Consider the following 71,373-nt stretch of genomic DNA (forward strand, 5'->3'; position numbering starts at 1 on the left):
ACATTTTTTAGAAAGTTGGGACGAGCATGTTTACCACTGTGTTGCATCATCTTTACTTTAAACAACATTCTGTTAGTGTTTTTGGAAGCTGAGGACACCAACTGCTGTAGTTTAGATGTGAAGTGTTTTCCCATTCCTGTTTTAATACAGGATTTCAGCTGCTCAATAGTTTGGGGACTCATTTGTCATATATTTTATTTCATGTCATATATAAGCAAGGCCTTCCTTGAAAAAGACATCATCTGGATGGCAGCATATGATGCCCCAAAACCTGTTTATATCATTCAGCATTAATGATGCCTCCAAAGATGTGTAAGTCACCCATGCCATGTGCACCATATGGCATAATGGCCACAATGCCACACATACCATAATGGACGCTGGCTTTTGAACTGATAACAAGCTGGATGGTCCCTCTCCTCTTAATGCAGTTTCATTGATTTCCATACAGAATTTCAAATTTTGATTATTTGGACCACAGGACACTTTTCCACTTTGCTTTAGATCATCTTTAATAAATTTGCTTCAGATAAATTTGCTTCTTTATTTAGGTTGGGCCCAGAGAAGGTGGCAGCATTTCAAGATCCTGTTTATATATAGTGTCATCTTTGCATGATAGAGTTTTGACTTGCATTTATGGATGCAGTGATGAACTGTGTTCACAGGCAATGGTTTTTGGAAGTGAGCCCAAGCAGCAATTTACACTACAAAATCATGTCTGTTTTTAATGCACTGTCTGAGGCCCTGGAGATCATGGCCATCCTGTATTGGCTTTCAGCTTTGCATATGGAGATTTCTCTGGATTTTCTGAATCTTTTAATGATATTCTGCAGCATAAATAATGAAATCCCAAATTCTTGCTATTGCTATATGTTACTCTTAAATTGTTGCACTATTTACCTGCACAGTCTTTCACACTGTGCACAACTCCCCATCTTGACTTCTTAAAGACTCAGCCTGTCTGAGATGCTATTTTTATACCAAATCATGTTACTGACATGTTGCCAATTAAGCTAATAAGTTATTTTTTAGCATCACACAACTTCACAAGTCTTTTTTTGCCTCTGTTATACCTTTTTTAAATGTGTTGTTGGCATCAAATTCAAAATGGGCATATATTTTTCAAAAAACAATAACATTTCTCAGTTTGAATATTTGATAGTATGTTGTCGTTGTACTATTTTCAAATGAATATAGGGCCTAAATGATTTGCACATCATTGAATTCTGTTTTTACTTACATATTGCACAGTGTTACAACTTTTTTGGAAATGGGGTTGTAGTTACCATAGCTTTTATACTGTTTATCTAAAAGTCTAAAATGTATCTCCATGTGGATGCATAACAAAAATAAAGTACAAAGTGCTAAAGATGCAATTGGTTTACATGCAGATTTCTAGTTCACACTGGGGAAGAAAAGCAACCCACACCAGATAAAAACAAATGTTTTTCCTATGCATCATTGTCTGGCTGCACTTCAGCCACACCAGGGTGCCATTCACAGCACACAACTGTGAGACTGTCTCACACACACTAGCTAGCTTCCACATACATAGAATTCAAGAAAACATCCACATTTACTTCTGGATGAACCTTGTGGAAAACATCTTACTTCTCCAGCTATTGCTTACTTCTAAAATAATGGTACTAAGCTCAATTAGACAGCATTTGTTGCTTCTGTGGCATAGTCAACATTTTTTTAATGAAAAAAAAAAAAAGAATAACAAATATGCAAATGTTTGCTAAAAAAACAATAAGAGCTTTACCTGTGATTATTACTTTGCATTATTGTATCTAACCCAGATTATTGTAGATTCTGTTCCAAAATTTTGGCCTTTTCCATTTAGGTTCACTCATACTGGTAGTAAATTTGGCCCAAACTCCCAAAGCAGATGAGGAAGTACTAGTAGCAACTAAAGCCAATCGATGATTGCCTTCTATCAGCTCACAGTTGTCTCTCATGTACGTGTGTGCTGATTCTAAGCTCTCTCCCAATGCTTAATCAGCCAAAACAGCGGTGACAACTGACTAGAGCCAATGGTGCTGTATACCTTGATTATAGACACCAACACTCACTCATTTTAACATTCTTAAAAATCATGCATAACCTTTAAAATACTTCTCAATAAACGTGAAAAAGTGTTCCTTAAAAATATAAAAAACAAAATATCTACAGATTTCTATCAGGCTCTCTTTCTTACTGTAAGAAAGAGGAGGAGGAGATTTTAAAATGTGCATTTCTATAAAACAAACTGCCAAATCATCATTAATCAAGAATGTAAATTTGAATTGATTGTTTTATAATCATCTAATTGATGTTGATCAAGTAGTCATGACAGGATTAGTTAGTTGTGACCAAGGAGATATGTGCTAAGCCAAATCGCGAAAGTGTCTTCATGTGATCATAATGCGCCCTATTATTAATGTGCCAGGAAACATGTTCTGACACCTGCATGTTTTATTGTGTTGCCTTGACCCTGACAGATTTTGAGAGCTGTCGAAACAAGCTACCACTTCAAAATGTAATCCAGAGTGGAAAAGGAAATCAAGCCTAGAGGCTAATGGAAGCTCAAGGGCGCATTCTTCTCCTCACACTAATAAGGTCAAAATGATAATAGTCAAAATAAAGCTTAACACAAGCAGATGGGAACCTGGCCTTTTACCAGAAGAGTGCATTGAGAACCATCATGGTATCACTAGTACAGCCTGGCAGGAGGAGAATGGGGTGACAGCGGTTGTACCTTTTAAACAAGGTCTTCAGCTTCAACAGCATTGCTCAGAGACTTCCCTGCCTAACCCACCTCTATACCAAGAAACGCAACAGTCAGTAGGCATAACAATGTGGTTATCTACCATAGCTGTCCTCCAAAAGGTAAAATTTCATTATGAGGCTGAAGAAAGCAGCTTTAAAGGGTTTCTAGGAAATATCCTTATAGGAACAATAAAGAAGGGATTATAGGGATTATAGGCATGTTACTAGGACCAAGAGTGAGACATTCAAAGGTCAAACAAACATTTGATTGATAAAAAAGTGATATAAAAAGTGATACATTTCTTGTAACATTTTTCAAAAAGTTGTTCTAATTTTTTCCAAAAACAAATGCAGTGAGATTTTTCACACTTTTCAGTTCTTAGAAGTCAATATATATAAAATTATTCAACAGTACCTATTTTATATGAAACAATTTCAGTGCTTATAAAATTGATTTTGGTTTCATTTTGCCCCCAGGAGTCTAAAAATGTCTGGTGGTGTCCAATCATGTAAGTTAATTAAGTAAACTATCAAAAAAGGTCATTTAGTTGTGTAAAATTCTAAATAAAATTATTTTATGTTTGAAAAGTTTAAAATAAAAATCATGTTTAAAATAAAAACCATGGTAACTTTAAAAGTGCTCAATGTACTGAAAAACATTTGTCTGCAAGTTCTTACTTCCTCCACTGTCAGGTGGTGCAACCAAAAATAAAGGACTTTTTTTAAAGAGGGCACCGACTACTGCAACAAGGTGAAATGAATTGCATTTTTTGTGCCAGCCTTCTTCATTATGGACAGCTTCATCTCATTTGTCTCCCACAGTGTTGCACACTTTTTCAGATCTGAAGCAAGAATTGATCTCCTCTCCCTCAAAGATGGGAGAACGCTTTAAGTACTGTTGATAGTTTTGGTCTACCAGCTCTTACATGGCTCTTACGTCTGATTTCCTCTGTATCTTTCAATAAGGTTTCTCTGTATCTTTAATAAAGTTTTAAACTCCAGTTTTGGAAACTTTTTTTTAGTTCACTTATTTCTAATTTCCTTAGAAATGTCTCCCCAAGCTCTTTTAGACACACACAAGAGAGACATTCATGAGCACAAAGTGAACACTTTGTTAACAGCTTTTGTTGGGAGGGCACAGGCATAACTGTTTGGTTTTTACGATTGACATACTAAGGCTTATTCAGTAATTACAGGGACTTCAGTGCAAACTGGTCGAGCTATTCTTAGATTACAGAAGTGGGTAATAAAATTGGTATAGTTTATATTTATATAATAAAACATTTAAGCGGTTAAAATGGCTGCAGGTTGCTGTCACAGTTTGTCATATTCTCTGCTATAACATTATCATGTTGCCATTATTGTCACTACTGATGTTATAATGCTTGGTGTCATGATAGCTAACAAGAGTCAATTGTCAGTAGAGTGTCGTAGCAGGTAATACTACTGGTCTCCCTGGGTTCAATAGGCTGGGTTCAATTCCCAGTTCAGGCAAATAGACCACGCTACATGAATGAGTCCTTGGGCAAGACTCCTAACATGGCATCCACCAACTTCTGTAACATGGCCATCTCAAATGTGTTTGTTTAAGCACTGAGGGGAGACTTTGTTTACCAGAGACAGTAAGGTCTCCTATCTCAGCTGCAGCCTTCAGATAGAGGCATGCTTTATGTCAAATGTGGTCCACCATGTTCTCGACTTTAAAAATTTTATTTTTCTTGTCTTTTTGGCAAATGCTTTAGGAAAACCCACAGAACCTGCACAATCAGTAATCAATAACTGTTGACATACTTTAACTTCAGAGTTTTCTCAGCTCTCCTGTGATATTGTAAGCCTAGATTGTGAGAGCTTTTGCAGCTCCAACACTCTCAGAACTTTCACTCTAAGCGTTCTTTATGTCACTAAACCCAGTGTGAACCCCTTTGTCTCTCGGATGGACCACAAATTTGGTGGTTTAAAGTTAAGTGATGACATGGTTTGATTTTACTAGCTTGCTCTTGTGGCCAAGCCCTTAACTGCCCTTATCTTTGGCATGAGGCTTTCCAGAAACATGAAACTTACAAACCAGCAACTTAAAGCAAAGCCCAGACCTATATCTTCAGGAATTCCGGCAAATGTATAAACACACGCCCATCAAGGGACGGTGGTCGACTGGACTAATCTAGTGGTAGATGGCCATCAGAGATGTTGGACTGTTAGTGCTATCTGATGTGTTGTTGCGAGGAAATACCAGAAGAACCTGCTTTGCTAAAGTATACACTGACTTACCAACTCTAAAGATTATTCAGTTCAGTCTGTAACAACATCCGATGAATAAGATATCTGGCCTATCTACTCCCTTCGTATCTGTCTTCCTTTTCCTGGCTGTGCATAATTTCACTTTGTGTTGCAGCGCTGAAAGCTTGTTTCACTTCACTGTACTGAGTGTCTACAATGAAGCAAGTATGGTGATGAAGCATGTAGCATATCATCACTATTGAAACAAAACCTCTTAAATAGAAAGAAAAACGATTCTTAACTTTAATGTACGCTAATGTAATTAGATTTTATCCCAACAATATAAATCAAAAGCCGAAATGATTTGAATGAACTAAAGAAAAGTATATAACATATCCAACAGCTTTTCTAAAGTAGACATAACCTTTTTAAGTTCATTAAACCAGTGACTTTTGATTTAGTATATTTAGTGTAGCATTTACTGTAGTGAATAATCTGAATCTCTGCTGTTGAAGCAGAACCTTTTTTATCCTGACACCAAATGTAGCATTTGTGGCTATTAAAGGAGGCCCAGTTTACACAAAACACATAAGCAAACCCAGCAGCTAGCCTAGAAAAGGGATTTAGCTAATAACTACCGGACAACAATACACTGGAATAAATATGTACACATTTCTTGAACAAGTTGGATAGGTTTGAATGCATTTTACATTGCATACATCATATTAACCATGATGGTGTTCTATATTGTGGTGCCACCACAACGCTAAATAATTGATTGTGGAAAATTAGTCCCTTAAAAGTGTCATTCTGGGTGTTTTAAGGGCAAATGCCACCTGCTTACTGGCTATTTATCATGCCAGGGTCATCAGGGGGGCCCACAACATCATCAGGGACAGTACACACCCCCAGCACAGACTCTTCACACTCCTACCTTCAGGCAGACGTTACAGCAGTGTGAAGTCCAGGACTACAAGACTGACCAACAGTTTCTATTCACAGGCCATGAGGCTGGTGAACACCTCACTCACTACCTCTTCCCCCTCCCATTCTGAACTGGTTTAACCTTGCACTCAATAACTGCACCTTACCTACACTGTACTGCTGCTGTTAGAACAATACTGTCTACATCTATTACTGCACAGAACCGAACTGTTTACTGTTCACATCTGTTACTTGATGCACTTTATGAACAGCTGCTCTACATATTTGTACATACGCACGTGTAACTTTAATTTTATTTCAACTTTGCACATTCTGTACACTTACTTTTACTTCTTACTACCGTTTTTAGAGTTATTCTTATATTTTCTTTTTTTATTCTCTTAAGATTATATTTGGTGACTGGAGGAACAGCAAAGTAAGAATTTCATTGTACAGTGTAACTGCCTGTTCTGCTGTGCGTATGACAATAAAACTCTTGAATCTAATCCATTAATGAATGTTATTTGATGCCATTTTATGTAGTGCTACTATGATTAGAGCAAAATACAGAAGTTAGCTTAATTGTACTGAACAAGCAGCTGTATGTCTATTCATGATATGTGTAATTTGCGGCAATCAACTGCCACATAATACATAAATAGTCATTCATGAGAATTTTGAAACTGATCATTACTGAAGTAAACCACACAAGCCACCATTCAAGCGGTGCCATGGTCGTCTCTAAAGTAAGATTTTCTAGTTGAACGACTTAGGATGATGTAACTTGAAGGTTGGAAAAACTTTTGAAAAAACAGTTTCTTTTGGGGAGTATTGGTTCTTCTCAGTGTTTCCTCCTAATTCTTTTAGAACATTTTTCCTTTCCAGTTTCAGTTCTTCTCAGTGTTTCTTCCTCGTTCTATTAGAACATTTTACCTTTTGAGTATTGGTTCTTCTCAGCGTTCATTTTTCATTGTGTGCATTGGTTCTGCTCAGTGTTTCTTCCTCGTTCTATTAGAACATTTTACCTTTTGAGTATTGGTTCTTCTCAACGTTCCTTTTTCATTGTGAGCATTGGTTCTGCTCAGTGTTTCTTCCTCGTTCTATTAGAACATTTTACCTTTTGGGTATTGGTTCCTCTCAGCATTCTTTTTTTATTGTGAGTGTTGGTTCTGCTCAATGTTTCTTCCTCATTCTTTTAGAACCTTTTACCTTTTGAGCATTTGTTGAAAGGAACCAAGAACTCAGAAAGAAAAAAAAACTTTCTAAGAGCATAAGGAAGGAACCTTGAAAGGAACCAAAACTGAAAGGAAGAGCATGTCAGTGTTTCATCTACATGCTCATGGGAAGCCTTTCCTGCCACTTGCAATGGTCTGCAGGAGAAGCCGAGCACTAAGGCTGCATTGTCACAGTGTCCATTGTAAAAGCTGCTATACAGAGAAAACTGAATTAAAATTCATCAAAAAGTCAAGCCAACATTAGAAATGATGGTTTTGGTTTTCACTTATCTTTTTCCATTCTTAACTTTTATGTCCTCCTTTTTTTCTGAAGAACTTTGTGAGGGGTTAAGAATATCAAGTTCAGCATAGGCATGCAAAATGTAATGCCCACATTAATGGCCTATGGACTTGTGCATATGCCTCCGGCTGTGCCCTCTGCTTTATTTATTAGGATTCCACATGGCCAATTACAGTCCATCTTGCATTTACATTAGGCATGTTATTTACTGAATGGAACTGATTCACCCAGGGAGCTTTGCCCCCACTGGTTTGCCATATGTTGATGTAATTCCCTCTTCAGCACATGTGTTTCATTTTGTAGCACTGTTCACAGAACACCCCAGGCCAAAGGCAACCGCAGTTGTTTGATTTCAGACGAGGTAACCTTCTTTTTTTGTTTCTAGCTACATTGCTGATGTAGCTTCTTGGCTTCAGCAACCTCAAATATTCCACATGTCACCAAGGAGTAGGATTAAAGAGTGCCAAAACAAAAATAGGGCTCCCAAAGGTGTTTTGCTTCCAAGGGTGCACAAGGCATGGAGTAATAGGCTCACCCTTGCCATTCTTTATCCATGACATTTTGTTTAATTCTGTTTCTTTTGGTTGGACATCTTGGTCTTTCCCTAATGTGGAACATTTATAGTAGTGGCTCTGACCTAACATCTCAAGTTCTGCTGATGTGGAGGAGCAGATCACTTCCATTCTTCAAACTGACTATCGTACTAGGGCTGCATACTCTGTCATGGGTTGTTGTGTTTTCAGAATATTGGCTTTGCAGTACTGATATTGCAGAGGCCTCAAATGAGCCCTGTAGCCAATCACAATATTTTTTAACCAAGCATAATTTATTTGTGCAATTTCTTTGGTCATCCATAAATGAATTTACCGATGAACTCACTTGACCTATCACTTTTGTCTCTGCTGGACCAACTGTGCTCTAGACACAACAAATTTTTGAAGAACATCAAAAGTATTAGTTTGTCTTTTGCTTCACCACATGTGCTTACCCAGTGCCACAATTTCCATTTTCATGAGAAGCAAATCATTTATTTTCTTTGTTTTTCAGACATTCTGCCCATTTATTAATTTTTGCTTTTAACCCTTGTGTGGTGTTTAGATCTGTGGGACCCATTTTCAATATCTACCAAAAGAAAAAAAAAATGTGATTTATTATTCCTACACAAAGAAAAGAACACATTTTCAGTAACTTAACACTGTACACGCCCTTATATTACAGTGTGGAGGTGCTGTGTCTTTCATTCTGTTCTCCTCCTACATGGCCTGCTGTTTGTGTGTGTGTGTGTGTGTGTGTGTGTGTGTGTGTGTGTGTGTGTGTGTGTGTGTGTGTGTGTGTGTGTGTGTGTGTGTGTGTGTGTGTTTGAGGGTGGACAACAGGCTGCTGAGTGGCTACAGCTCCTAAAGCAGAACCCTACGCTGGCCACTTGTGGTTATTTTAAACATCTGGTATTTTTAAATGAAGTCTTATGGCTGTATTGATTCAAAAACAATAATGTGATGGGACCACGAAGTAACAAAAACATCAACACCCTACACAGGTTTACAGAGTGAATAGCCCTTAAAAATATTAAGGCCAGTCTGCTGTATGTACTTTTGCGTTTGAATAGTCTGCCTTTTTCTTGTCATTTCTTCTCATCGTGAATGGTGTGTAATGGCCTTTACTGTCTTCTGTGAACATCTTGACTAATCATGCGTCCAGAAAAGTGTTAATATAGGAGTTTGAAGCATCAAGGTATTCAATCAATCCAGCAAAACATAATTATTTTGGTCAAAACAATGCAACCTTTAACCAAGTCACACCAACTGGCCAATATATTTCTAATATATTTCAGGGTATAAAACATAATAATATAATCGCAATACTAGTTTTTTGTTCACATTGTGCTGCCCTATCATGGGATTAGATCATTTTCAAGACTATGAAGGTCAGTTTTCTTCGATCTGTTATGTCTGCGGCTCTTTTCATCCCTGCTTCCTGCACATCTGATATATGCATGTTTTCTTTGAATAGTGGTTTGCATTCTTGGGGAAGCTAAAGTACATCCTTGCCCAGTCTACTGCTCTAAGGTGCTGGACTTTCCTAAGCAAGTAAACAAATGCTTGACCATTTTGCTTTCTTTCCATGATCTCTGGGGGAGTTCAGGTACCCTGATGAAAGTATGTTATTGTTTCAGGGCTAGCCATGGAGACTGAGGGGTTTTCTAAATCCCACATGAGCTGCTGAGGAACACTTGACCAAGGTACTTAACCTCAATTTAGGTTTGGGCGCAGAGACAGATGTACAGGGCATACAAGGAATGCAAACCATGTAAATGCTAGAACAAGCAAATGCTTTGGAAATATGTTCATTTAAAGCTAGAGATGTAGGAAGTGGGGAGCATTAAATTGTATGCAAATTGACAAATAAGTGGACGGTGTCTAGTTGTGGGGATTTGTGAAAGATATTTCACAATGCACATGTTTTCAAATGACCATACATCAACTTCCAAAACTGACCAGGTTTGTTTCTAACGGACCCCATGTCTCTAAATGCCCCCCCCCTCGCCCACTTCCATTTGACAAAAACCTTCCAGATCTGTCTGAGCAGCAGGTACTGAGACTTTTGTTTCAAAAGACAGATAATCTGTTGTTCAACATTTTTCTATGATACATCACTGAGCAAATCAAGGTCTTAGAGCAAGGCTGGACAGGCTGAGACTGGAGCTGCAGACAAACTGGTGGGAGCGGGGGGGCTCTGTCTCCGAAACCTCTTCAGAAGGCTTTACAGCTACTCCAGACTTCCAGTGCTAAAGGTTTAATACTGTCTGAAGCCTTCAAAGCTGTCTCAGTGGGATATATGGTACTGCAGTGTTAAAAATGGACAGATTAATGACAACAGTCTGTACATATGAAAGTTATGTTATTCTAAATAACTTTAAACAAATAGCTATGAAGCAGCAATTGGAAAAACAATGAGCTTGCATATATGAATTTGCCCAGATCTGAAGCAAATGCACATTTGCTAAACCTACATAATGTACCTACAGTAAACCCTTAGCTCACATTAGGATAAATGAATATTTATAGCAGTGAAGGTTTGATTATTTCTCATCCAAGACAAAAAAAGTCAGTCAGTGCAGAGAATCCCTAATGACACTGTTTTGCCTTTATTTTCTACATCTGTCCTCAAACTCAGTTAAATGAAGCGTGCATTGCCGGAGTGGGAAGTCTGGAGATTTGTGAGAATTCCCGGAGGGCAGGTATGGTGTTGGGCTGGTCACTGTGAGCTGAAAACCATACTGGGACCATTCCACCAAATTAGTTGAAAATGTGATCCCTCAGTAAAAAGAAATGATTAAAAATCAGATTCAAAAAATATTCAGATCTGAGTACTCCAAGGTGGTAGATCTCCAGGACCAGGATAGAGCACCCCTGCCTTAGACATTTACAAGGTTTATGTCATATTCTGTTTAAACCCAATGCATTACTTGAGATTGTAATGAGCTAAATATATATAATATCATAACTTATAGGATACTTTCTAATGGGAGGTGATTGTTCCAAACCCTAACTCTAAAATTTCAACTTAGTAATACTTAGTAAGTATTAAAAAATAATGCTTACATTTGTGAAAGTGAAATGGTCCCACTGTCCCACAGTTTGATGTAACTACAGAAACACAAAGAGTTTTAGTCCATGGGCAGAGCCTTATTTTAGCCACACCCCTGCATTTTAGAGCAGACAGTGAGACTGCATCCCTGTCCACCAATGGTCACGCGGTGAGCAGTTAGAACCCATTGTTTTGAAGTAAATGTGTCCCGAAGTCTGAAATTCAGTGTGTAACATTAGGAACTATCACTAGAGAAACATGCATTTTCTGCAACTATGTAAAATTTTTGTCCTTTAATTAAAAACATTATGATTTTTACTGTGTACAACAGTTTAAACTATAATACTCAAGGAGGTTAAATGAGCCCCACCTACCTTCTACAAATTGCCAGTTAATGAGTCTTGTAGAGGTAAAGATTAACTAGTTTTGCAGGTCATTCCACAAGTGCAATAGAAATTGTTTATAGTATATTTGTTTACATGTATAAATTCGGTATTTTCCCATTAACCCTGTTATCAGATTAACTATGATGTCTCTGCATGTGAAACGTGACTCGGCACTGAGCTGCTAATGAGCAATGTGGGCAAATATGATAAGTATGAGAACCTGCTGCTGTTCACACCTATTCACACCTGTCCACAAAGATGACCATGCCAAAATAAAACAGACAGCACAACTGCAGCTTTCTAGACTTTAAAATGTACAATGAATCACTACCACAAATAAAATTTCATTTAAACACTATAAAAGAAAACTATAAATGTTTGCTTGCTTACCTACAATCACAAAAATGTAGTACTCTTCTGGTTTTGTAAGTCTTTGACATTTTCCCACATATTCCATCAGCTCCAAAACGTCCAATATGTTCAAAAGCAGCGCAGCGGAAGGGCTGTGCTGGTGTTTAGAATGGTGAACAATATATAACCTCATACAAACATATGGAAATATGTCACAAACTTGATACATATTACTGAACAATTTATAGGATTTAAAAAGTTCTATACCTATTAAAGGTAAGAAGTTAGAATTGTGTGTCCAAGCCAAGAACCACTTGGATACCATCATTTTTGAAGTTTGAACTCTGACCACTGTTGAACGCTATGCCTTCTCAAAACAGGGCGAGATATGTAGAGCATGTTAGCTTTTTCCTGCTAACCTCATTATCAGTCCTACTACATAAATCAACAGAGTCACTTAGAAAGTCTGGTTCTCACTGATGCCCAATCTTGCATACCCCATATGCTCTATTTGCCTGGGTTAATTAGGAGTCACCTACATTTACCACTGTTCTGGGTCTGATTAGTCTGGACTCATTAAACTGTCTGACCCCCCTGGCTCCGTGCTAGCTGCTATTAGATGCTGGCAGGGGCAGCCAAGCACAGTCATTTAGTAACAGGGAATAAAACGGATCACTGGTTTGTTATCAACTGAGCTAAGTGATATTTCAGGTCAAAGGAGTCTCTGGGCTCCCACCTAACCTGAGAAGTAAAAGGGCTATTGTAAGAGCTAAGTCCCACAGTGACAAATAATGTAGGGTAGTTCCTTTTTCCAATTCCTCTTTATAAACACACCGTTTTTAGCATGCTAGCATCTCTTGCAAATACAGCCCCCTCGGGTAGTTTTAGGGGAGCTTTGCTGAAGGCAAATGTCAGTGGAATGTCCTTCTAATGTCTTTCTAAGAGTGAGCTTGGCACGGAGGGGCAGGCCACAGGAATGTGTGTAGTTTGTTTTAGGAAGTTTTCTCAATTAAGCAGGCCATATCCAGCAGAGCAGAGGCATGCCAGAGGTCAGAACCGGGTGAGCAACAATGTGTGGACAGACTGGCTACAATCTGTCTGGTCCATTCAAACAACTTACTTAAAGAAATGGCTCAGTCAAACATGCTAATCTAGCTAAAAAAAAAAAGTAGTGCTGGTACCTACCAGTTAGCATTACATCATTTCTGTGTGTATTACCAGGCCCTCTACTGTATTAGGATTACACATGGTCAATTACAGCAGTTTGTGAGCTACCTACACTCCGTCTGGTCTAGTCTTGAAACCTGTTATAAGGAACAGCAAACATTTTAATCTGGCTAAAAATGTACCTACCAGTTAGCATCATGTCATTTCTCTGCAGCTGTGCCTTTTGCTGTACTAGGATTCAACACAATCACTCACAGTACAATGTGGGGCAGACCATGCTCTTTCTAGTCCAGCCTTACAGCCAGGCCTGTCGCATTTATTCCATAACAGGCTAATCGCAATTCTAAAAGATAACTGCAGCCACTGGTTTTTACAGTCACATTATGCTGCAACAAGCAAAATGTGAATTAGGTGTGTTGGGTTGAAGCAAATATATGTAAATAAATGAAACTACTACCTGCAGTCATTGAAACATGAAACTTTTCAAAACAGAAAGTTCTAACTTCTAACTAAGTGTCCTAACATGTTAAAAGGACAGTGCTAAGTAATACAGGGAGATTCACTCAAAAGAGGCCCTGAATATTCTGTCATAACTCCCGTCAGGATTAAGCAGTCTGAACCAAAAACTACGTATCATGATGTATGTGGAATTGATTGCATTACATGTGATGCTGGAAGTGATCACTGTTTTCTGACAGATACATAAAGGGGTATGGAGGTATGCACCCGGAAGGTGCAAAGAGAGGTTAATTGTCACAATGGCTGTCCGGCACCTACTTCATCACTCCGACGCCAGAGCATCCCAACTTGTTCTAAGCCACATATGCTGAGGAGCACAGTGCACAGTGTTTCGTTCAGATTGCTTTCGTCCTAGCGAGAGTTATAACAGAATATTCAGGCCCTCGTTCGAGTGAATCTCTCTGTAGTTGATTTGTTAGCTAATGTTTTTAGCTTGTATGCTAAAAGAATGAGTGTTTTTTATTGTGTCTTATATTTTCTCTCTCTAGAAGAACATGTAGCTTAACTCTACACATAATTCTGTGTAATTGTAGACATGTATGTGAGTGTCTGTGCGTATCAGTATAAATTCAGTATTTGAATCAATGTTATTAAATAAATAAACATAGCTATCAAGTAAGGTGGCTACATGGTCAGATAAAATTTCATGATCGTGACAGCCCTACCCAGCTGAAAAACAGCACAGCTGGTCTAAGATAGTTTATGCTGGTATAGTGTTGGTCTGGAATCACTGGCTATGCATGGAAGTGGTTCAAGTCCTATCTGGAGAATCGCTCTTATCAGGTAACATGGAGAGGTTTCACATCCTCTCCATGCTGGCTCTCCACTGGTGTCCCACAAGGCTCATTCCTGGGTCCTCTTCTCTTTTCTCTTTACACTAGCTCTAGCACTAGTGATATAATATCTTCTCATTGCTTCTCTTATCACTGTTATGCTGATGACACTCAACTAATGTTTTCTTTCTCACCCTCTGACACACAGGTTTCCAGTCGCATCTCAGCATGCCTGTCTGACATCTCTTCATGGATGGCAGCTCACCACCTGAAGCTCAATTCCAGCAAGACTGAGTTGATATTCATCCCTGCAAATACAGGTCCTCATTATGATCTTGCCATCTCATTCGAGAACTCCCTGATTGTTCCATCTGTAGAGGCAAGAAGTCTTGGTGTGAGTCTGGATGGCCAGTTCTCAACTCACATCACGAACCTGACTCAGTCATGCAGGTTTCTCATCCGAAGGATCCGACCCTTCCTCACCCAAGAGGCCACCCAGGTGCTAGTGCAGTCTCTTGTCATCTCAAGGCTTGACTACTGCAACTTGCTCTTGGCTGGTCTTCCCATGCAGGCCATCAAGCCTCTGCAACTCATCCATAATGTGGCAGCATTCAATCAGCCACATCACCCCACTGCTGCGCTCCCTTCACTGGCTTCCTGTAGCTGCACGCATCAGATTTAAAACCCTAATGCTGGCCTACAAAGCCAAAAATGGACTAGCCCCTACCTACTTGATGGCAATGGTGAAATCTCGAACTGTACCACAAGCCCTTCGAGCTTCGACTACAGCTTGGCTTGACCTGTCATCCTTCAAGGTGCACGGAAGACAAGCGTTGACAATGTTCTCTGTCCTGGCACCCAAGTGGTGGAATGAACTCCCACTGGCTGTCCGAACAACAGAGTCTTGCTGTCTTCAAACGTAGACTGAAGACTCATCTCTTTACACAGCACTCAAATGAGCACTGAATTATAAGCTGCACTTATATATATTTTATTGTATTGGACTGTGTATTGTGTACTGTGCATTTTATTGCATTGAATGGCACAGAGTTCTGTGTTCAACTCTCGGTGTCCGCAGTGACATTTTGTTTCTAGCAGTATCTGAGCTCAGGACTGTCTTTTCTCTAAGCTATTGGTAGCTAGCAAATATACTTTCTCTAGATTGACAAAGCACTTCTTGTAAGTCGCTCTGGATAAGAGCGTCTGCTAAATGCAGTAAATGTAAAATGTAAATGTCTGGTGCTGGTATAGTGGTTACCCAGAATGGTCATGCTGGATGGCCAGCATACCAGCATCGAAAACACAACATATGCTGATTTTGCTGGTGACCACCCTAATAACATCCTGCTGCTGACCAGCATACCAGTATCCCTAACACCTCCATTACCATGTTGTAACCAATAAATTGTAATTTCTGTAAATATGCCCCTCACTGTGCCCTGGATTAGGATTCCACATGCTCAATGACAGTAGAATGTGAGGACAGACTTTACCCTGCCTGGTTCAGCCTTACAGCTTTACTTGAAGAAATAGCTTAGCTAAACACGCTGACTAAAAAAAATAAGGTGGGCACTAGTTGTTACCAATTAGCAATCGTAATTACAGTAGTGTGTAGCGATAGACTACACTCCGCCAGGTCAAAGCCTACAAAAAGGAACGGCTTAACTAAACATACTAATCTGGCTAAAAATGAAGTAGAAGCTGGTAGCTACCAAGCATGATGTCATTCTGTACATATGCCCTAATTGTACCGTCTGCTGTATTAAAATCCCATATGGTGTATGACTGTACATGGACTGTACTGTAGATCTTTAATTTGATTTCATTTTTTGATAACAACATTAGCATTTCTGGCTGCGTTATTCCTTGAGTGTGCCACACTGAAAGTGAGAGTTTAAGATTCCTGCTGGTTTGACTCCACAGATGCCAAGGAACCCATTATTAAATCTCTCATTGGGACACATAATTGAAGGCTGTCTTAAGCCAGACAACATTTGGTTCGGGTGGCATTTAGACTGCAGCTGGGTACTGAACACAGGCCTGCATGATTCAAGAGGGCATTTTATTTGTGCAGGCCACTCTGGTATAGTTCATTATAACAATAAATCCAATAAATAGAGGCACAAATATAGCTGCTATCATTACACATTCACATCATCTAGATGTGCTTTTGGTGATAAAGATTCCTGAGGCCAGAAGAAAGCCTGCAGTGAATTAAAGCAGTGGTGCCACTGTTTAGCTGGGGCTCCACGTCTGACTCACTTGAACAATAGTCACTGTGTGTGTAAAAACTCTTATGACCGCATTTTATAGCAAAACAGAAGTCTGGATGGAGCATGTCGTGTGTGTGTGTGTGTGTGTGTGTGTGTGTGTGTGTGTGTGTGTGTGTGTGTGTGTGTGTGTGTGTGTATGAGCCCCAAACAGAGTACCCTTCAGTGCATGAGTGTTTCTCCAATACATACCATGTGGCACTTATTTAACATAAATTAGTCATAATGAACATAGTGTAAAACTGTGGCAACATTTTATTTACAGCAACAAAATAATGTATGCTTTGTGATTGCTCCATATTTTGTTTGTCAAATCAAAAGGCGACATGGCAGAGGTAGCAGAGGAGCCTAGCAACCCAGGGATTAAATCAGCAGGCAAGGTGGCAGGGGTGCCAGAAGTGCCTAGCAGCCCAGGGATTAATTAGGATAACACAACACATCAGTAACCATCTGAATACCTTAGCAATAACCTGTAATTTAGCAATGGCTTCATCAGGCCTACTTAGAGCTTGAGCACATATTTTCCCTACTTAAAAATATGCATTTTTTCTACTTAAACATTGTTGGTGTCCAAAAAACATGTATTTTCATTTGTGTTGATTTTTGTTTTTCTACATCATTTGAATGTGATAGATGTACTTTACATTGTGTGAAAATTTCATGATAAATGGAACAGAAAAGCTCAAAAATCATTTACAATTAATTTACATGAAAAGTAACAACTTATGGACTTTGGACATGTTTTTCTTTGGACAAATATATAATTGCATAATTATCACTTATGGTATAATTGAATAGCAGAAGTGTTTAGGAACTACAGCAATTTAGCCATGAAGTGTCAGACCACATAAAGTACAGAGTGGGGTCACTGAGTACTGTGCATAGTGCATAAAAGTTGTCAACGCTCTGCTGACTCAATAACTGTTCATTAACATCAGCACAAAAACTGTTCACCAGGAGCATGGGATGGCATGGGTTTGCATGGCCAAGCAGCTGCATGCAAGCCTACTTCACCAAACACAATGCAAAGAATCAGACTGAGTGGAGTAGAGCACACTGCCACTGGACTCCGGAGTGGTGGAAATGTGTTCTGTGGAGACTCTATCAGTCTGATGGACAAGTCTGGGTTTGGTGAATGCCAGGAGAACATTACTTGCTTGACTGCATTGTGCCAACTGTAAAGTTTGGTGGAGGAGGGATGATGCTATGAGGTTGTTTGTCAGGGGTTGGCCTAGACTCCTTAGTTCCAGTGAAGGGAAATCTAAATGCCTCAGGAGACCAAGACATTCCAGCACGTTCCAGCATGACTGTGCCCCAATACACAAAGCATTGTCCATAAAGCCATGGTTGAGTTGGGTTTGGTGTGGGAGAACTTGACTGGCCTGCACAGAACCATGACCTCAACCCCATCAAACGCCTTTGGGATGAGCTAGAATGGAGATTGTGAGACAGACCCTCTTGTCCAACATCAGTGTCTGACCTCACAAATTCTCTTCTGGATGAATGGCCAAAATTTCCCATAGACACCCTCCACAGTCGTGCAGAAAGCTTCCCAGAAGAATGGAAGCTGTTGCCCATTTAGTATATATTTGATTGTTTTTCATCTGTTTTGGGCCTATCTTTAAAACCCTCTCCCTTATAGGCTCCTAGTAATATCCCATTCTCATCATCTATCTCTGATGCCTTAGCCACTTGCATGTTATTGGCTAGACAGTTTGTTTCGTGGAAGCACTCACATTGGCTAACGGACGTTATGCTCTACATATGGAAAAAAATCAGGCATAATCTCAAAGGCCAGACACAAAACTCTAAGCATATCTGTCATTTTTTACTTCTTTTTCTTCTAGTATTTCATAAATATATGGATCATTTTACTGCCTTTAGACTAAAATCCTTTTGCTCTGATTGACTCTATACCTTAATCATGTTTATTTTATTAAAACTAATGTTTGAACATTTTGTCACAAAGAAAACACTACAAATGTTTCTTTAGTGACAATTTTCAGCTGAACTAAAAATCGCTTGCCAGTACATGACTAGCAAACATAGCTTTCAACAGCTGTACACATATAAAATCATAATATTTTTTCTTAGAATACAAAAAAACATTAATTAATTGTGGAAAATTAGTGTTTTAGTAGTGACAATTCTTGATTCACATATTTACTTCACGACAATGGAATCTAACAACTATTTGTGTTTTGGTTGTGACTTGAAAAAATAGTTTTAGTAATTTTTTTTGCTTTGTTTAACTCTAGGACCACAGTTGGTGCTACTATGAGTTTTATTGAAGCCAGAACATCTTAACAGGAGCACTGCAAGTTCCAGACAAAATATATAATCGCTGTTCCAAAAGCACCAAAGCTGATCACAAATGGCAAGAGAATTCATCACATTGGCAAAGCCATGTCAAAACTATTCAAGCATGTGTCACATGAAAATAGGCTATAGTGAAATTACAACCAGCTGTGTCGCTCTGTTTGCCGCAGAATTATATATAAATTCCCATTAAATCTTTCAAACTCAAATATTTAGATTCCTATTGTCACATCTGGATGGAAAATGTGTCAGTCAATGGTTAAGAATCAGAATTGTGTGACACATTATTGAAGTATGCCATAATAAGGCATAATCAGTGTAGTAACATGACTTGACATCGTGCGATTTGACCTCTGTGTAACCGGCAAATATTAAAAACAGCTTCTTGTTGTCTTGTGCACCAGGGTCGAGGAGGAGTGAGATGGAGTTAACTGGAGTTAAATGAGTAGCTCAAAGGCAAACACAGCACAACCCTGCTTGGCGGATTCATGTGTACACAAGAGTTCAGTTTGGGGTTTTGGACTAAGGTAGAAATTCCTGAAATGTGATGCCTGAGCGATTTCCAAGATGGGAAATCTTGATTCCACTTTCTGGTGAACATTATGTGGTTTGATTTTGGGCTTTGCAGTGGTCCATGCTTGCCAGAAAAGGGCACTGGAAGTATAAACCTCTGAATGGATACAGGGCAGCCCACAAATTATTGGACAATGACAGTTTGTTGTTGACTGTTTGGTTCTATAGTCCTGCACATTGGAATTGACATGAAACAGCGACTTTAAGGTTAAAGTGTACCTCATCAACAGTGATTTGAGGATATACAAGCTTATACTGGCATTACAGCCCATATGTATTTGTCACATTTTGTTGTGCCAAAAGTAATTGGACAGATGGTTACTCCATTGTGTCTTGGCCAGTGCATTAGTTTAATGAGAGCTACCAAAACACATTTAGATTTAATTCAAAATGTAGTATATGTCTTCATCTTCTTCTTTCAGCTGCTGCCTTTAGGGGTCACCACAACGGATCATCTGCCTCCATCTTGCCCTATCCATTGCCTCCTCTACTTTTACACCAACCATCTCCATGTCCACCTTCACTACAGCCATAAACCTTCTCTGAGATCTACCTCTTCTCCTTCTATCCGGAAGCTCCATCTCCAACATTCTTTGCCCAATATATGTACTATTCCTCCTCAACACATGTCCAAACCATCTCAACCTGGCCTCTCTGGCTTTATCTCCAAACTGCTCTACCTTCACTGTCCCTCTGATCTGCTCATTTCTAATCTTGTCCAGCCTTGTCACTCCCAACAAAAATCTCAGCATCTTCATCTCCGCCACCTCCAGCTCAGCCTCCTGTCTTTTAGACAGAGCCACAGTCTCCAAACCATACATCATAGCAGGACACACTACTGTCTTGTAAACCTTCCCTTTCACTCTTGCTGCTATCCTTCTGTCACACATCAGCCCTGACATCCATCTCCACCCACTCCATCCTGCCTGCACCCTCTTCCTCACCTCTTTTTTGCACTGTCCATTGCTCTGGATGGTTGACCCAAGATATTTGAAGTCATCCACCTTTATGACCTCTACTCCTTGCATCTTCACCTTTCCACCTGCCTCCCTCTCATTCACACACATGTATTCCGTCTTATCTCTACTGACCTTCATTCCTCTCCTCTCCAGTGCAAACCTCCACCTCTCCAGATTCTCTTCCACTTGCTCTCTACTCTCACCACAGATTACAATGTCATCTGCAAACATCATGGTCCATGGAGCCTCCTGCCTGACCTCATCTGTCAACCTGTCCATCACCATTGTAAACAAGAAGGGGCTCAAAGCTGATCCCTGATGTAACCCTACCTTCACCTTGAAACCATTTGTCACTCCAACTGCACACCTCACCACTGTCTCACTATCCTCATACATGTCCTGCACCAACCTAACATACTTTTCAGCTACCCCTGACTTCCTCATACAGTACCACAGTTCCTCTCTTGGCACCCTAGCATATGCCTTCTCTAGATCCACAAAGACACAACGTAGCTCCTTCTGACCTTCTCTGTACTTCTCTACCAACACTCTCAACGCAAAAATTGCATCTGTGGTACTCTTTCTGGGCATGAAACCAAACTGCTGCTCACTGATCTGAACCTCTCGCCTTAGCCTTGCTTCAACAACTCTTTCCCATACCTTCATGGTGTGGCTCATCAACTTTATACCTCTGTAGTTACTGCAGCTCTGCACATCACCCTTGTTCTTAAAAATGGGGACCAATACACTGTGTCTCCACTCATCAGGCATCCTCTCACTCTCCAGGATTTTGTTAAACAACCTGGTTAAAAAGTCCACTGCCTTCTCTCCTAAACATCTCCATACTTCCACAGGTATGTCACCTGTACCAACTGCCTTTCCATTCTTCATCCTTTTTAAAGCTGCCCTCACTTCCACCTTACTAATTCTCTGCACTTCCTGATCCACTATATCTCCCCCTGTTGTCCTCCTCTCTCTCTAGTTTTCCTCATTCATTAGTTCTTCAAAGTACTCCTTCCATCTACTCAACACTCTCTGTTCACTCACTAGTACATTTCCCTCTCTATCCTTTATCAGCCTAACCTGCTGTACATCCTTTCCAGCTCTATCTCTCTGTTTAGCCAAACGATACAAGTCCTTTAGTCCTTCTTTACTGTCCAGCCTCTCATACAGCTCATCATACGCCTGAGCCTTTGCCACCATTCTTTTTGCTATGCGACTAGCCTCACAGTACTCCTGCCTACTTCCTTCATCTCTCTGGTTATCCCACTTTTTCTTAGCTGCCTTCTTCTTCTGAATACTCTCCTGGACTTCCTCATTCCACCACCAACTTTCCTTGTCTTCTTTCCTCTGACCAGACACATTCTTGCCAGTTTCTCTCACCACCTTAGCTGTATTTTCCCAGTCCTCAGGTAGCTCCTCACTGCCCCAAGGGCCTGTTGCAATTTTTCCATGAACTGCCTGCAACCATCCTCCTCCTTCAGCTTCCACCATCTAATCTTTGGCTCTGTCTTCACTCTCTTCCTCTTCTTTGTTTCTAATCTCATTCTACAGACAACCACCCTATGCTGCCTTGCTACACTTTCCCCTGGTACCACTTTACAATCTCCAATCTCCTTTAGGTGGTATCTCCTGCTAAGGATATAATCCACCTGTGTGCACCTCCCTCCACTCTTGAATGTCACCCTGTGTTCTTCCCTCTTCTGAAAATACGTGTTCACCACAGCCATTTCCATTCTCTTTGCAAAATCTACAACCATCTGACCTTCTGCATTTCTGTCTTTCACACCATACGTACCCAGCACCTCTTCATCCCCTCTGTTCCCTTCACCAACATGTCCATTGAAGTCTGCACCAATCACCAATCTCTCCTCTCTAGGGACACCATCTACCACTTCATCCATCTTACTCCAAAATTCCTTTCTCCTCTAACTGACAACCAACCTGTGGTGCATATGAACTGACCACATTCAAAATTACACCATCAACCTCCAACTTCTGACACTCTCTTTACATCCAGAACACTTTTCCCAAGCTGTTCCTTTAGGATTATCCCTACTCCATTTCTCTTCCTCTCTACACCATGATAGAACAGTTTGAATCCACCTCCAATGTTCCTGGCCTTGCTTCCTTTCCATCTGGTCTCCTGGACACACAAAATATCTACCTTCCTTCTCTCCATCATGTCTGCCAGCTCTCTGCCTTTACCAGTCATTGTCCCTATGTTCAGAGTCCCTACTCTAACCTCCACACTCCTGCCTTTGCTTCTCTCTCGCTGCCTTCTAACCCACCTTCCTCTCCTCTTTGATGGTCTTTGACCTACAGTAGTGCAATTTTCACCAGCACCCTGTTGGTCAACAGCACCAGAGGCGGTCATTGTTAACCTGGGCCTCGACCGATCCGGTATGGCAATCATATTTGTGATCCGCATGATAGTTTTGGCACAAGTTTTACGCCGGATGCCCTTCCTGACGCAACCCTCACCATTGATCCGGGCTTGGGACCGGCACCAGAACTACACAAAGTACACCCCTAATGGCTGGTTTAAAATGTAGTATATGTATGTATGTATAATTTCTCATTTCTAGTCAAGATTTGTTTGTTTTTGTTTTTTCTTTCTTTTTGCGAGTGCTGGGGGGTGGTCTGTGTGTAGGGTATACAGCTACATCACTGCCTGTGGTATGTCATACATCACATGGTACTTACACAGCTTTGAACAAGAGAAAAGTAGTATTTGGCCCTGAAGGGGGGGGGGGGGTGGGGGTGTGGTGGGTGACCAAAAAACGAAAAAAGGTAGAGAGTGGACAGATTAGGCTTCTGTTCAATTTATTATACATTTCTTTTTCTTTTTTTCTGATATTGGAAAATCAATAACTTGTACATAGTGGCAATTTTGGCTAAAAATTAAGGCTGTTCACTGACAGTATTGCAACTTCTTTGGTTTTAAAAAACTTTTAAAAAAATGTCTTCACTTTTTTACAGCTTCCAATATGTCTATCATATACAATGAATTTAGAAAGTCTTTCTTGTTTTTCATGTTTTGTTAAGTTGAGGCCTTGTGTTAAAATGGAAAAAAAAAAGTTTTTCCACATCATTGTGCACTCAGTATACCGTAAGGAAAAAGTGGAAACAACATTTAAAAAAAATTTGCAAGGTTCCTGTTTGCAGATGGGAGGAACTTCCAGAAGGTCAACCATCACTGTGGCACTCCAACAATCTGGCTTTTATGGCAGAGTGGCCAAACAGAAGCCTCTCTTCTATAAAAGCACCTGAAACCCTGTCTGAACTTAGAAAAAAACAGCTAAAGTACTCTCAGGCTGTGAAAAACAAGATTCACTGGTTTGAGAGAATTCTCTGAAACCAAGATTGAACTTTTTGGCCTCAGTCTCAAGTGTCATGTCTGAAGGAAATCAGGCACTGCTCACCACCTGCCCAATACCAATCCTACAGTGAAGCATGGTGGTGGCAGCATCATACTGTGGGATTGTTTTACAGCAGCTGGGACTGGGTGACAGGCCAGGGAGGAAAGAAAGCTGAATGAGGCAAAGTACAGAGATATTCTTAATGAAAACCTGATCCAGAGAGCTCAGGACCTCAGACTGGGACAAAAGTTTACCTTCCAAGAAGACAATGACCATAAGCACACAGCCAGAACACGGGAGTGGCTTAAGGATAACTCTGTGAATGACAGAGCTCTGACTTGAACCCAATCGAACACGAGGCCACTGATGGTCCCCATCCAACTGGACAGAGCAGGAAGCATGTGCAGAGAAGAATGGCAGAAAATTCCCAAATCCAGTTGTGCAAACCTTGTGGCATCACACCCAGAAGAACTAGAGTCTGTAATCGCTTCCATAGGTGCTTCAACTAAGCACGGAGTAAAATGTCTGAATACGTCAATGTGGTCATTTCAGTTTTTTCCTTTTCAAAAATTTAGCAAAACTTTGTAAAGTCTGTTTTCACTTTGTCATTACAGGGTATTGAGAGCAGAATGATGGGAAAAGCATTTATTTTAGCATAAGGTCACAACATAAGAAAATGTAAAAAAGTGAATGGGTCTGAAGACTTTCCAAACGCATTGCAGTTCTGCAGCTTTGAGAACAGTACCTTTTTGTTTAGTATTTTATTTAGTATTTTATTTAGTACTTTAATTGTGTTGATCAAATTTATGATATTTCAATAAAGAGGATTATTGTAAATAAATAAATACACTGTGTTATTTTAAATTCAAACATTTAACACCATTCCAAAATACTCAAAATATTAAATACTGCATATTTTGAAAGCTTACTTAGGTAAGTATATTTTACATTTTTATATTTGTATTATTATTTTATTATTTTTATTTTTCATTATTTTATTTTATTATCATTATTATTATAAAGTTTAATTTATTAATTGAATTGTTTGAATAAATTAAGTGGCTGGTGAACACTGGCTTCCCCTTAGAAATCCCACTGCATCTTCAGCGTGCCCACCTTCACTGAATTTAATTCTCGCCCACTCAGGATTTGTAAGTCTGCGGAGACGGAAACTATGAAGCCAGACACAATTTTCCAAAACATGAGTAACTTAAAATAACAGTTCATGGTTCAGTGTGGAAGTGAATTCTTTCCTCTGTATGTTCACCACAATTTTTTATTCCTCCCTCCTTTTTTCTTCTTGGCCTCACCTGGCTGAAAGCATTCATCTGAAAGTGGAGGAACATTTGACTATGTAGGGCACTTAATAGCTTCCCTCAAAAACTCTGTTTACGTGAATTTGGAAATGTTTTTTAAGTGTGTCAGGTTTTTCTTAAGGTTTCTTATTATGACATTGCAATTTCACAGACCAGTGCATTTCAGAAGCATGTGTTCAGTCACCTTTCTGATTTATAGAGCCATTAACTTACTCAAGTGGCATGCTTAGATTTTCTATTATTTTGGGTAAGCCCTGTAATGGACTGGCAACCTGTTCAGGGTGTTTCCTGCCTTCTGCCCAATGACTGCTGGGATAGGCTTCTCAACCCCCGTGACCCATAAGGATAAGCGGTTTAGAAAGTGTGTGTGTGTGTGTGTGTGTGTATTTTGGGTAAAATAGGACTATCCAGACAGTCTAGAAAGTAAAGAAAGATATATTTAAGTAATCTCATAATTGGGTTAATTATTTGGAGTATGAAGGTGGTAAGTACAAACAAACTCACACAAAATTTCACTGTTTTTACACATTTCTCTGGGTACACGTTAAGCACCCGATAAAACCATAGTAAGAATTGTTTCTGACATTGATTGTACTGCATATTCTTACCCTATGACCTTGCTACTTAGAGATTTTTCCTTGCTACTTAGAGCTTTCCTGCTGAAACATTGCATTAAGGTGTCATTGTCATTCTCACCCTGCTTCAGCCATCGAATAGGTGTGCTTAATAAAGTGGCCTCTGAGTGTAGACATAGATGTGCAACCATAGTATGCATACAAGGCACATGGATGGACAAGTGAGGCAAGGCTTTTCGATGAGCTGTTGTTCTCTATAGTCTATAGTGCTTATAGTGTTTATAGTCTATAGTGTTTATAGTGTTTATATTCTGTAGTCTGTAGTGTTTAGGAGTGTAGAAATGTAGAAATTGTGATGTAAAAATGTATTGTATCCCATAATGCATTGTAATTCGAGCAAGTGGTAACAATTTGTGAGATTGAATTGTTGAACACTCCAAAACGCACATACATGTGTGAGTGTACTAACAAGTAATATAACTACATTCGTAATTGTGTTGTTCTCAAAGGTTAAAAAGCATAATACAGTCTTTTGTGAGCTGTCCAGTTGCTTGCCATACCTTTGCTATCATGTGTAGGTGGCCTTAAAGTTTGTTTACATGTGATGTCATGAGTTTTCCATGAGGATTAGCTTCTCGATGTTTCAGTGAATCTACTTTACTCTTTCGCTTCTCAGTCTCACAGTCTCATAGCTTTATATTAGTTTCATAGAAATTACAGAAACATCTATGGATGCTACTGAATGTTGAGCCCCGCAGGAGGTCAAAAAATCCAGAACTAAAAGGAGAATAAGAGGCTAAACACAGAACGTTGCCCCTAATTGCATCACACACTTGGCTCATAATCTCTCCTCTAAGATTCATTCCACTCAAGTCTATAATTACATTATACTGAATAAAGACATGGCTGCATAACTCATGACTGTAGGCATGGAGTTGATTCAGGTTTTGCAGACCATCATGTAGTAGGGGACATTTTAAGAAATTCTTGCTTATTCCAATTACAGCTAAGGCAGTAAGCCGGTGCATTCCCTTTAAATTAGCAAAAGCAGAGACTGTAGATAGGTTAATTCAATTGCAAAAGAAACGTTAAGGGGAAATCAAATTTAAAAAGACCTATGACTTAGGGCCTATGACATGCATGCCCCATATCACACACTGTGTCAGAGGTGAACCATGACCAGTAAGAGTTTATGCCATAAAACTGTCAAAACTCAGTACTGTCTCTAAGGGTGTTCCATAGAGAACTGTTTTGGGTCCTTTGCTATTTACTATTTATGTTCTCCTCCTTTGTGCGAAAGCCTGTGTTTCATGATTCCTAGATTTATGTTAGAACTCAACTAACGGCTCCCCAAGAATTTAACGCCATCACATTCCCTCAAGCTAAACTGTGAGAAGTGGGATGCACTGGAGCAGCTTGGTCACCATGCCCATTGCCATGTGTCAGCTGAACAAGATTAAAGCTCCCCAGTACTGTGGAAGCAGTGGAACTACGTTCTTTGTAGTGATTGGGAAGAGTCCAGTGAGAGTGTCTTTTTCTGATGCAGAACTAATCATTCAACACAGATCCTGACCTCACTAATGTAGCTGAATGCAACTGAATTCTCACAGCAATGTTCCAACATCTATTGGAAAGCCTTCCCAGAAGATTAGATGCTGTTACTGCAGCAAAGGGCATACTAACGTCTTATTAATGCCCTTGACATCAGAAGAAATGTTGTGACTACAAATCGTTTCTACATATACAGTGGGTTGCAAAAGTATTCAGCCCCCTTGAACTTTTCAACCTTTTGCCACATTTCAGGCTTCAAACATAAAGATATGAAATTGTAATTTTTTGTGAAGAATCAACAACAAGTGGGACACAATTGTGAAGTGGAACGAAATTTATTGGATATTTTAAACTTTTTTTAGAAATAAAAAACTGAAAAGTGGGGCGTGCAATATTATTCGGCCCCTTTACTTTCAGTGCAGCAAACTCACTCCAGAAGTTCAGTGAGGATCTCTGAATGATCCAATGTTGACCTAAATGACTGATGATGATAAATAGAATCCACCTGTGTGTAATCAAGTCTCCGTATAAATGCACCTGCTCTGTGATAGTCTCAGAGTTCTGTTTAAAGCGCAGAGAGCATCATGAAGACCAAGGAACACACCAGGCAGGTCCGAGATACTGTTGTGGAGAGGTTTAAAGCCGGATTTGGATAGAAAAAGATTTCCCAAGCTTTAAACATCTCAAGGAGCACTGTGCAAGCGATCATATTGAAATGGAAGGAGCATCAGACCACTGCAAATCTACCAAGACCCGGCCGTCCCTCTAAACTTTCAGCTCAAACAAGGAGAAGACTGATCATAGATGCAGCCAAGAGGCCCATGATCACTCTGGATGAACTGCAGAGATCTACAGCTGAGGTGGGAGACTTTGTCCATAGGACAACGATCAGTGGTACACTGCACAAATCTGGGCTTTATGGAAGAGTGGCAAGAAAAAGCCATTTCTCAAAGATATCCATAAAAAGTCTCATTTAATGTTTGCCACAAGCCACCTGGGAGACACACCAAACATGTGGAAGAAGGTGCTCTGGTCAGATGAAACCAAAATCGAACTTATGTTTGGCGTAAAAGCAATACAGCTCATCACCCTGAACACACCATCCCCACTGTCAAACATGGTGGTGGCAGCATCATGGTTTGGGCCTGCTTTTCTTCAGCAGGGACAGGGAAGATGGTTAATATTGATGGGAAGATGGATGGAGCCAAATACAGGACCATTCTGGAAGAAAACCTGTTGGAGTCTGCAAAAGACCTGAGACTGGGACGGAGATTTATCTTCCAACAAGACAATGATCCAAAACATAAAGCAACATCTACAATGGAATGGTTCACAAATAAACGTATCCAGGTGTTAGAACGGCCAAGTCAAAGTCCAGACCTGAATCCAATCGAGAATCTGTGGAAAGAGCTGAAAACTGCTGTTCACAAACGCTCTCCATCCAACTTCACTGAGCTCGAGCTGTTTTGCAAGGAAGAATGGGCAAAAATTTCAGTCTCTCGATGTGCAAGACTGACAGAGACGTACCCCAAGCCACTTGCAGCTGTAATCACAGCAAAAGGTGGCGCTACAAAGTATTAAAGCAAGGGGGCTGAATAATATTGCACGCCCCACTTTTCAGTTTTTTATTTCTAAAAAAAGTTTAAAATATCCAACAAATTTCGTTCCACTTCACGATTGTGTCCCACTTGTTGTTGACTCTTCACAAAAAATGTCAATTTCACATCTTTATGTTTGAAGCCTGAAATGTGGCAAAAGGTTGAAAAGTTCAAGGGGGCTGAATACTTTTGCAACCCACTGTAGTGTATCTTGGGCTTCCAGAAGGTTGAGTGATTTTTTTTCTCATGGAATTTGCTCACCCATAGGAGCCTGAAACGTGATTGGTCAATGCCACTGTCACTAATTATGTTGGTGGTTAATCTAATGTGTAAGGTCTACTATCCAGCTCCTGTAGGCCTAACCAATGGGAGTGCTCACTTGGCAGTATCTGGCTAGATTTTACATTTTGTTTCCAACCAAAACTTGCTTTCAGAGTAGGCCAGGCTGTAAGTACTTGGAGAGGTTAGATGGTTAGATTATTGGACCATTGATGTCTGTTGTTATGGTTGGACATCATTAGTCCTTCTCTTAAAGCCTACAAGGCTCTGAGGCTTCTGCACTGCCTCATTTGGCTTTATGTAACCTATATGTCTGTGTCCTGCAAACCAGGATGAAGTAAAAGTGACTTAAAGTTATTTTTCAAGGATTTGCACTGAGCCATGTCCACTCTTTAGTGTAATGAGAGCTGTTTCAGTCACCCCTCCCCCTCTCCTGGCATCACAGCTGTTTAGGCCCTCCCAGAGGCTGACAGAATTAGATAACACTCACACATACATAGTGTAGCAGTAGCCTGCTCAGATAAGTTTTCACAGAACTGCCAACAGACTGTAACCTTAAGTAAGAGGAATGTACAACATGATATATGTCAGCATGTTCTCTCCCTGGTGACGTAGTTTCTGTTTAGTCAACCGTAGAGTTTTACTCTTTCTTTGTCCGTCTGTATTGTGTCTGCAGTTGTGTATGAGTGTATATGCCTCTGACAAAGTCTGCCATGGTGGGTCAGGCGAGCGTGCATCAGGAAACAAATGCAGTCAAAGACAGCACCCTGGCAGAAGAAGTTGTAGATGGGACTACAGAGGAGGAAGGGAAGATTCAGGTTCGTGGTCAATGGGCCAGTAAAGCTGAATTCCTGCTGGCTGTGGCGGGCCAGATCATTGGGCTGGGTAACGTTTGGCGCTTTCCATACCTGTGCTACAAGAATGGAGGAGGTGAGAGGCTGATAAAAGCTTCATTCAGCAAAGTTTGCTTTGAAAGATTCTGTGTCTGGGTTTAGTTAATCTGGGACAGTGCAGTTATAGGGGAGAGTGCTGTATTGTAAGCATGCGTGTGATAGGGCTTGAATGTAGAAGTCATTGTTTTGTTCACTTTCCCACTAAAACGTTTGCATTCATTTGTACACTAACCTATTAACAATATCTGCTTTTGCTCAAGTTCAGGGTTATTATTGTTATTTTGCAGTGTGTTTGATTTACGTTAATAATATATGCATATGGAACCACAGGCCTCTAGTCAAGGACTTACACTTTTATTTGAAGGCTGCCAATATTAGTACTTCATATGGCATGTGTAAGCATTTTTTACACCTATAATTACAAAAAATATAATCAGTCACATACATATCTTTATTTTGATGTTTTAATCTAATTGTGATATGCTGTCTTTGTGTCTTTTCTATAGGTGTGTTCTTTGTCCCGTATCTCCTCTTCTTGGTGCTGTGTGGGATCCCGCTGTTCCTCCTGGAGACGGCACTAGGCCAGTACACTAGTCTGGGAGGAGTCAGTGCCTGGAGAAGCATCTGTCCACTGTTTGGAGGTAAAACACACTCACGTGTACCTGCATTCCCACACATAAAGAAACAGAGAACCTGATGTACAGAAATCCAGGCCTTTTACATCAGGAATGCAGCAAGCGGGATGTAATTCTTATTTTAGCCACGCGGAATGTTTTGCTTTGCTGCCCTAAGGATGACTTTACAATCGGCAGCGTATGCAATGTCCACATCAGCTACTTCTGGGTCTGGCAGGCCAGCAGATCTTCTTTCCGTTTCTGCCATAAAGAAATGCCAGTTCACCTTTCTGAAGTTCCGTCTCCTGACCGGTTTGCTACTGGCTGTACCAGTGATGGTACTTTTATGATGGATGGCCAGTGGTGTGAACGAGGGAACCTGTCCAAGGTACGTCTCTCTGGTTTCAGGTCATTACTGCAGCATATGGTGAAGGCCAGGTTTGGATTGGTGCAGAAAAGCTTGGGAGCTCTTTTGAGTCAAAAAGCAACAGTGCTTCGCTGTTAGAAGCCCACTCATTCAGTGCTACACCATTGTGTGATGTGTGGTTGTAACCCCAATCTGTATTTTGGCATTTGAAGTCACCTGCATAGATGGCGGGAGCAGGTACTGGTGGAAGTGATGCTATAGTCAGCTGTTAGTGGGGGCTTATATACAGTCATTCCTAACAAAAATCTACAAAAATAACCAAAGACGAACCAAACAATTTTGTGTAAAGTGTTGTCAGCTATTGAAACAAAACTGCTCCAATTTGAACATTTCAGCAAGATATACAGACATGACATTGAGTCCTTTGTTCAGCAATACTTTAGCCTCAAAATTCCAATCTGTGAACCTGGCTTTGCCTAGTACTATTAGTAGTAGTCTATTACAAAAATGTTTTTTCCACTTTAGCTAAGCCACGGGTCAGTAACATGCAGCTCTTTTACGGCCCTGTTGCAGGCCCCCAATAATATCTGTCTGCAGAGCAGGAGAAACATGGTTTTACGCCAGCACTTTCACTCCCGCAGGTTCAAGCCAGCTGCGTTCAGCACATGTGGCAACACTTGTTTTGGTCTTTCTTAGCAAGTGCTAGGCTAATTAACATTTCAGTCATTTTAGGTAGGTTCCCAATAAATCTTTGATAAATTTGCTTTGGGCTAACATTATGTTTTAACCTTTAGGCTAAAATAAGTTGTGATTTTTGAATGCATCCCTGGTGGTTTTGTAATGTGCTTTGGGGTTTTAAATGTGTCAATATCACAATGTAAAGGAACCTAATGGATCCTGGTTTAACAGCTTAGCAATGGCTGATTCCAGATGTATTTGATGGTGTCCTAATGGGATCTGAAGGTATTTTGCAGGAAAGAAGCTGTTGAATGAGAATTGACTTCAGCCTCGTAAATTGTCAGTACTCTAATGAGACACAAGGTTGTGGACCTGCACAAGTTAGGAAATGGCTAAAAAAAAAATATTTTTTTTTTTGTAATATGGTTAGTGACTGGTATTTAATAGGAAAATATGTGGTCCCCAGAAATTAGTTTTGGTATGTACATTGTGCATGTATAGTGATTTATGTTACAAAAGTACCAGGTATGTACAGCTGCACTTACTTATAATACACAATATTTCCAAAAGTATTCGCTCGTCTGCCTTCACACACATATGAACTTAAATGACATTCCATTCTTAATCCATAGGTTTTACTATGATGTCGGCCCACCCTTTGCAGCTATAACAGCTTCAACTCTTCTTGGAAGGCTTTCCACAAGGTTTAGAGGTGTTTATGTGAATGTTTGACCATTCTTCCAGTAGCGCATTTGTGAGGTCAGATACTGATGTTGGACAAGAAGGCCTGGCTCACAGTTTCCGATCTAATTCATCCCAAAGATGTTGTGTCGGGTTGAGGTCAGCACTCTGTGTAAGCCAGTGAAGTTCTTCCACACCAAACTCGCTCATCCATGTCTTTATGGACCTTGCTTTGTGCACTGGTGTGCAGTCATGTTGGAACAGGAAGGGGCTGTTCCCAAACTGTTCCCATAAAGTTGGGAGCATGAAATTATCCAAACTCTTGAAAGACAACCCCACAGCATAATCCCCCCTCCACCAAACTTTACACTTTGGACAATACAGTCAAAGTACCGTTCTCCTGGCAAGTGCCAAACCAAGACTCGTCCATAGGATTGCCAGACAGAAAATCATGATTTGTCACTCCAAAAAACACATCTCCTTTGCTCTAGAGTCCAGCGGCAGTGCTTTACACCACTATATTCGACGCTATGCATTGTGCCTGGTGATGTAAGGCTTGGATGCAGCTGCTCAGCCATGGAATCCCATTCCATGAAGCTCTTTATGCTGTTCTTGATCTAATCTGAAGGCTACATGGAGTTTGGAGGTCTGTAGTGATTCTGCAGGAAGTCGGTGACCTCTGCACACTATGCACCTCAGCATCCTCTGACCCTGCTTCATGGCTGGGTTGTTGTCTTTCTCAATTGCTTCCACTTTGTTATAATACCACTGACAGTTTACTGTGGAATATTTAGTAGTGAGGAAATTTCACAACTGGACTTGGTGCACAGGTGGCATCCGATCATGGTACGACACTGGAACGCTGGTACGCCATGGAAGTGATTGGAACACCCGAATTCAATGATTTGGACAGATAAGTGAATACTTTTGGCAATATAGTGTATAAAGGTAAATATTAAGTATTTAGAAGTCATACAAGTCAATTATATACTCAAAACTTAATTGTCAATAAATAGTACTTACTCAGAATTTAACCTTTAGAACCCAAAGCCCACAAAGATGTAGGTAAATTCCAGCTTTCCTAACTTCAGAATGATTTAAGTTACAGACATGATATACATCAGACCATTCAGCAGACCTTGCCCTAACTAGTCGAACATCGTCAAGCTGTGATATCAGCACCAGTGAGTAATTTAGCAGAAAATCACCCAATTTCACCCAAAATTAACCTGATATTATTATCTAATATATCAGATAGTGATATACATTGATATATATTGAATGAACATTGATATATATGGATCGAACATTGAGATAAAAAAAGGAATATTATAATTTATAAAATGTTTTGTTCAGACAGAGATGGATTTTGGGGTTGTGTGTGTTGTAGCCTTGGCCCTGCCCTCTCCTCCCCGCTAAACAGACTGTTTACGTTGCTTTTTAATGTTGTTATGTTGTTGTTCTTTAGTTACAGTGTGTGTATGTGTTAATTGCTGTGTTATTTTGTGCCCAGCTCAGGGTTAGTGGGAGTGTGTTTGTGTTTGGTGACCATCAGAAGAAAGAGCAGGGCGAGGAGTGACCTCCCTCAATTTTCAGTTGCTTTTCAAGTAGCATTGTTTTCCCATGCTCTCAGTAAAAGAGTATTTTTCAAACAGACATGGCCTCATCTGACTCTTCTTATGCACCATGTCAAATTATGTACATATTGAAGTTCCACCCATCTGTGGCTTCGCATCATACATCAGCCACTCTCAGATTACTCTGTCCAACGGATCACTGTGTGTATATATATATATATATATATATATATATATATATATATATATATATACACACACACACACAGACACATATATATATTACATAACATATATATTATTACTATAATATAATACTTTATCAGAATTTCCTTCTTTTAATCTCCACCTGGAGTTTGTTAATGCCCATTTATTGATGCACAGTTTTTGTTGGCCATCCTCAACCCTTCAACAGCAATTTCTGTTCAATATATGTCAAAGGTCCTCTCCATGGATCACCACCTTATCGTGGTGGAGGGGTTTGCGTGCTTGAATGATCCTAGGAGCTATGTTGTCTGGAGCAAAGCTCCTGGTAGGGTCTCCCATGGCAAACTGGTCCTAGGTGACAGGTCAGACAAAGAGTGATCCAAAATTCCCCCTATGAAAATAATGAAAGAACGGGACTTGCGTACCCTGCCCGGATCAGGCAGTGCTTGTGGATCAGGCAGTGTCTGAAGGCGTGGGCCTTGGCGTTCTGATCCTCGGTTGCTGAAACTGGCTTTTGGAACTTAGAATGTTACCTCACTGATGGGGAAGGAGCCTGAGTTGGTGCGCGAGGTTGAGAGATACCGGCTAGATATAGTCGGGCTCACCTCAACACACAGCTTGGGCTCTGGGTCCAATCCTCTTGAGAGGGGCTGGACTTTATTCTTTTCTGGGGTTGTCCATGGTGAGAGGCGGCAGGCAGGTGAGGGCTTTCTCATAGCCCCTCAGCTCGGTGCCTGTATGTTGGGGTTTTCTCCGGTGGACGAGAGGGTCGCTTCCTTGGTTGGGGAACGGGTCCTGACTGTTGTCTGTGCTTATGCACCGAACAGCAGTTCAGAGTACCCAGCCTTCTTAGAGTCCTTGGGAAGGATGCTTGAAAGTGCTCCTTCTGGAGACTCTATTGTCCTACTGGGGGACTTCAACGCTCACGTGGGCAATGACAGTAAGACCTGGAGGGGTGTGATTGGGAGGAATAGCCTCTCTGATCTGAACTCGAGTGGTGTTCAGTTTTTGGACTTCTGTGCAAACCACAGTTTGTCCATCACGAACACCATGTTTGAACACAAGGATGTCCATAAGTGCACATGGCACCAGGACACCCTAGGACGCAGTTCAATGATTGACTTTGTAGTCGTGTCATCGGACTTGCGGCCATGTGTTTTGGACACTCGGGTAAAGAGAGGAGCTGATCACCACCTGGTGGTGAGTTGGATCAGGTGGTGGGGAAAGATGCCAGTCAGACTGCGCAAACCAAAACGTAGTGAGGGTTTGCTGGGAATGTCTGGCAGAAGAACCTTTCAGATTGATCTTCAACTCACACCTCCGTCAGAACTTTGACCAGATATCGGGGGAGGTGGGGGACATTGACTCAGAATGGGCCATGTTCCGCTCCTCCATTGTTGAAGCGGCTGACTGTAGCTGTGCCCGCAAGGTAGTAGGTGCCTGTCGGGGCGGTAATCCTCGAACCCAGTGGTGGACACCCCAGGTGAGAGATGCCGTCAAGCTGAAGAAGGAGTCCTACCGGGCATGGTTGGCCTGTGGGACACCAGAGGCAGCTGGCAGGTATCGACAGGCCAAGCGATCTGTGGTTTCAGTCGTCGCCAAGGCAAAAACTTGGGTGTGGGAGGAGTTTGGTGAGGCCTTGGAAAGTGACTTTAAGTCGGCTCCAAAAAGATTCTGGCAAACCATCAGGCGACTCAGAAGGGGAAAGCAGTGTGCCACTAGCACTGTATATAGTGGAGATGGTGTGCTGCTGACTTCGACTGAAGACATCATAGGGCGGTGGAAGGAATACTTTGAGGACCTTCTCAATCCCACCGACACGTTCTCCAGTGAGGAGGCAGAGTCTGGAGACACGGGAATAGGCTCATCCATTATTGAGGCCGAAGTCATTTAGGTAGTTAAAAAGCTCCTTGGTGGCAAGGCTCCAGGGGTGGATGAGATCCGTCCCGAGTTCCTCAAGGCTCTGGATGTTGTGGGGCTGTCTTGGCTGACACGCCTTTTCAACATTGCGTGGACATCGGGGGTGGTGCCACTGGATTGGCAGACTGGGGTGGTGGTGCCTCTTTTTAAAAAAGGGGACCAGAGGGTATGTTCCAGGCCAGTGAGTCCAGTGTTCATTCCATATAGATCAATGTTCATCATATCAGTGTTCACTCCATATATATCAATGTTCATTCAGTATATATCAGTGTTCATTCCATATATATCAATGTTCATGAAATACTTCCTGTTTGGCTTGCTATAATATATTCTCTGCATACTTTGTAAGCCCTTTTACCCTGTTTTTTGTAACCCTTTGACCCTGTTCTTCAGTGGTAAGGACCCCCACACTATTAAGTTATTAATTAATCTGATATGTATATCCAATCCTGAGAGGTCAAATACCACCCAAGTCCAGACTAGGGCAATAAAAGCAAGAATTACATTGTACAGTACCTCTAAGTAATTGTCATTTCTGGAAGAGGAAGTTTTCAAATGCAGTCATCCATAACTGTTACAGTTGAAGTTCAATCTCAATAGCATGTATAGTACAGAAAATATTTATATCATACCTTCTGTTGGTTGAGCTGAAGGTGCCCAGGCCATATGGTGAGCAGCTGGGCTGTTAAAGACTCCAAAGTGGCCTGTTATGTGTGTTTATGGAGCGCACTGGGCCCATACACAATCCCAGTAGTAGGATGCATATATTGCAGGCAAACTGGTGTGTAAATGATGTAAAGCTTGAATCAAGTGCATTTGATGCATCAATTTTTCCATCCAACATTTTTTCCTGTTGGGTCAGTTGTGGTTTTCCTGGATTTCAAAACCACAATCTCCTGAATTTGTGATGAATCATTAGACAGTTGCACCACTTCTGACCATTTTACCTTTTGAAGTTAAAACAACACATTTTCTACAGTGTATTAAACATTTATAGACATGAAATATGTGTAACTTCTGTGTTCCTGAGTGGTGCAACAGACTAAGCCGTCAACCCAGATTATTTGAAAGCCAGAACTGCCTGTAGTGCCCTTGAGTAGAGTTAGTGAAGGTGTATAATAGTTCTGAGCTGTATTGTGTCCATAGTGATAAGTCCATGAGTTGGCCTAAAATAAATGAGTTTGTGATGGCCATTTCAGCAGTATACTCTATTAATATTGCAAAACTGTACAAATTATGCTACACATTTTCATTCACACATATAAAGACAGAGTACAATGCTTTCCCTTGGCATGAAAAAGCAGTTGAGATTAATGTCAGTATTTTCTGTTTGCAAGTTAAACCTTACTTTTGCTTAATTTTTTAAATGTGTCTGTAATATAGTTTAAATTCCATAACTTGTGTAGTCTGCATGTTGTATGCTATGTCCCAGCAAATCAAAACAAAAAACATGTGGAGCTGATATAATATGTGTAGACTAAATAAAGTGGCAAAAAATGAAACAGATGTATTCAGGGGTGATTTAATGCAAGGATTTACCTGGCCTGAGTCCCAGACTCCCATGTTGTTTACGGTCTTTTATTTTTGGCCTTTTTTAAAATGAGATTTATTTATTTACCCTCCACCCATACACCAATGATTGTCTTTAGATGCATGTCATTTATATCTGTGACTGTCGATCAGCCAGATTGATTAAAAGCATCACCTCTGATGTTGATTGGCAGCTGTATTGAATTCATTTGACTTCATTTGTCCATACAACAAAATGTATAAGAGCGGAGATCAAACAATATGCTCAAAAAAGTAGACTTTTATTTTATGACTTTTATTTTATTTTTTTAGTTCACAATGGACCATGCAAATAAACTATTACCCTAAAAACCAAATTTGGTTTAGTTTAGGTTGGGATGGTGATGAAGTTGTTTAAGGCTAGTGCTATTCTAGCCATTCATGATGCAGGGCTACTTGCAGAGCACATTTTTTAAAAAAACTCAGAAGGCACATGTTGGTTCAGTGGTCATTGCGTATAAAAATACAATGGCTAAACATGCATTGTAGAGATTGGGACCCCTGGTTCCCATCATCACCACTGTAAAGAGAACTGTAGTTTCTCTACAATGAACCATTTCATTTTCAAATGATTCTAAATAAGTGTGATGATTGAATAATGTATAAATGTAGAATTCCATATTTAAGATATCATAATAAGTCAATCATAAGCTGATATGTATGCTCATGTTGCAGGTCTGGGCTATGCCAGTCAGGTGATGATTCTGCATGGATGTGTGTACTACATCATCATTCTGGCCTGGGCTCTCTTCTACCTGGGCTGCAGCTTCCAGTCCAAACTTCCTTGGGCCCACTGCAACAACACCTGGAACACAGGTAACACTGCTGACCATCACTCACAGCCACACCCAACTCACTTTTGTTGTCATGGCTCAGGAAACTGATGAAATGAAGAATAGTCAACCTCAAGTCAAAAAAGAGGATCTACTTTTCAAAAATCTAATAAAACATTTCTTTTCTTGTCTGTTGTTCCCGTGAAATCAGGTGATGTGTTACTGGCATCTTGATTAGCAGTTTCATGAAACTTATTTCACAAAGTTGAGATGCTTGCAAGTGTTGCAGCTGAGTTTCAAATAGGTTGCAGGATATTGCAAGTGTCATGTAGGTTTCAAGCAACTAAAGTTACATGAAAGTTTCACCATGTACAGCTAGCCATAAGGTCCAATTGTGTAATATGAGTTTTCAATGTACTGCATTCACTTTTGCAGGGGAAAAGTGTATATGAGTACCTTGTGTTTTAACTTCACATCTTTAAATTGAAAAATAAAAAATCATTTAAAAAAATTCAGCAGAGTATGGTACAATTAAACTAAGATAATACTAAACTTACAATTCAGGGGGTTGTTTTGGTGATATTGTTGAGCTTGGAACCTCTTTGTGAGCGTGATACCGTATATTAATGTTAAAAGTAAATCTATATAATGTCTTGCATGATGGACATTTTTCATGTATTTTTTTCCACTACAGAGACCTGTGCAGTGTTTGAGGGTGAGAACATCAGCGGACTGCCTCTGAATGCGACCTCTCCTGTTATGGAGTTCTGGGAGTGAGTACAGCATAGTGTAGAAGCTTTCAGTATGTTTGTAGAGCATGATTGTACAGATTACAGATATGGTGTGGTTGTGCTATTGTTATTCTCCAGGCGGGAGGTACTGAATGTGTCTGATGGAGTCGGAGAGTTGGGCTCTGTACACTGGAGACTGGCTCTATGTCTGCTGGCGGTCTGGGTGGTCTGCTACTTCTGTGTGTGGAAGGGGGTCAAATCCACAGGCAAGGTGAATGAGAAGAAACACACATGTTCCCTAGACACCAAAAGTCTAGAGACATGTAGCTTTTCAAAATGCTTTAATAGAAAATTGTTTTCTTTTTTCAATAACAGCTTTTTCGACACACTCTCTGGACACTTTATTAAGTACACCTTGTATCTTCACTCATTGTCCATTTCATCAAGGCCATTTACCAAATATGGTTGTATACAAAGTATGGGTACCCCTGGCCAAATCACATATTTTGTTGATGTTAGTGCACAGATACGTTATATTTGATAAAGTATAGAGAAAACAAAATAGTGATTGAGCCAATTGCAGATAAGAAGACGTGGAAGTCAAGGCAAGACCTGGAAGACCAAGAAAACCTCCAGCCAGGGTTTAACTTTACCTGACACCTCATCACAAAAGACAATATCTGAACTATGAAAGACAACACCAAAAATTGTTCTGAACTGATGAAGTAAAATTGGAATTCTTTGGCCACAGTCACCTATGGTATGTTTGGAAAACAGGAGGAGCATTTGATGAAAAGAACGCCTTGTCAACTGTTAAGGTGGACTAACCAGTGACACAATGGATTTCAGTAAATATGAGCAAATTCTGGAAGCAAATGTGACACAGTCAGTTAAGTAGCTGAAGCTGAAAATAGGCTGGTTTCTACAACAGGACAATGATTCAAAATATATCCCAAAATCCACCATGAACTACTTCAAGAAACACAAGCTGAATGCTGGGTAGCTTTATCCCTTTATAGCCAAAGCCTGGCATTGAGCATGGTGACCTGTGGCTGCTCTAGAGCATCCTGTTCTATTGGCAATGCTTTTCTATGGTGATTATACAAACGTCTTGTGCCCATTTGCCCAAAACTTTCACATATATTTATACCATTTACACTTACAGCATTGAGCAGATGCTCTTGAACTACAAAAGTGCTTTTTTATCCACTCAGAGAATGTATCCTAGTGAGTACAAACATGTTAGGGTCCAAACTACCCATGAACAAAGCCAGACACAAAAGTCAGAGCTGATATCTAGAAAGATACAAAATACATAAACATAGGTGCAATAAAATACATTTCATTTACCTAGATTAGTGCTCTTTTAAGTTCTGTACAAAGAGATGGGTCTTCAGTCTAAGTTTGTAGACCATAAGAGAGTCTGCTGTTCAGACAGCCAGTGGGATCCAGGACAAAGAAGAGTCATGATGCATGTCTTCCATGCATGTTGAAAGATGGCAGGTCAGGCCAAGTTGTACTTGATGTTTGAAGGTAAAGATCACATTTTGACCATTGTCCTAAGGTAGGGTGGTGCTGTTCCTTTTTTTGCTTTGTAGACAAGCATCAGTGTTTTTAATTGGGCAGCTACAGGAAGCCAGGGAAGGCAGTTTGAAGGATCTGAAGGGCCACATAGGAAGACCAGCCAAGAGTGAGTTGCAGTAGTCAAGCCTTCAGATGACAACTGAACTAGCACCTGAGAGAGAAAGGGTTGAATCCTCTAGATGTTCTAAAGGAGAAATCTGAATGACAGAGTCTGGTTTGTAATATGAGCTGAGAACGAATGCTGGTTATCCAGAATCACAGCCAAGAATTCTTGCAGGACCCGTAGTCCCAAGCATTAATAGCAGCTTAGTCTTGCTAGGATTGAGCTGCAGGTGGTGAGCTACTATCCATGACAGCTGAAACCAGCTGAGTCAGAAGGTGGGAAGGAAAACATTAATTGGGCCATGAGAGGACATTACATCACCAAGAGAATGAGAGTGAAAAGAGAGAATGTTGAGTGAAAAGAGAAGTGATCTTTGCACCAAGCCTTGTGGGACACCGGTGGAGAGCCTGCAGAGAGCAGGTGTGGACCCTCTTCATGTTACCAGATAAGATAGATACAGATAGGACTCAAACCACTTCCATGCAGAGCCAGTGATTCCAAGGCTTGTTGTTGTGGTTGACTGTGTCAAAGGCTGCAGAGGGGTCAAGAAAAATCAGAACTATTTGGCTGATTTTGCTTCCTGGAGATTCTCAGTCACTGCTATGAGGTTTTCTGTTGAGTGTGCCGATTTGAAGCCAGACTGGTTGTGGTCCTGGAGCTGGTTCTGAAAGAGAAAGAGAGATAAATTATAGACTTCACAGTCAAGAATTTTTGAGAGGAAAGAAAGAAGCGATACTGGTCTGCAGCTGCTGACATTGGAGTTATTAAGCATGGGCTTCTTCAGGATGGGAACCACCCTGGCCCCTTTAAATGCTGATGGAACAATAACTGTAACTTTGTAGTTCTACAATCTGGGTCTCTGTATAATTTGTTAGCCCCACTTTACCTGACAGATAGCATCCATATAGGTAGTCACATACATACATTCATTTGCTTCAGGTCACACAACAGGAACAGTCAAAAGTGAATGTTGCATTTGTGTCTGTGTGTTGCATCTGTTTTATGTTCAGGTAGTGTACCTCACAGCCACCTTCCCATATGCCATGCTGCTGGTTCTGCTGGTCCGTGGTGCGACCCTGCCCGGCGCTGTAGAGGGCATCATCTACTACCTCAAACCTAACCACACACGCCTCCATGACCCTCAGGTAACACAGCATGACTCAAACATTCACACATTATAAACTTTGTCTTTTAATTTAAGAAAGAACATTTTTTAAAAAGTTATTCGGCTACATTAACAGATGTGAAAAATGTTCCTGCTTCTACAAAGTTACAGTTTTTGAGGTGGGCCAGGGACACTTTCTTAGAACAGCGGTGATAAGTTGGCTTGTGTCCCATCACCATAAATACAATTCACCAAGGACAAGAAGTTTTAGGAATCAATCAGTTTGATTTGTGAATCATTTCTTCTAGGTTTCATATGTTCAGCCAACAGTCAAGGATCCAGGTTTTCTAGTCTTATATTTATTTATTTATTTATGTATCTATTCAGTGAGCCGTTAATTTGTTTCATTTTCATCATACGATTCTTGGAGCCACAGTACTGTGCAAAAGTCAGAGACCACCCTTTCAATCAAAATGGTTATTACATTTTTAATGGTTATTAAGTTATTAATTTTTCAGCATCAAGAAAAAAAAGCAGAAAATGTATAGTAAGCAAAGAATTACACAGAAGCCTCAACAACAAAATATATTATTAGGGTTTTTTTTAAGCTTTTAGTGTGTCTTTGACTTTATTACACCTTTCATTCTTTTTGTGGAGGCTTGCTTTCACTTTTTCACTTTGTAGAAAACACATTTTTCAGATTTAATACTTACCAAAACTCAGAAGACATGTTGAGCATTACTGGTTATTTTGGTTAATAAATATATTTGCACTGTAGACATGACACCAGGTTCCTATCAGCAGATGGTAAGTTTTTCTACATAAACCATTTCACATCAAACCACTTCAAAGGCCTTTGTTTGCATCTCAACCATTGAAACTATGCAGAAATTTCAATGGCTATTTTGATTAGAAATTGTGAAAGGGGAGTCTCTGACTTTTGCACAGTAATGTGGAATTCACATCACAATGGACAAAGTACAGTGGCAAGAAAAAGTATGTGAACTCTGGAAATACCTAGTTTTCTGCATTATTTGGTCATAAAGTGTGATATGTTCTTCACCTAAGTAACAGGTATAAACAAACACAATGTGCTGAATCTAATAACACAAAAACAGTTGAAATCTTGTAGTGTCTTTATTATGCACAACAATTAAACATTCACAGTGCAGGTGAAAAAAGTAAGTGAACCCTTGGATTTAATGACTGGTCAAACTTCTTTTGGTAGCAATAACCTAAAGCAAGAGCTTCAGGTAGCTGCAGATCAGATCTGCACAATGTTCAAGAGAATTACTGGACCAGTCTTCCTTAGTGAACTGCTTCAGCTCAGCCATATTCTTAAGATATCTGGTGTGAACGACTCTTTAGGTCATTCCACAGCATTTCTGTTGGGTTGAGGTTTGGGCTCTGAATGGCCTCTCCAAAAAGCAGGTTTTATTTTTTGAAGCCTTTCTGGAGTAGATTTACTTTCATCTTTAGGGTCAATATCCTGCTGCTTTAACCAGCTTCAGAAAGCCACCCGAAAATGATCCTATCGTATATTGATAAACTTGGGAATTCTGTTTTCCCTCAGTTATTGCAAGCTGTCCAGGCCAAGAGGCAGCAAAGCAGTCCCAAAGCGTGATGCTCCCTCCACCATGCTTCACTGTTGGGTTGATGTTTTCATATTGGCCTTTGGAATTATCTTGACTGGGCAGCCACGTCTAGGAAAAGTAGACACAGCACTAGATCATCTCAATTTATACACTGTTTGTCTAAATATAGACTGATGAATGCCTAAACTCTTTGAAATTGTTTTCTAAAATTTAGTAAATTTAAATGCTTCTTGTGAATAGCAAACATTTGAGTACGTTTAGTATTTGAAGTAGCACTAACTCACACCTCCAATCTCACTTCATTGATTGGTTTACTAACTTCTGCCTCCACTTAGCTTTTGTTGAAGTCATTAGCCCAGATTTCACATACCCTTTCCAACCTACACTGCAAATGTTTGAACAATATATTCTATATGGGCAAGGACAATATATTATGTACTAGTTATTAACAATGTTATTATTTTAAACAAATGGTGTTCTTTATTGTAGCTTAAGTAAAGATCAGACAAATTTCACTTTAATGTTATAAATGAACAGAAATATCATGACAGCAGGAATTTTGCTTCACTATAAGGAGATCAGAGAAAAGAAGTTTAGGCAGTTCAGTTAGACTAAGCAAAGTCTTTCAAAAAACCACACCAAAAGTGTGGGTAGTTTTTGTAAACATCCTCAGCATCGGCGCAAATGTATGTCATCACACTATAAACTCGACATTTTGGGCCCAACCCAAACTTAGCCCACTTTCAAGTCACTGAAAACAGATGTTCCTGGATCAGTTACTACAACACACGACAGTTTGTGTAGGACCAGCCCATAGGTCGTGACCTTCTCTCTTTTGCTCTCTCCGGCTGTAAAGGTGTGGATGGACGCAGGAACACAAATCTTCTTCTCTTATGGTATCTGCTTAGGCAGCCTCACTGCTCTGGGCAGCTACAATAAATTCAACAATGACTGCTACAGGTACTGTGCACAACCCTAACAAAGGCCCTTTAGCAAAACAGACATCGGCTTGCTAAGATCAATAACTCTGGAGACCCGTCTCACTTTCTCACAGCAGATTGTTTAACTTTAAATGTTTTATGTAAGATATGGGAAAGCTCTCGGGCGTTCCCCCCCTTTATTTATTTCCTTTTAATGTAAGACTTCTGAAGTTCAACTTTTAGGGATTAATCATGGAATGAGTAGAGGATTTGTAATAACAACACACACATAGTAAAATGTACAAAGTGTATGTTTTCCAGGATCTTTCAGTACACTTACATTAATCCAGGGCAGCTGTAATGTTTTGGGATTTCTATATGTAACCTTATTTGAATGTGTACTGCTAATTCGTGCCATAAGAGAAAACATTTGCTAGAAACCAGTGAACTACTGCCAGGAAGCAACTACTCCAGTGCTATGTTATTTAAACAGATAATTATTATTAAGTTCTTTTTGTAAATAATGTCACATACAATCATTGGCCACTTCATTGGAAACACCTACCATGCAGGTCCACCTTGCTAGTGTACAGTAGGAGACTGAGGCCCATCTACTGATGAACAATTTGAGTTGCCTTTTCTTTCTAACCACAACAGGGATATTTGGATGAGGGGAGGCGTTCTAAACTCAAACTAAAAAAATGGTGTTTTGAATTTACATGCTTCAGTAGTCAATTATACACCCAAGCAATATCTGGTCAACAATGGTCCTGTGGTCATAAACCAAAGATCAATGAGATAGAGGTAGGTGTTTCTAATAAAGTGGCCAGTGTGTGGAACTACAAGGTAGGCGTTTCTAATAAAGTGGCCAGTGAGTTGAATTACAAGGTAGGTGTTTCTAATAAAGTGGCCAATGTGTGGAAGTACAAGGTAGGTGTTTCCAATAAAGTGGCCAGTGTGTGGAAGTACAAGGTAGGTGTTTCTAATAAAGTGGCCAGTGTGTGGAAGTACAAGGTAGGTGTTTCTAATAAAGTGGTCAGTGTGTAGAAGTACAAGGTAGGTGTTTCTAATAAAGTGGCCAGCGTGTGGAAGTACAAGGTAGGTGTTTCAAATAAAGTGGCCAGTGTGTGGAAGTACAAGGTAGGTGTTTCTAATAAAGTGGCCAGTCTATAGAAGTACATGGTAGGTGTTTCTAATAAAGTGGCCAGTCTGTAGATATACAAGGTAGGTGTGTCTAATAAAGTGGAAAGTATGTAGAAGTACAAGGTAGGTGTTTCTAATAAAGTGGCCAGTGTGTGGAAGTACAAGGTAGGTGTTTCTAATAAAGTGGCCAGTGTGTAGAAGTACAAGGTAGGTGTTTCTAATAAAGTGGCCAGTGTATGGAAGTACAAGGTAGGTGTGTCTAATAAAGTGGTCAGTGTGTGGAAGTACAAGGTAGGTGTGTCTAATAAAGTGGCCAGTGTGTGGAAGTACAAGGTAGGTGTTTCTAATAAAGTGGCCAGTGTATGGAAGTACAAGATAGGTGTTTCTAATAAAGTGGCCAGTGTGTGGAAGTACAAGGTAGGTGTTTCTAATAAAGTGGCCAGTGTATGGAAGTACAAGATAGGTGTTTCTAATAAAGTGGCCAGTGTATAGAAGTACATGGTAAGTGTTTCTAATAAAGTACAAGGTAGGTGTTTCAAAAAAAGTGGCCAATGTGCAGAAGAACAAGGTGTGTTTCTAATAAAGTGGCCAGTGTGTGGACGTGCAAGGTAGGTGTTTCTAATAAAGTGGACAGTATGTAGAAGTACAAGGTAGGTGTGTCTAATAAAGTGGCCAGTGTGTGGAAGTACAAGGTAGGTGTTTCTAATAAAGTGGACAGTATGTAGAAGTACAAGGTAGGTGTTTCTAATAAAGTGGCCAGTGTGTAGAAGTACAAGGTGTGTTTCTAATAAAGTGGCCAGTGTGTGGAAGTGCAAGGTAGGTTTCTAATAAAGTGGCCAGTGTATAGAAGTACATGGTAAGTGTTTCTAATAAAGTACAAGGTAGGTGTTTCTAATAAAGTGGCCAGTGTGTAGAAGTACAAGGTAGGTGTGTCTAATAAAGTGGCCAGTGTGTGGAAGTACAAGGTAGGTGTTTCTAATAAAGTGGCCAGTGTGTAGAAGTACAAGGTAGGTGTGTCTAATAAAGTGGCCAGTGTGTGGAAGTACAAGGTAGGTGTTTCTAATAAAGTGGACAGCATGTAGAAGTACAAGGTAGGTGTGTCTAATAAAGTGGCCAGTGTGTAGAAGTACAAGGTAGGTGTGTCTAATAAAGTGGCCAGTGTGTGGAAGTACAAGGTAGGTGTGTCTAATAAAGTGGCCAGTGTGTGGAAGTACAAGGTAGGTGTGTCTAATAAAGTGGCCAGTGTGTGGAAGTACAAGGTAGGTGTGTCTAAAAAAGTGGCCAGTGTGTGGAAGTACAAGGTAGGTGTGTCTAATAAAGTGGCCAGTGTGTAGAAGTACAAGGTAGGTGTGTCTAATAAAGTGGCCAGTGTGTAGAAGTACAAGGTAAGTGTTTCTAATAAAGTGGCCAGTGTGTGGAAGTACAAGGTAGGTGTGTCTAATAAAGTGGCCAGTGTGTAGAAGTACAAGGTAGGTGTGTCTAATAAAGTGGCCAGTGTGTGGAAGTACAAGGTAGGTGTGTCTAATAAAGTGGCCAGTGTGTAGAAGTACAAGGTAGGTGTGTCTAATAAAGTGGCCAGTGTGTGGAAGCACAAAGTAGGTGTGTCTAATAAAGTGGCCAGTGTGTAGAAGTACAAGGTAGGTGTGTCTAATAAACTGGCCAGTGTGTGGAAGTACAAGGTAGGTGTGTCTAATAAAGTGGCCAGTGTGTGGAAGTACAAGGTAGGTGTGTCTAATAAAGTGGCCAGTGTGTGGAAGTACAAGGAAAGTGTGTCTAATAAAGTGGCCAGTGTGTGGAAGTACAAGGTAGGTGTTTCTAATAAAGTGGCCAGTCTATAGAAGTACATGGTAGGTGTTTCTAATAAAGTGGCCAGTCTGTAGATATACAAGGTAGGTGTGTCTAATAAAGTGGCCAGTGTGTGGAAGTACAAGGTAGGTGTTTCTAATAAAGTGGAAAGTATGTAGAAGTACAAGGTAGGTGTTTCTAATAAAGTGGCCAGTGTGTGGAAGTACAAGGTAGGTGTTTCTAATAAAGTGGCCAGTGTGTAGAAGTACAAGGTAGGTGTTTCTAATAAAGTGGCCAGTGTATGGAAGTACAAGGTAGGTGTGTCTAATAAAGTGGTCAGTGTGTGGAAGTACAAGGTAGGTGTGTCTAATAAAGTGGCCAGTGTGTGGAAGTACAAGGTAGGTGTTTCTAATAAAGTGGCCAGTGTATGGAAGTACAAGATAGGTGTTTCTAATAAAGTGGCCAGTGTGTGCAAGTACAAGGTAGGTGTTTCAAAAAAAGTGGCCAATGTGCAGAAGAACAAGGTGTGTTTCTAATAAAGTGGCCAGTGTGTGGACGTGCAAGGTAGGTGTTTCTAATAAAGTGGACAGTATGTAGAAGTACAAGGTAGGTGTGTCTAATAAAGTGGCCAGTGTGTGGAAGTACAAGGTAGGTGTTTCTAATAAAGTGGACAGTATGTAGAAGTACAAGGTAGGTGTTTCTAATAAAGTGGCCAGTGTGTAGAAGTACAAGGTGTGTTTCTAATAAAGTGGCCAGTGTGTGGAAGTGCAAGGTAGGTTTCTAATAAAGTGGCCAGTGTATAGAAGTACATGGTAAGTGTTTCTAATAAAGTACAAGGTAGGTGTTTCTAATAAAGTGGCCAGTGTGTAGAAGTACAAGGTAGGTGTGTCTAATAAAGTGGCCAGTGTGTGGAAGTACAAGGTAGGTGTTTCTAATAAAGTGGCCAGTGTGTAGAAGTACAAGGTAGGTGTGTCTAATAAAGTGGCCAGTGTGTGGAAGTACAAGGTAGGTGTTTCTAATAAAGTGGACAGCATGTAGAAGTACAAGGTAGGTGTGTCTAATAAAGTGGCCAGTGTGTAGAAGTACAAGGTAGGTGTGTCTAATAAAGTGGCCAGTGTGTGGAAGTACAAGGTAGGTGTGTCTAATAAAGTGGCCAGTGTGTGGAAGTACAAGGTAGGTGTGTCTAATAAAGTGGCCAGTGTGTGGAAGTACAAGGTAGGTGTGTCTAAAAAAGTGGCCAGTGTGTGGAAGTACAAGGTAGGTGTGTCTAATAAAGTGGCCAGTGTGTAGAAGTACAAGGTAGGTGTGTCTAATAAAGTGGCCAGTGTGTAGAAGTACAAGGTAAGTGTTTCTAATAAAGTGGCCAGTGTGTGGAAGTACAAGGTAGGTGTGTCTAATAAAGTGGCCAGTGTGTAGAAGTACAAGGTAGGTGTGTCTAATAAAGTGGCCAGTGTGTGGAAGTACAAGGTAGGTGTGTCTAATAAAGTGGCCAGTGTGTAGAAGTACAAGGTAGGTGTGTCTAATAAAGTGGCCAGTGTGTAGAAGTACAAGGTAAGTGTTTCTAATAAAGTGGCCAGTGTGTGGAAGTACAAGGTAGGTGTGTCTAATAAAGTGGCCAGTGTGTAGAAGTACAAGGTAGGTGTGTCTAATAAAGTGGCCAGTGTGTGGAAGTACAAGGTAGGTGTGTCTAATAAAGTGGCCAGTGTGTGGAAGCACAAAGTAGGTGTGTCTAATAAAGTGGCCAGTGTGTGGAAGTACAAGGTAGGTGTGTCTAATAAAGTGGCCAGTGTGTGGAAGTACAAGGTAGGTGTGTCTAATAAAGTGGCCAGTGTGTGGAAGTACAAGGTAGGTGTGTCTAATAAAGTGGCCAGTGTGTGGAAGTACAAGGAAAGTGTGTCTAATAAAGTGGCCAGTGTGTGGAAGTACAAGGTAGGTGTTTCTAATAAAGTGGCCAGTCTATAGAAGTACATGGTAGGTGTTTCTAATAAAGTGGCCAGTCTGTAGATATACAAGGTAGGTGTGTCTAATAAAGTGGCCAGTGTGTGGAAGTACAAGGTAGGTGTTTCTAATAAAGTGGAAAGTATGTAGAAGTACAAGGTAGGTGTTTCTAATAAAGTGGCCAGTGTGCAGAAGTACAAGGTAGGTGTTTCTAATAAAGTGGCCAGTGTATGGAAGTACAAGGTAGGTGTGTCTAATAAAGTGGTCAGTGTGGAAGTACAAGGTAGGTGTGTCTAATAAAGTGGCCAGTGTGTGGAAGTACAAGGTAGGTGTTTCTAATAAAGTGGCCAGTGTGCAGAAGTACAAGGTAGGTGTTTCTAATAAAGTGGCCAGTGTATGGAAGTACAAGATAGGTGTTTCTAATAAAGTGGCCAGTGTGTGGAAGTACAAGGTAGGTGTGTCTAATAAAGTGGCCAGTGTTTAGAAGTACAAGGTAGGTGTGTCTAATAAAGTGGCCAGTGTGTAGAAGTACAAGGTAGGTGTGTCTAATAAAGTGGCCAGTGTGTAGAAGTACAAGGTAGGTGTTTCAAAAAAAGTGGCCAATGTGCAGAAGAACAAGGTGTGTTTCTAATAAAGTGGCCAGTGTGTGGACGTGCAAGGTAGGTGTTTCTAATAAAGTGGACAGTATGTAGAAGTACAAGGTAGGTGTGTCTAATAAAGTGGCCAGTGTGTGGAAGTACAAGATAGGTGTTTCTAATAAAGTGGACAGTATGTAGAAGTGCAAGGTAGGTTTCTAATAAAGTGGCCAGTGTATAGAAGTACATGGTAAGTGTTTCTAATAAAGTACAAGGTAGGTGTTTCTAATAAAGTGGCCAGTGTGTAGAAGTACAAGGTAGGTGTGTCTAATAAAGTGGCCAGTGTGTGGAAGTACAAGGTAGGTGTTTCTAATAAAGTGGCCAGTGTGTAGAAGTACAAGGTAGGTGTGTCTAATAAAGTGGCCAGTGTGTGGAAGTACAAGGTAGGTGTTTCTAATAAAGTGGACAGCATGTAGAAGTACAAGGTAGGTGTGTCTAATAAAGTGGCCAGTGTGTAGAAGTACAAGGTAGGTGTGTCTAATAAAGTGGCCAGTGTGTGGAAGTACAAGGTAGGTGTGTCTAATAAAGTGGCCAGTGTGTGGAAGTACAAGGTAGGTGTGTCTAAAAAAGTGGCCAGTGTGTGGAAGTACAAGGTAGGTGTGTCTAATAAAGTGGCCAGTGTGTAGAAGTACAAGGTAGGTGTGTCTAATAAAGTGGCCAGTGTGTGGAAGCACAAAGTAGGTGTGTCTAATAAAGTGGCCAGTGTGTGGAAGTACAAGGTAGGTGTGTCTAATAAAGTGGCCAGTGTGTGGAAGTACAAGGAAAGTGTGTCTAATAAAGTGGCCAGTGTGTAGAAGTACAAGGTAAGTTTGTCTAATAAAGTGGCCAGTGTGTGGAAGTACAAGGTAGGTGTTTCCAGTAAAGTGGCCAGTGTGTAGAAGTACAAGGTAGGTGTGTCTAATAAAGTGGCCAGTGTGTGGAAGTACAAGGTAGGTGTGTCTAATAAAGTGGCCAGTGTGTAGAAGTACAAGGTAGGTGTGTCTAATAAAGTGGCCAGTGTGTAGAAGTACAAGGTAGGTGTGTCTAATAAAGTGGCCAGTGTGTAGAAGTACAAGGTAGGTGTGTCTAATAAAGTGGCCAGTGTGTGGAAGTACAAGGTAGGTGTGTCTAATAAAGTGGCCAGTGTGTGGAAGTACAAGGTAGGTGTGTCTAATAAAGTGGCCAGTGTGTGGAAGTACAAGGTAGGTGTGTCTAATAAAGTGGCCAGTGTGTGGAAGTACAAGGTAGGTGTGTCTAATAAAGTGGCCAGTGTGTGGAAGTACAAGGTAGGTGTGTCTAATAAAGTGGCCAGTGTGTAGAAGTACAAGGTAGGTGTGTCTAATAAAGTGGCCAGTGTGTGGAAGTACAAGGTAGGTGTGTCTAATAAAGTGGCCAGTGTGTAGAAGTACAAGGTAGGTGTGTCTAATAAAGTGGCCAGTGTGTAGAAGTACAAGGTAAGTGTTTCTAATAAAGTGGCCAGTGTGTGGAAGTACAAGGTAGGTGTGTCTAATAAAGTGGCCAGTGTGTAGAAGTACAAGGTAGGTGTGTCTAATAAAGTGGCCAGTGTGTAGAAGTACAAGGTAGGTGTGTCTAATAAAGTGGCCAGTGTGTAGAAGTACAAGGTAGGTGTGTCTAATAAAGTGGCCAGTGTGTAGAAGTACAAGGTAAGTGTTTCTAATAAAGTGGCCAGTGTGTAGAAGTACAAGGTAAGTGTTTCTAATAAAGTGGCCAGTGTGTAGAAGTACAAGGTAAGTGTTTCTAATAAAGTGGCCTGAGGACATGAAGAATGAAACACAAACCAGACAGTATGAGCCCCACCTCTGGCTGTTTAGATACAGAAATACTCAAGTTTCACTTTAAATTAACTTAACAAGTGGAGCATTACGGCGCTTCTTCAGTCCTGTCCAACTTTTTTCATTATTCACCATCATTTTTTTCACATAAAGGATCCACTTTTACCCTTACATTGTACCTCTGAGTGGTTAAAACTGGTGTCTAGAGAACTGTCTGGAAATTCCTGGTAGGTAGAGCTTTAACTGTCTGCCTGTTTCATTCAGGGATACATTTTTGCTGTGCCTGCTGAACAGTGGCACCAGCTTTTTAGCTGGGTTTGCCATTTTTGCAGTGCTGGGCTTCATGGCACAAGAACAGAACATCCATATCTCTGAGATAGCTCAATCAGGTACGTGTCTTAATAAGGTACATCTTTCTAAATCTCTGTGTTTTTGGAGTAGTTAAAGCATTAAATGGTAGTTTGTCAAAGAAAGCTTCCATTGCTTGATGGCTACATTGGCTCATAGTTCCAGTGCAAAAATAACGAAGCATAGTTCTTACACCAAATATTCTTAGCCAACTACATCTGGAATAAGGGGAAAGCTGTGTAAATGTGTTCATTTCACAAGTGACAAGTTCATCAAACTGTCACTTTAAGAGAAAAGTCAACTAATGCTGATGGATGTTATGTCTTTTTAGGGCCTGGACTGGCCTTCATTGTCATTCCACGTGCAGTGTCCATGATGCCCCTCCCCCAGCTGTGGGCTGTGAGCTTCTTCCTTATGATCATCATGCTGGGGTTGGACACGCAGGTGACAGAGACACACAGAAACACTCTCACACAGATATGCAACTATAGAATTGTCAAAGACCAACCTACATTCAATTGATTTCCAGTGAAATGGACATTAAATGGACAGTAAGTTAAGTTATTCATTTCTGTGGAGATGTTTCTAAAGAGATCAGCTACCAGCATAAGGAGTCAGAACTTCAAAAGACAATTAGCCAAAAAACTAGACTTTAAAAATTATTTGAATGTACAGTCAAAAATGGGACTCTTCTCAACCGAGCAAGACCTGGTAGAGCACCAAAACTGTCACCATCACATAAAGTTTTCATCCTTGACAGACAGAGAGAAAAATCCATTTCTGTTCTTGCTTCACTTCTTAAAACCTCCACATGTCCATCCTTAAACTGTGAGGAGACAGCTCAGCATTATGAGTCTAAAAGGATGCGTAGCTGTCAAGAAGCCCTTACCGAGAAAAAGGAAATAGACAAAACGGTCTGCAGATCAAACAAAGAAGCTGCCGGTGTATTCAGAACAATGGACTGGCCACCCCAGAGTCCAGACCTCAATGTGCTTGGCATTATTTGGATTGTAGGAAGCAAAATGGCAACTAACTTCTAAGACTGACCTGTGAAAGCTTGGAAAAACACCACCCATTTCTTTGAAGAACTAAAAGCAAGTCTGAATGAATCGCTTGTATTTAATGGCCATTTTTACTGGAAATTAAAAAAATGAAGAGTTACCTTTGCACAGTACTGAAGTTATTCAGGATCTCATGCATGTCTACATCTTTACTGTTCTCAGGTTTGGGCATATCAGTACTATTAGCAAACTACAGGTGTACATACATGTCTTCACACTGTAGTTTTGCAATGATAAATAATAACCCTGTCTTCTCTACCCCTTTGGTATGTGTTCAGTTTGTCAGTCTGGAGGCTCTAATGACCTCTTTGACTGACCTGTACCCAGCTGTTATCCGTAGGGGTCGGCGGCGGGAGCTGCTCCTGTTGCTCGTGTGTGGAATCTGCTTCCTGGTTGGACTGGTCATGGTCACACCTGTGAGTGACATGCACAAAATGCACTTGGTCACCACAGCCAAGACAACTGGGTGTAGAGGGACATTATAATGCTTTTGTAATGTTCCTATTAAGCTAGTAGCTGGTAATTAACCTGGCTGCTTAATGTCTCTTTATTAAGCTGTAGTTTGGGTGAGTTAAGCATTTCAAAGGCCTTAATTAATATGCACTAACTAGCTTAATAAGGGCATAATGATTTACACTTAGGATGTTTTGTTTATGTAAAATGCTTAATTCACTCCTAAAGTAGTAATAGGCAGGTAGTTATTTACCAGATACTTGCTTGATAAGGCTTATAAGCATGTTACAAAGGCATTATAATGCCCCCCCCCACCAAACTAAGGTGTTACCAAAAGTTTTATGCTCATGGTTTTGCATTAATATGAATTCCTTTCAGATGTATTATGCAGTCATTAATCGTAAGAGTGCAATACATTACATAACGTTGTGTATGTATTTTAAACACTTCTGTATTTGTGCATGTATTCAAAGAAATAATCCTGAATAGTACCAAAATACTCAAATTGAATCAAATCAGACTGTGGTGAACCTTTAGAGCTCGTGATTCACTGAATCACTTGGCAAAAGAATCATAACTGAATCTTTCTGAGTTTGTAATTGTAAATTATTCTGTAACAACTGTGAAACTAATACGTAAATCATGCAGTGTAATGAAGCAAGTTGAATGAACTGAAACAGTTCTACATCATTTTCTGTCCGTCTTTCCATTTCGTTTGCCATGTCTATCTCTCTCTCTCTCTCAGTGGGATATTCTGCCATTTGTCTGTGACTTTCTTCTTCTTTTCATCCAAAACGTCTCTCTTTTTTCTTTCATCCAGCTTCTCGTGCTGTATATCACTCAGACAGGGTGAAGCCCAGACAGGGGGATTTGTCAGTTAATGAAGATTTACAGCGTCTGATTCATTCTTTCTCTCTCTCTCTCTCTCTCTCTCTCTCTCTCTCTCTCTCTCTCTCTCTGCAGGGAGGCCTCTATGTTTTCCAAATCTACGATCACTTCTCCTGCAGTGGAGCCAGCCTGCTGCTACTTTCCATCTTCCAGTCTGTGGCCATAGGCTGGGTCTATGGTAAGAAAACGGCATGCACATGCACTCACATGACCTCAATATTCAGCAGTGTTCCTAAAAGAGAGAACACCACACAGTACTTTAAATCACTCCATATGAACCCCGAATAATGATGATTTCTTATATCACGTTAACATGACATATAGTTACTCAGGTTATTGCCATGTGAATCATGTTAACAGTGCCAAAAAATCTTTTCTCAGAATCTACTAAACCAGTCTGTCATTCTGAGAGGACTTACCATGCGCTTGTGACCTTAAAGTATAGTCGATCAGCTGAGAGATGTTTGGGTGTCCACTAGAGATACGAGGCCAATGAAAGCTTGAATTCACCAGTCATCACTGAGCAAACCTGTCTGAACCACCCAATAAATGCAAAGTAATTTATTCTGTGGGTTCTGACACTAGTATTGCATTCCATATATATATATATGTATATATATATATATATATATATATATATATATATATATATATATATATATATATATATATATATATATAATTCCTTGTTGAAGAAGTCTTACACGGATGTGACAGGACTGTCCATCTTCATAGAAAACAGTGTAACATACAGATGTTACACTGTTTTCTATGAAGATGGACAGTCCTGTCACATCCTTGTAAGACTTCTTCAACAAGGAATTATATATATATATATATATATATATATATATATATATATATATATATATATATATATATGGAATGCAATACTAGTGGGAAATGTCATGTTAATGCCTCTGAGCCTATTAACTCTCTATTGACTGTACTAAATAAATAAATTGAAGCTGTCCTGGTGCTTTTCTGGTGGTCCTTTGTTAAACGTGGGAAACTGTTATCTAGGCAGTTAAGCCACAGGACTAGTGGCCTCTCAAGCAGAAGTATTCCAGCCGTTTTATAGTTCCCTGAAGCGAAGGAATACTTCAGTCTGAGGCCCTGCTGAATCATCATGTCACGGGACTGCTGACCCTCATTGAGAAATGCCGTCTCAGCTATGGAACATTTTTCTTTCTAGCTCTAGAACTGCTGCCATTTAGTTACAGGATATCAAATGATGCTTGCATCATAATAATGTGTTCTTAAAGTATGTGTCTGGTTCCCTTACCATCTTTGAAGTGTACAAAGACTCTTAGGAAACATTCTAAAGACTAGAAAAGTTTAGGTCACACTTGACTGGGAACAAGTGACGACAGTTCATCAGCAGCTTTAGCATTGGAATCAGAACCCGTGTTTGACAGCCTTTACACAGTGAGACTTTCATGCAACTACAGCTGCTTGAAACCAACAGGAAACTAAGTTGCCCTTCAGTTGCACAATGTAAGGCATTCTGCAACTCATTTCTGCTGGATGGAAAAGGTTTAATAAAACAACAAATCAGAAAGCCAGTGCATCAGGACATCAGCAGTTTTTTGAAGCAAACATTTCTGTAACCAGCTGCGTTAACCAGCCAGCTAATGCGCCAACATTTGTTTTTCTTTATCAAGATCCACATAGCTAAATTATTTTTTCCCTCTCTTGGTAAAATAGATAAAACTCAAATATATAATAAAGAATCCTAGATAGATGTATAAGCGACAGATATATAAATATAGAAAAGAGACCGCTAATAAGCGGGAAAAAATATACAAAGATGATAAAATTATAGAAATTACACCTCGTGGGTGACTGATAATGAGAACGATTCTGTTTATTAAAAAACACAACCTGCTAATTTGACAACCTAGTGGAGTAACTGAATGTTGTGTGTAACTTTTTTGCATATATGTAATTGCTTTGTGTAGCTGTCAACTGTTGCAGGCTCGCAACATATTACAACTAGTTGCTTGAAAGTTTTATGTTACATAGCAAGTCTTAGGGTTCAGTTTAGGTGTTTAGCTCAGCGTAAGGTTAGGATTAGAGGATTAGGCAGTGGTTTAATTGAATCTAAGTAGTGGGGAACATTCAGGGATTTCTAGGCCTTCAGAGAAGATTCCAAGAAAATGCTGTACAGTCTGCAATTTTTAGTTCATGACATTTCTGGCCGAACCAGAGGCATTGCCTTAATAGTCATGGTTTGTCACTGAATGTAATAGACAAACAATATGGGCGAACATATTGGGTCACCTATTCTAATTATTGGGTTTGGGTGTCTCAGCCACAGCCACTGCTAACAGGTATATAAAATCAAGCATATAGGGATGCAGTCTTTAAATGTGGCACTATAATAGAATGCGACCTCTGCCACAAGTGTGTTTGTGAAATTTATGTCCTGCTAGATCTGCCCCTGTCAACTGTAAGTGCTAATTTTGTGAAATGGAAGCATCTAGAAGCAACAACAGTTTAGCCATGAAATAGTAGACCACACAAACTCAGAGTACGACCGCCGAGTGCTGAAGTGCACGGTGCCTATCCTTTGTTGAAACATTCACTAAACAGTTCCAAATTCCCTTTGGAAGCAACATCAACAAAAGAACTGCACATTAGGAGCTTCATGAAACGGTGCTCCTGTGAAGGGAAATGCTTCAGCATACCAAGACATTTTGGACAATTGTATGCTTTCACCTTTGTAGGAACAGTTCAGGGAAGGCCATTTTCTGTTCCAGCATGACTGTGACCAAGTGCACAAAGCAAGGTCCATAAAGGCATGGCTGGGTGAGTTTGATGTGGAAAAATTTCAATGACCCTCATAGAGCCCTGACCTCAACTCCATCCAGCACATTTGGGATGAACTAAAATGAAGATTGCAAGCCAGGCCAACATCAGTGTCTGACCTCACATAGGCTCTTCATTATGAAGGGGCAAAAATTCCCACACACACACTCCAAAATCTTGTAGAAATCTTACCAGAAGAGTGGAAGCTGTTATAACTGCAAAGTGGGGACCAACACCATATTAATGTCTATGGATTTAGAATAAAAGCTACTGTAGCTGTAATGTGTAGGTGTCCCAGTAATTTTGTCCATATATTGTATGCAGATGAACCCAAACACAAGGTGAGTGCCTACGTTTGACCTTCAAAATGAAGTGTAACCAACGTTTATTATTATTTATCTTACTTGTTACTTTAAAAGTGCTATGTTATCAAATCTCACTACAGTTAATGGTTGCCTTTTTTAGAAGTCCAGCCTAGTTACTGCTTTTCACAGACTTTCCTTTATTCCAGGACCAGACCGGTTTAGCAACAACATCAAAAGCATGATCGGTTACCTGCCACCTTCCACCTTCAAGCTGTGCTGGCGCTACCTCACCCCAGCTGTGTGCACAGTACGTATAATTGACTCTCTGCATCATCTCTAGGTTATCTCAGATCTTTAGTTGGAGATCCTGTAACTCATGAATGGTTGTTTTCGTTTTGTTTCGTTGGCACAGAGTTCTGCGTTCAACTCTGTTTCTTTTTCTCTTGGTGTCTGCAGTGACATATTTGTTTCTAGCAGTATCTGAGCTCAGGACTGTCTTTTTCTCTAAGCTATTGGTAACTAGCAAAGATACTTTCTCTAGATTGACAAAGCACTTCTTGTAAGTCGCTCTGGATAAGAGCGTCTGCTAAATGCTGTAAATGTAAATGTTTCTGGTTCCTCAGGGGACATTTGTGTTCTCGTTGGTGAGTTGGTCACCTTTAAAGCTGGGGAAGGGTGTGGTGGCTCCAGTTTGGGCTACAGCTCTGGGCTGGCTACTGGCATTATCATCCGTGTCTCTCCTGCCACTGTGGACCATTTATGCCTTGATGAACACTCATGGAACCTTAAGCCAGGTTGGTAATACCTCAAACAACTCTTCAGTTTCTCTAAAAAGCCTGAAATGGTACAATAACGCTGTTTACACCTCTCATCATGTAATACAAAGAGACCTAGATAGTGGTTGGATCTGGTCACTGGCTTCTAAAACTAGTGGCTTCAAAATTGGTGAGAAAATTGCACTTCAGAAAAATGAAAAGCTCAATTTGCATGCATTCAAACTGTACTGAATATTAAGCTCAATTTCATATCAACATTCTGACAGTAGAAATTAGCTCTGATAAAGCTTCAAGATTGCTGCTAATACTGATTTTTGCTCTGCAATGTACTTTTGTATTTTTTATAATTAACGGTATGTCATAAAGTGACAAAAACACATAGGTTTGAGACTTGATATGTGGCAAATGTGTGATTTTGTTTCACATGCATTTGTTGGGCACAATGTTAATTGGCAGGTACACACTTCTTTGACTTGTTACCTACATTACCCTCGTAGTTCAAGTGCAAAACTTCATAGACCAAATATGTCTTTTGGGGTAGGAAGAAACCCTGATTTAACTCTCCAGTACCAAGATTTGACTTTGACAACCATGATTTAACATCATCCTCACATCTAGATCAAACTAACAAGCCATGCTTCTTTTCCTCATTTTACAGCGTCTGCGTATACTGTGTCATCCAGTGGAGCGATCACCCGCGGCCCGGAAAAACTCCAGTAATGGCATGCAGTTGACCTTTGACTTTACAACAACACCCAGGGAGACTGTGTTGAATGTCTTGTAGCTGGCCAAACTCAAGTCTGAAAACTTAACAACAGTTTAAATGAGTCTCACTGTACTTCTAGGGTCACTCTTAAAGCAAGAAGGTCAGTTGTCAAAGTTAATGGGCAAGAATATGTTCCTAAATGTTGACTTTGATGGCTGTATTAATTCATTTGAGCTTTAGTGACAGTATTATTACTGAGAGTAACTGTCTTGAGATGCTGAAAAAGATTCAGTTCTTTTTCACTTCATTTGTCATAGACTATGGCAAAGAGAAATTCTAACAGAAGACTGTAGTTACAGTAATAGAGATAACTGAAAGTTGGGAATTCAAAGTGATTTATACAGGGAAAGCTGTTATAAAATTCTACAATGCTGCATTTTTTTTAGTGCCTCCACATGTCAAACAATGTCTTTATTGATTCTGCTTTGCACATATGGGCACTGGAACAGGCCTTCCCCAAACTGCTGTTGTAAGCAAATAATCTACATGTCTTTACATGCTGTAGCATTAACATTACCCTTCACCCAAACCCTGAAAAACAGCCCCAGACCATTAATCCACCTCCACCAAACTTTACTGTTGGCACTATGCATTCCGGTAGGTAGCATTCTCTTGCCATTGGCCAAACCCAGATTTGTCCATTGAACATAGTCATATAGTGAAGCATGATTCATCAGTCCAAAAAGCAAGTTTACAGTGCTCCAAAGTCCAGTGGCAGTGTGCTTTGCACCACTCCAGCTGACACTTGGTATCGGAAAATTGTAAAGCAATTTTCTAACGTTCCTGTTTTTTGCTAATGTTGCTTCCAGTTGCTTCCAGACCAAGAGAATTTGGATAATTTCATGCTCCCAACTTTGTGGGAACAGTTTGGGGATGGCCCCTTCCTGTTCCATCATGACTGCTCACCAGTGCACAAAGCAGGTCCATAAAGACATGGATGAGTGAGTTTGGTGTGGAAGAACTTGACTGGCCTGCAGAGAGTCCTGACCTCAACCCCATAGAACACCTTTGGGATGAGTTTGAGCAGAGACTGCAAGCCAGGCCTTCTCATCCAAAATTATATAAAGACTACTGGCTGCTTCAAGAACACTGTGCTAAGCTAGGATTACATTCCCTTTTTCTTTCTGTTATCTCTATTGCTGTTTTCCTCTGTTCCACAGCTTTGCAAAGCTGTATGCTTCATGGGCATCCAAAGCCTCATATGCTTTGCATGACTAAAAAGAGACTTTCTTGGGCATGCATCAGAAAATTACATACTGCATATGTGGATCAAGCACATGCCTGGGCCTTTGTGAGCTTAATGAAGTACAAATAACACTGATATTATATTTCAAAGCAGGTAGCCTTGTAATTAACACTGAGTCAACAGCAGACCTGATGTCAAAATAGCCTTAAAAAATGCAATGAAGTACCTCTGAAAAACAGTTGAACTGACATAAAGTGTTTCTGTTTATATGATAAAGATGTGGGTAATATTCATAAATGTTTGCATTCTAATTTTCTATTTACTTCCAATGCCATTAAAGATTGTAATAAGAAAATCTTTAAAGTAGCATGACATGAGGTTTACTTTGATTAGTTGGTGGGAATTAGTGCAGTGTGGTTTGAGTAGTGTGTATGCCTTTTTTGGTTGGTCCCCATGTGGAACAAACAAAAAACCAGGTTTAGTTTGAAGAAATAAAAGAACAAAAGTTTTCATTTTGGTTACTGAGAGTCAGACTACAGTCAGAGTTGGGTCAGGTGCAGTGCTGAAGTATGCTACAGAAAGAAATGAAAATCAAGAAATTTGCAGTAGCTATAATTTATCAACAGCAATGGTCACAGTTCAGCAACAGGCATAATAAAGGAGGAAGAGACCGTTCAAAATGAATGGGAATGCTCATAACACACAGCATGCATTTGTTTGCAGGGCTTGTCCTGTTCTTTGAGAAAAAGAGCCAGTTGGCTTGCAGATAAAGCCGCAAGCAGGGAAAAAAACTTTTGTCGTTGTGGAGATATGCTGTGCACGCACAGCAGCCAAACAAATTATTCATATGGGTTTTTGGTCAGATTTTACCAGTGATTTCAAATACTGATTTAAAATATGATTTGAAACATTAATGTGGCTTTATGTTTGGGGTTTATGGGTCTTTCCCCATTCAAAGATATAATCCTGGGGCCATATTACAGAAATGCTTTAACTCCCAAATCTTGTCTGTTAAGTCAAACCAAAGTTCATAGTCTTATCCTGACTCCAGATAAGAAAAGAGCATTACAGAAACATCCAAACTAGACAAAATGACCTAAAAACTATCCTAAGACAGCCAAAGAGGTGTCTAAACTTCTATTTCTGTTGTTTTGTGCAGTGACAGGCAGTTCACTATAACTGGCATAACAATGTTACATTTTTTTACACTGAAAATCTTTTTTTCTAACAGCATTTTAAAAATTCCCACACGCTGCAGACACAATCTCCACCGCCCCCTCTTACTACTTTCACGTGTTAACATGATAAACTCATTAGACAAAATATTAGACTGATGGTGGGGAATAATGAGGAGGCACAGCTCAATGTGTGTCTGTTATTAGGAGGAATAATGTTAGCGTGGTTGGCTAAACCGTTTGGGAAGCTGAAACTGAAACTGGAGAGCAGCGACGCTCTGATAAACAGTGCAAAGAGCGGTCACAATATTCTTAACCTCACATTTATTGCACTTAAGCTTTGTTTAACCTTTTTACATCAGTAATGATAGCTAACATTAGCTGTCTGGCTAAATATAGCATTAGAGAAGGTGAGGGAAAACTAGCTTAGAATACCTAGAAAGATATGTACACAGGTGCAGGCAAATTGTCAAAATAAACACTTTATGATAGTTTACTATAATACTCTGACTGAGCTCTAACATTCGAGTGTAAATACAGTTGTATTTACATCTGGTTTGCATTTTTTGACAGCTAGTTTAACGTTGACTGCAATATGTTTGTCTGACTCTGCCTGGTAGCATCGGATAAATGTAAATCTAAATATTAATTCACTCAGAAACTCCTTATGGCTGCATCAGCTTCCCTATTCAAATTTTGCCGGAAACCGAGGCACATTACTAATGTAAATCCATAAATGTAAATCATAAATAAATGATTTGAATAATCAGCCACGTCTGAGGATAATAACAAATGAGGAGAAAATCAGTTGAGCAGTAAGGAAGTCATCGCTGATTTAATGATCAAAGCTAATATTTCAATACACATGCATTTGTTTACAAACCGATCTTGACCAGTTCAACATGGCTGACGTGCAGACGTATTGCCTCAGATTACGAACAACATACAGCACAGCATGTATGTATTCATATCTATGTCAGTATTTAGCTATAAAAATACAGAGTTGTAGCCATAACATTAGACATTGTGACAGAAAATTGGCTACAACCAATGGCTTTAGCTAGTTTTTAGCTACAAAAATGGTTGGTACAGCTGCAACAATAGTGTGTGTGTGTGTGTGTGTGTGTGTGTGTGTGTGTGTGTGTGTGTGTGTGTGTGTGTGTGTGTGTGTGTGTGTGTGTGTGTGTGTTGGCGAGAGAGAGAGAGAGAGAGAGAGAAAGTATCACTGTTTATCCCCCAGAGAGAGATCTATGTTACACATGTGCTCTAAAGTTCACCCTCAAACAGCATCATTTAACAAAGCAACCGATGACAGATAGCAGACATGAAAACAGGCGCTAATCGCTGCAGTTGTGACAGATCAAGTGTGAGAAATACAGAAACAGAGATTAGAATGATGAGAGTGGATAACAGTCACTCTCCATTACAGCTGCTGTGACTGTCAAGAGCAAAAACCAGCATTTGGGAAAAACGAGGCCCTCTTTAGCACAGAAGGTGTCACTAATATAGCCGAGTAAGAGTATTTTTAACCTGATTCTTATGAGAGGTCTATTATGTATGAGGGAATGAGTGTGTGTGTGTGTGTGTGTGTGTGAGAGAGAGAGAGAGAGAGAGAGAGAGAGAGAGAGAGAGAGACAAATTGGTGGTCACAGTGCTGTGAGGACACACCAGCTTTGCCTTTTAACCCTCCAGTTATGTAAATGGCTCCGTTTTCAATTAGCGCTATTGGATGTACTGTGTGTATGTGTTCACACAGTGTACTCTCTCTCAGCACGTGTCCCTGCATGCATGTCCATATGCACGTTTTTATAGTGTGTGTTCTATATTTAGGATAGCAGTATGAGCGTGTGACATGACTGTGAGTGATATGAGTGGCTGGCCTGTGTCCATATGGCTCCCCGGCACGTTTCTCTGTTTCAGATGATCAGGATTATATATAATTCTCTAATGTGCGCTGGTGTTTGATGCTGTATCAGTGCAAGTCTGCCAGCTAAAGTTGGTGGGGGGGGGGGGGGGGGGGGGGGGTGCTATGACACGTTGAGCCATGTTTGCCAAAGCATGCTGAGTGTGTGTGTTTCTGTCCATGTGCCATGCGCTTTTATCCAACGCATTTAATTCCTATCTTCCACTTGCTTTCTGTCTTCTAATCACCATCATTAGCCACGATTCATTGTTGTCTTGAAGACAGTCTAGTGTACAAATAAAGATGCTGAAGTGGTTCTTCACAGATGACCCACCTTTGGTTCCTTCACAACACCTTTCAATGGATGGATCTTAGTGGAAGTTGACTTATTTCATCAATCTAAGGATGCTGTTGGCTCTCTGTACATGAAATCTTGCGATTCTATGTGGAGCCGCTGTTGAGCAATGAGCACTTTATTAAGAACACTATATTAATACTGGGTAAGGCCTCTGCTCTCAAAACAGCTTAAATTCTTCATTGTACGGATTCGACAACATGTTGAAAATATTGAACTCATTGTCATGTTCCTGAAATCAGTCTGAGATGACTTTTGCTTTCTGATATGGTGCATTATCATACTGGACATTGCCTTTAGAAGATGGTATACTGTGGCCATAAAGGGATGCACATGGTGAGCAACAATACTCAGATAAGCTGTAGCATTCAAGCCAGGATTGACTGGTAAAAATGGGCCCAAAGTGTGCCAAGACATCATTCCCCACACCATTACACCACCTCCACCAGCCTGGACTGTTGACACAAGGCAGGTTGGGTCCATGCATTCAAGCTGTTGGCACCAAATTCTGACTTCGCCATCAAGATTCGTCAGACCAGGCAACATTTTTCCAGTTTTCAACTATCCAGTTTTGGTGAGCCTGTGGCCACTGAGGTCTCAGCTTTCTGTTCTTTGCTTATACACGTGGAACCTGACATGGTCTTCTGCTGTTGTAGCCCATCCCCCTCAAGGTTCAATGTGTTGTGCATTTTCACCACATAAGTTATCTGAGTTACTGTAGCCTTTTTGTCAGCTCATACCAATTTGGCCATTCTCTGTTGACCTCTCTCAACAACAAGGCACCCACTAGATGTCTTTTCTTTATTGCACTATTCTGAGTGAACTCTAGAGACTGTTGTGTGTAAAAATCCCAGATCAGCAAAAAAAACAATATTTTATGTACATGTTATAGTTAAAAAGCATATGCATAAAGTTTTCTGTGTAATGGCACATGAAGACTGGCTAGTGGGACATTGCCCCACTGAATGACCCCCAATGCAGGGCCTTCTAAAATGTTCTTTAAAGAACTAAAGATGGTTGTTTTATGGCATTGCTCTAAAGAACCTATTTGGCACCTTTATTTTTAAGAGAGTACGATGGTGTGAGTCTCGTCCTTAGGGCTTCCATATGTTGTGCTACAGAGACATGTGTGGGCATATCTTGGAATTCTAGTCTCTGCAAACAGCCCTACCAACTTTTTACCCAAAAGGTTGTGTTTTTGAAGTCTAACCCCCAAACTAAAAACGGCCAGTGACAATGACTAAATTACTGCTCTAAGGTCAAGCTTTTTGTTGCCTGCTTTTTTTTCAACTGTTTTAATACAATTGAACACATTTTCACAGATAGCTCACATTTCAAGTGTCCTCAAATTTTTGGCTGGCAGCATATAAGCCTTGATAGCAAAGAAACAGCATTTATCACTCAAAACACACACAGGCTGAAATGAATACTGTACTACAGTATGTACTTTCACGTTTTGCCCCCTACTGTCCCTCACCCAAGGCTTCTCACCTTGCCCAAGTCTGAACAAACATCCTAAGGTCAAACCACCTGGGCTTGTCTGCGTCCTCTTTCACTCTCTCGCTCTCTGCCTCATTCTGTCTCTCACTACACACTGACAGCTAGGTGAGATGCCAGTGGAGGGAGAAGGGTGAGAGAGGCACCTCTTCAGCACAGTTGCATAAGTATGTTTTGCAGTGAAAGTGGAACAGGATATAGAGGATAGAAGATGGAATGGCCCTCACAGAGATGGTGGGGGCACCTGTGAGTTCAGCCGTGGAGGCCATCTGAAACAAGGCCTGAGTCTGTGATGATTAGGACTGAGTACCATGTTTAAAATTTTAGCCCAATATCAATACACTGTTAAAAGGAGAGGTCAGCTCAACTTGGAATTATGTAGCAACTGTTTACATGTCTTCTCTTGAGTTGACTCAACTTGAGGACACCAGAGTCAAAAGATCTCTTAAGTTTTAAGCTCTGTGTCTTAGATAGGTAAATAAAAGGAACCTGTTTTTATACTCAACTTCCCAGTAGCTGGGGCTCTTTCCATCACACAATCCTACTAGACAATTCCTCTTGGGTACTTACTTGCAGATAGCTATGGCATTGCTGGGGCTCAATCTCACAAACTCCTGTGATGGCTTAGCCCACTGCAGGACTCAGGAACACATAAAACAGCTCAGAATGTTTAAGACACTGGAGAAAATATTTGTTGTTTTAACTATCTAAAAATCCTTCCCAGCATCAGGAGGTTGTGAGCTTGAATCCCAGCAATAACATAGCTGTCCACATCCAGAAGCCCAAGATGAAAATATGCCAGATGGGACTGTGTGATAGACGGAGTGTCAGCTAGTGGAGAAATGGAGTAAAAAACATAAATTCAGTCTTAAGTTTTATGTCATTTTAAGCAGACTTCTGATTTTTTAGTGTGCCCATACCTTGATTTCAATTCTGATTCCTGAACGATAGGTTTTTTTTTTCAGTAACAATTTATTTGAAGCCGTCCTACAAAGAAACTATGAACAGCTTGTATCAGTAGCCATAAGATGACATAAGATGTTTTACCTATATCACACTCATTGGTATAAGGGACCTTAAACTAAAGTGATGGCCATTTGTTCCAAGTAATGTTATTGCAGAGTTATGACATTAATACCATTTTAATGTGTGACTGCAGATTGCATGAAAAACAGAGTGAGTTGTTTCTCAGCAGCCATGCAAGGCTTTCTAATAGAAACTATACTTTTGCTCTTTAACCAAGAAGAATTATATAGAAATGATACATGGTGTTCTTAACCTTAACCTGTTCTTAGGCCTTTGCCTTATAAGTTCCACTATTTCCATTACTAGACTTCATTACAATGTTATAACTGGAACAAATGTTGCCACTTTGTAGTTTAAGGCATCAGAGGAGACTAATAAACTTCAAATAACAGTTTTGTAAAGGCTATCTGTCTATGGACTTCATAAAACATGCATAAGCATTGAGTAACAGATTTACCCTCAGTGTTGACCCCAAAGCAAACATAAAAAGTCAGAAATGGCTTAAACTGGCCAATACAGATGGTGTGAATCATATATAAAGTTGATTTGTTACATAGTTATGTAATTAATTCTGTGATTATATCATGCAAAGCATATATACAGCAAATTGACTTTGATAACATCTGGTAACAATGGTAACATTGTCTATGAATGTCAAGTTTATAAGCATCTATAAACACATTTATAACATGCATTCATAAGGCATTATAAACATGGTTATAAATCTTTACAAAAATGAATTACATTGCATTACATTTAAAGCCATGTTTATTATATATTATGAATTGTTAATATAATGTATTATGCATAAGCAGTGTTAATAACATGTTATACTGTCAGTGCCAAAAAAGTCAGTTCAAGCTTGGAGAGAGTAAAGACAAATATGAAGTTTTGAGATTTTCAGTATTTTATTACTCACTGCTGATGCTGTTAGGGCTGCATCTTCAGGGATTCAGTCCTGAATATTCAGATGCTCCAAACAGGCTGTCCAGCCTAGAATTATTGCTACAATGTACCTTTCTTAACCAGCACTCTGACTTTGTGTTACATTAGATTACAGTAAACCAAGCACAAAAACACTGCTGATGGAATCACTAGTTTTTGAAGCCTGTAATGTGCTTTAATGTGTATATTTTAGTGTTTCAGTAAATTCTTCAGTAAATACTTCAACTTGAAGCCTCACTCTCAACACTGGAGGAGGCTTGAGTACAATATGCCTCACTGTACTTAGAGTGGACTAATACTAATACATAAGCCTCTTATAATTTGTCATGAACAGTGCTTATAATGCATTATGTCAACAATTCATAATACATAATAAGCATGGCTATAACATGTAATGCATTTCCATAAATATTTATAGCCATGATTATGATGCCTTATGAATGCATTATAACATGTTATGAATGTGTTTATAGATGCTTACAAACATGACATTCATAGAAAGTGTTACCATAATGTCTAATGGTTAAAAAGTGATGCTATAGATTTATGTTAGTGTATATTTTTACATTCACAAGATGTCCCTGTTAGAAAGCATGCTCTCTCTCTCTCATACACCATGGAATGTGACACCTTCATTCAAATGTACTGAGCATTTATTCCTTTTTTTATTATTATTATTCCAACTGTTACTCCCAATCACTCGTATATACACTAGCCAGCTGAGAAACATAAATCTCTGCGTTTGGTAAAGCTAAAGTATGAATAAGACCAGGCCTCCATGCACCATGTTACTCTACACTGTAAACACAGAGACGTGAAATGAAGTGGACTCTTCTTTTGAGCCTCTAATATGGAGAGATCATTCAATGGGAGTGGACTGTACCATTCCAGGCTCACATGAACACTCTGTTGTAAACAAGTAAACAGCCCCTCCTACACACTCACACAGCAGCGCCTACCAAGCTGTATGTGTGTGTTTGTGGATGAGCAGTGGCAGCCTGGCACACATTGGCACAGACCAAGCTGAGACATAAAAAAAATGCTAAAGATACTTGAGGATATTTCTGGTTCTAATATCTGACTGACTGTGCCATGTCCAAAGCTGTCGTAAACTACTGGACATACACACCTTAACTGACTATTGTGAGAACTGAACAAGCACGAACGCTGGAAACAAAATCCCATTCAGCCTAATGAACATCTGTAATTTCTGATATTCCTTTAGTTTGCATGTGAAAGGTCTCACTGTTAAGTCACACGTAATTTTAAGATTTTTGATTATTTGTTCATTTAATTAATGCACTTGTTTGCAATCATGTCGCTTTGTGGAATGTTTGTAGTAGCCAGAAGACATCCGCTTGATGTTTTCAGACATGATCATTAAACATGTCTGATCTATGTAAGCACTTAGTATTACCAACTGTTGTAAGTGTCAAGCTCTGCTAATAATTCAACCTCGAGGCTCTCGTTGATACTTAAGCTATTAATTAACTAGTTAAAAGCTGTTGTAACTACTCTACACTCTCAGAAATGAAGGTATGGAACTATCTCTGGGGTTAGTAGCCCTCTTAATCACTGGGGTGGTACCATCAAGCGTACATCTCAGTAACTTCAGTCAGGCAACGTAATTGCACCATAACGCACTGAAATTATATTTTCTAAGTTGTATTGACTCCACACACCCGTCTCATCTCCTTGCTTTTTATGTTATTGTTCTGTTTTAAAACATTTGCTTTTTGAAAAGATACAAATATGGGCTTTTTCACATGGAGAAAAGCTATTTAAGCTACACAATTGGATCTTAAATCCATTGTCGTACCTTTGAGGTACATTCACACTGTTTGTACCTGGATGATTGAGAAAAGTACCTGCATAGAACCTTTATTTCTAACACTGTAACTAACTAGGCCAACTTAACCATTTTTAGCTCAGGCTTTTATTGGTAATATCAGAGCACTTAGCACAATCAATGACTGGTTGAAGTCACTACAATGAGCCAAAAGACAGCTGAGCTTCAGAAACACTACACACTTCACTAAGGACACCTTAAAACAGCTTAGACATGAAATAATTGCAAAAACAGATTTGAAAGCTGTACTGAAGTCATTGTTGTTTTTCTGGTGATTAGCTTCTGCTCATACTTGAGCCCAAGTGGTGAACTGTACTAGGCCTCACGTAGCTAAATTACCTCGTCAGTCTTACTGGAATTTCAACTCTGGCTTGTGTTCAAACGTAACCCCTTGTCGTTTAATTATTATTAAATTAATATTAAAAGCTCATGTGCGAAAGAATAATGGCTTGATTTTCGGAGTCGACGCTAGAATTTCTGGAATTGAACAGCCTTATGTGCGTCTGTGTGGAGAGAACGAGAGAGAATTCAGTTTTGCACAGTCACTTTCTGTCGCTCGCTCTTTTTTAAATTTCCTATCGCCTCCCTGTCACTGACTCAGTGGTTTTGATGGATCCTGTGGGACGGACTGGTAACTGACTCAGCCATAACAAACAAATACTGGGCGCAAGATGCGTGAAGTGTCTTTTTTTTCTGTTGATGGCAGAATGAGCTTCAGCCTCCCATGTGAGTTTAATGATATTATCCAACAAGCCAAAACAGTGACTGAAAAACTCTGGCAGCAAAAGGAAAGGACACCTTTTTCCCTGAAGATGCAAGAAATGTTCTCAAAACAACACAAGACCCACACAGTGGCCTCAAGTTTTTTGGACATTTGTGCTACATTTAAATTTCCAAGACTGCACTTCTTCGGTAAAGTGTTCTTTCAAAAGCCAGCTGGTGTGTTTCAGATCATTGTCATTTGAGCAGCACTCTCCTAAATGCCTTTACACACCTCTGAATTAGGGCCTCATAAATGGTCACATGCTCAGAATAACAGTCCTAGGCTTTGATGTTTCCACCTCAGTGCTTTACAGTTCTCTTAGTGCATATGATGAAGTGTTTTTTCTCTGAAAAGTGTTAACACTTTATGAAGTAACCTACAAAGGTTTGCCTATCAAAGTGTCCAAATACCTTTCAGAGCCATCGTATATCCTTCCTTATCTCATAAGCGTGTGTGTTTGTGTGCAAAACACTTGTCTAACTCAGGGGCACACTACAGCACTCTGTTCTGGATGCCTGCCCCATGAATTATCTATTCCTTTACAGCTCTTACATTCACACACTGCGGTGCAGAAAGGAGAAAGATTCAATAATTAAAAGCCTCATCTAAGAATACAGAATGTGACTAAAGTGCACAACCGCTTGTCTTATAGATATACTCCACAGATCAGGGCTGGAGTGGGACTAGCCCACCTCAACCACAGCCAATCACTTTCTTTTATTCTTCTCTCAAAACTGCCACTGGCTAAGATGTTACTAGCTAACAGCTAACGTAGCCCAGAAAGACTGTGTTTAAAATTGTTAACGGCTAAGATTTTGCTAACAGCTAATTTAGCCTAGAAAGACTGTGTTTAAAATTCTCAATGGCTAAGATTTCACTAGCTAACAGCTAACGTAGCCCAGAAAGACTGTGTTTAAAATTCTCAATGGCTAAGATTTCACTAGCTAACAGCTAACTTAGCCTAGAAAGACTGTGTTTAAAATTGTTAACGGCTAAGATTTTACTAGCTAACAGCTAACTTAGCCTAGAAAGACTGTGTTTAAAATTCTCAATGGCTAAGATTTCACTAGCTAACAGCTAACGTAGCCCAGAAAGACTGTGTTTAAAATTCTCAACGACTAAGATTTTACTAGCTAACAGCTAACGTAGCCCAGAAAGACTGTGTTTAAAATTGTTAACGGCTAAGATTTTACTAGCTAACAGCTAACTTAGCCTAGAAAGACTGTGTTTAAAATTCTCAACGACTAAGATTTTACTAGCTAACAGCTAACTTAGCCTAGAAAGACTGTGTTTAAAATTATCAACGACTAAGATTTCACTAGCTAACAGCTAACAGCCTAGAAAGACTGTGTGTAAAATTCTCAATGGCTAAGATTTCACTAGCTAACAGCTAACTTAGCCTAGAAAGACTGTGTTTAAAATTCTCAATGACTAAGATTTTACGAGCTAACAGCTAACTTAGCCTAGAAAGACTGTGCTTAAAATTCTCAACGACTAAGATTTTGCTAACAGCTAACTTAGCCTAGAAAGACTGTGTTTAAAATTCTCAACGACTAAGATTTTACTAGCTAACAGCTAACTTAGCCTAGAAAGACTGTGTTTAAAATTCTCAACGACTAAGATTTTACTAGCTAACAGCTAACTTAGCCTAGAAAGACTGTGTTTAAAATTCTCAATGGCTAA

At 40.1% G+C, this 71,373-nt stretch overlaps 1 protein-coding gene across 3 annotated transcripts; it reads left to right on the top strand.

Moving 5' to 3' along the window:
* The first annotated feature begins 29,585 nt into the window (after nucleotides 1-29,585).
* Nucleotides 29,586-60,687, top strand: LOC108429854 (sodium- and chloride-dependent GABA transporter 2-like). 3 transcript variants are annotated; one of them, XM_037543654.1, is made up of 14 exons: nucleotides 29,586-29,923; nucleotides 30,393-30,527; nucleotides 38,175-38,315; nucleotides 38,967-39,045; nucleotides 39,142-39,274; nucleotides 41,701-41,835; nucleotides 44,247-44,350; nucleotides 51,848-51,972; nucleotides 52,263-52,375; nucleotides 53,271-53,408; nucleotides 54,409-54,511; nucleotides 57,656-57,756; nucleotides 58,073-58,243; nucleotides 58,884-60,687. In XM_037543654.1, the coding sequence occupies exons 1-14, from the start codon at nucleotides 29,686-29,688 to the stop codon at nucleotides 59,007-59,009; spliced, it is 1,842 nt and encodes a 613-aa protein (XP_037399551.1). In that variant the 5' UTR covers nucleotides 29,586-29,685; the 3' UTR covers nucleotides 59,010-60,687. The 3 variants fall into 3 exon arrangements, with proteins under 3 accessions (XP_037399551.1, XP_037399552.1, XP_037399553.1); XM_037543655.1 differs by lacking the exon at nucleotides 53,271-53,408 and having other exon boundaries at nucleotides 29,587-29,923; XM_037543656.1 differs by lacking the exons at nucleotides 29,586-29,923; nucleotides 30,393-30,527 and adding an exon at nucleotides 36,082-36,111.
* The last annotated feature ends 10,686 nt before the right edge of the window (nucleotides 60,688-71,373 follow it).

Source organism: Pygocentrus nattereri, chromosome 12, assembly GCF_015220715.1.
Source record: "Pygocentrus nattereri isolate fPygNat1 chromosome 12, fPygNat1.pri, whole genome shotgun sequence".
NCBI classification, from domain to species: Eukaryota; Metazoa; Chordata; class Actinopteri; order Characiformes; family Serrasalmidae; genus Pygocentrus; species Pygocentrus nattereri.

Excerpts from the sequence above, each read along its gene's own strand:
- LOC108429854 (XM_037543654.1), top strand. The coding sequence starts at position 29,686 with ATGCCTCTGACAAAGTCTGCCATGGTGGGTCAGGCGAGCGTGCATCAG. Across the intron at positions 39,275-41,700 it reads GGGTCAAATCCACAGGCAAG|GTAGTGTACCTCACAGCCAC; the intron begins GTGAATGAGAAG and ends TTTTATGTTCAG. Across the intron at positions 52,376-53,270 it reads TGCTGGGGTTGGACACGCAG|TTTGTCAGTCTGGAGGCTCT; the intron begins GTGACAGAGACA and ends GTATGTGTTCAG.